A 72089-nucleotide genomic window follows, 5' to 3' on the forward strand; every position below is an offset into this window, starting at 1 on the left:
ATGGGGCCATAATACTTGAAATATGTTGACTAATACTTCCTCTTCCTTTCACAGTAATTAAGAGTAAGAGATTTGGGTTTGAAAAAAAAAAAAACGGATATCTTTACCTACTTTTGGAGACTGTTGTAAGGATTAATTAGATAATTATATAAAATATTTAGCACAATTCCTCACATTTGGTAAGTGCTCAGTAATTGAAGGTTATTGGTCCCCCCTCCAGGCTTCCACAGATGATCAATCTCTTTTTTTAATTAACCTCTTTCCTTAGATATGTGAAGTTACGTCTCAGTTCTATTGGTCCGGGAATCCATTTTTTATATCTCTATTCTGATACATTGTGTTGATTTAATAGTTGAATTTTCAGAAGCTCTTGTGATCTACATCTCAGATGTCTCCAGGCCTCATCAACCTAAAGTACAAAAAAAGTCACATTAATAACAATAATATGTTATTTCTCCATTTCTCTTTTCTTATTCCTCCATTTCTCTTTTCCAAGTAAAATCCTCAAAAAACCCACATGCTTATCCAGGCATACCCATGGCCCTCAGAGGGGCAGAGAGTAGAGTCCCTGGCCCTGTAGTCCCAATTCCTGCTTAGATTCAGCCTGGACGTCCTGCTGAGTTATTTCTATTATTTTTAAGTTGTTGTGTCCTATAGCAATGTAGTTCCTATCTTCCCATAATTTCTTCTCCAATAACTCCTCATTCTGCAGTCTACGTTTCTGGTAATGGTACCAGGCTCAAAGCTCTCAGACTAGTCTCATGTCCTCTGTTTTGCTTCTCACAGTCAGTTCCAATTACTGCAGCTTTTTCTTCCATAATCTCTTTTGTTTCTATCTCCTTCTTTCTCAGATTTCCCAGCTGCCAACCAGGAAGAGTCAATTACTCTTCCCTGGATTGCTGAAAAGCCCTCCTAATTTGCCTCTTTGCCTCTCCCCTCACCTTCCATCTACACAACAGTTTTCTGATCTACAAAGTTTGAGCCCTGGACTAAACCTCATGCAGCTCTTTAAGAGCCATTGAGACCAGGAAAATCAAGTTGAACTGGCCGGATATTTGCCTACAAATTTACATTACTGTTTCCTTCCATTTTAGGTAAATCTGATGAAGTAGGTCATTTTTTTCCAGTTCAGGTTAGAAACAAGTTGCTAGAAGCCAAGCTAGACACCTTTTTGAAAACCAGAAGTATATGTCCTAGATTTCTAATGTAGAAGTTGCAGAGATGTACACCAATCAAAGGGGCTGCTACAAGACTGCTTTTATCTTAAATAGAAAAAAGTTAAGTCTGAGAAATAGTTAGAATTCTCCATAGGCGATTATGGGTAGCTGCCATAGTGTAGGAGCAAAAGTAATATTCATGGCATACTCCTCCAAACTATAAGGTTCGTGAGAGTAGGGTGTGTTATAGACATAGGGCCTGATACATAATTGACACCAGATAATTGTTTATTGAATAGATAAGTGAATGGATGTCTTTCTAAAGTACAATTCCAATACTCTATATTACTTATAAATAGAAAGCTTCTTGAAAGCAGAGGCCGTATCCCGCCTATCTTTCTCCATCCTGTAGGGCTCTGTACAGCACTTTGCACAGATGAGGCAGTCAAAAGGATGGAAATGCTTGATTTTTTTTAGTTTATGTGTGCATTCGTGTATATCACCAAAGGAAGTAATACTCTCAGCATGGCGATGCACATCAGAATCCGCAAATGGAAGAAACAGCAGTAGAAGAGGTTGGAAAGCCTTGGAGGTAAAAACGTTGCAATAAATTCCTTCACAACCTGGCCAGAAAATTTTAAAATGTATGAAGTCACTTGGGGAGAGGTAAACAAACCCGCTCCAAAGGAATTCTCATTCAGAAGAGCGGTAGTGACAACTCCTTCCAAGCTTTGTCCACACCATTTTCAAACTTCACCTCTATTATTAGACTTTGGGGCAAAGAAAAGTAGCTCTTCCTTCTCTCAAAGACAATAGGAAGATTATTGGTGAAAAGATATTTGCCAGAGTTAGAGCCAGATGACAAGGTGCTCACTAGCTGAGTGCCTTGGGGAAGTTCATATATACCTCAGAGCTCAAATGTCACATCTGTCAAATGGACTAATGAAACCAGCCCTGTCTGCCAAACACCATTGTTCAGGGAATAAAAGAACATCATGTATGTTAAAGTGCTTTTTAAAACATGAAATGAGATGCATGTTAGGTATTATTGCTGCTGCTGGCTTTTGTTATCGTTTGATATCTTGAGGACCCTGGTTTGAATTATGAGGATAGCTGAATATCAATAAGCACCTGAATACACTTCCCTAAGGTGTGTTTCTCAGTACAGTTACAAAGAATGCTGTAATAAATTCTCTAAATAAATATTCAGTTTGGGACACACTACATCCACATAATTCCAAGTGCAACTTCAAAAGTATCTCAAGGTGGGCAGGCGTGGTGGTGCAGCAGTTAAGTTTGCACGTTCTGCTCCAATGGCCCGGGGTTCACCGGTTCTGATCCCAGGTATGGACCTATGCACTGCTTGTCAACCCATGCTGTGGCAGGTGTCCCACAGATAAAGTAGAGGAAGATGGGCATGGATGTTAGCTCAGGGCCAGTCATCCTCAGCAAAAAGAAAAGAGGAGGATTGGCGGCAGATGTTAACTCAGGGCTAATCTTCCTCAAAAAGAAAAAGAAGCATCTCAAGGGAGCAGAGCTAATTAAAACTATTTTATTGAAGCAATATATACACATATATATCAAAAAATGACCATTGGTATTGCATAAAGGGGAAAAATGACAAGGGAAATTAGTTGCACACAGAGGATAGTAGATATCCCCAATTATATTAAATTTTAAAAAATTCTAACCTTACCTTCATTTTCCTGAATAAATAATATGATATTCTGATTTTATTATTTAAAAAAAAGAAACCCAAACCCCTACTCCAAGACTAATCTCTTAGTTCCTCCATTTCCTTTCATCTGCCATTCTTTCTTCTTCTCTATTGGTATTTTCCCTCTGTCTTTTTTTTTTTTAAAGATTTTTTTTTATTTTTTTTCCTTTTTCTCCCCAAAGCCCCCCAGTACAGAGTTGTATATTCTTCGTTGTGGGTCCTTCTAGTTGTGGCATGTGGAACGCTGCCTCAGCGTGGTTTGATGAGCAGTGCCAGGTCCGCGCCCAGGATTTGAACCAACGAAACACTGGGCCGCCTGCAGTGGAGCGCGCGAACTTAACCACTCAGCCACGGGGCCAGCCCCCCTCTGTCTTTTTATTTTTGGTGATTTTACAATTTCACAAATAGTTCAAAGTTTTATTGTTTTCTATTTCTTGGTTTTGCAAAACTCTTTTCTTCTTCACTCTGTCTTATCTTTGTATCGCTTTTTTCGTTTTCTCTTATTAGCTGTCGTTTTTAATTCCCACTTCTTTTAGTCTTCTCTTCACTTCCCTCCATCTCATTAACACAACTGTTCTGGTGCGTCTGCCTTACATTGAGGTTTCCTCTTTGTCCTCCCCTCTTGCCCCTACTTGCTCAATCCTACCCATCTGTCTTCCTCTTTATTGTTATTATTATTTTTTAAAATACGGGTGGGTGGCCTTAAAATATTGCAGGAACAATTTGTTACTAGGATATTTGGGGGCAAATAAAGCCGTAGCAAACATTTATTCTAATGAGTGTTTCTGTGAGTGTATGGGGGCAGATGGTTGACTCAAATCACTAGGTGGCAGTAGTCCAGATCTGATTCTAATAGGATGGCTGTGCCCCTCCCCCTTCTTCCTTAGTGTTTATGTCCTATATAGGGATTTTTATTCAAACATTCATTTGGTCCTCTGCAGCATCTGCTTTTGAAATCTGGGACATGTCACATCAGTTCTCAAAAATAACATAACACTTTAGGGTTTATGACTGCTGATTTGGGCCTGAACTGGGGAGGAAATGATTTGTTTGATTTGCTTTTTTTTGCATTAAAAAAATTGAATTTGAAGGACTTTATATATAAATGTGTTAATGCATAAATTTCAAATACCAATCTAAGCATCCAGTTTGTGAAGTAGAATGTATTAACGAGCATTTCATATGCACATGCCTTTCAAGATCTCCAAATCTTGATTATAAGATCATTTGAATAATCCATAATATATTCTGTTGAATATGTAGTGCACATCTGCTACTTTTTGCCTACTCTGTATGCTTTTCTTTTGAGACTTGACCCTGCTCTACCATTTATCAGCTAGGAGACATTATGCAACCTCACCGTACCTTAGTTTTTCCTATCTGTAAAATGGGAATATTAATGGTACATACCTCATGGAGTTATCGTAAAGTTTAAATGATTTCATATGCGTAAAACGTTTAGAACAGTATGTGGCATACAGTTGGTTCTAAATGATGTCTATTATTTGTTCAAGATTTCCTTAGACCACCTACTATTTTTAAGCATTAGATTGGGAAATGAAGACGAAATAGGAACTGTTTCCCTGTAACTTATAAATAAAGGTGCAGATAAGTAATCAGATAATTACAAGGCAGTATGGAAAGTCTGATGGGGGAGGACGAGCACGGAATTCTATAGAATGAAATAGGATCAACCTTTCCAGATAAAGTTACATCTCAGTTGAAACTTAAGGATGAGAAGGTTTGACTGGATGAACTGGGAGGAGAGAAGGTTGGGAAAAAGTTTCCGGGAAAGGAATGAGTATAGGCTCTTCCTTCAGGTATGACTAAGAAGGTAACATTGGCTTTATTCAAGAATTAGGCCATTTCTTCTTAATGCTCACAAGTATTTGTGAATAATTCATTCTGATTCTCTATAAAGCAGAAGCAAAGGAGTCATTTCAAGGGCCAAGAAGAAGCTATTATAGCCTGGCCTACTGAAGTGTGACTGTGAAATAATGAAACAGATTTTTAAACAAAATGTGGCAGGAATCTTTTCTCAGATAATATGCTGATCTCCTCCCTATAAACTGCTGCTAAATTTGAATAAGGAATGCATTCATGAATTATATTTTCCAGGAGTGGTGATGGGTTTGTACTGAGTCATCAATTATTTTCTCCTTTGGGCCAATTGTGCGAATTTGCAAATTAGCCTGATGTGGGATGAGAGAAGGGCACAATCTGGAGCCAGTCACAAAATGAAGCCACTGAATACAAGAGCAATAAAAGCCTGGGTTAAGATTTTTTTTTTACAATCAAATGACCTTAGGTTTTACTCACTGGAAGGAGATCACCAAGGGTAGGAGTTGGAGGGAATTACTTCCCCATAACTTATAATCCCATAAAGGTGTACTCTTGATTTGCAAAACAGATAAAACAAACTTCCTATAGCATGCAAAACTGGATCTAGCCTTGCCCCTTTTTAAAAGCAAACAGGAGAAATGTGGAACAATGAGCTTAACTGTCCAGAAATTGAGTCAGAAAACCACCTACAGATCCTTGTAGGAAACATATATTTCTGTAAGGCAGAGAATTACATTGTGTGATGAAATATGTAAGAGAAGCCCCATGGGTCTGTGTGTGGATGCAAAGTGATTAAATTGAGCACTTACTGTAATTGCTGTCTATCATTTAGTCAAGTAGTGACTCTGGGTGACAGAAGGGTCAAGTATTTTCCTAGCCCCGGGTTTGTCCTTCCAGTCTTCAACTCCTCTTTTTATGCTCCTCCTTATATGCATCTCCCTTTGTGTATTAAACTACTTGACTTAAAGGTATCAAAATTCCTGCCTCTCTCCTTCTCTCTAACCCTCAGGACCCAGATTTAGGGACTAAGGATAATCAGGGATCCTGTGTAACTCCTCCCTGATCTGGAGCAGTAAAGGGCTCCAAGTACAGTGTGAGTGGGTTGAGATGAATCTGAGAGTAGTATTTCCCCCAGGCCCTGCCTGCCAGCAGGTATATGATTCCCACAAAGCGCTTCACATCCTGAAGGTTGGCTATTGGCAACCACTTAAAAGTTTTCCCTATAAAAAATTTACCAACCAACGGTTCCACCCTTAAGGACAGCCTCCTCTTTCAGTGATCTTAATTCTGTAATTACTCCCACACTTCCTCTTCCTCCTCCTCCTTGGATTATGGAAAATTGTTTCACCTCTTTGAGCAATTTGTGCCCCCTGATTTTTCAGGAATTTCCTGGAACAGAGAATAAGTAGCTAGTCATGGTACTTTTTTTCAGATTTCCCCATCATACAATGTGAAGTCATAAACCTCCGGTACAATTAGCACAGAGGTCTTCTCTTATTTCATAAACCTGATCATAGTATCTTTACTTCAAAAAGAAACTTACCAAAAACCATCATTATGCCCTTCTGATTGTTTTTCTTTTTTACTTCCAGTTGGTTACAATACCACATGCTTTCAGTATAATATCCCGTAAAGCTCACATAGCATTAAATATTCGACAATGCCCACCTGCAGCACACTGATGTGTATAACATATGATTTCATTCATTTTCCCACCCTCATCCATTCTACCGTTACTATTTAATTATACCTTTACTACTTAAATCCATTCAACTATTCCTGGTCTTCTTCCCACCCAGGTTACCGATCTTGAGATGCATGGATGTGGTTCCTTTTCTTACAAGGTTCTACTCGGCTTGGCTTTCAATTTATTTTTTCCTTTTTCTCCAAATCTGTTTTATACCCACCCCCCAATCTCCTACCTTCCTAGCCTGAAGGGATAGCTCCGTCAATGATCTCCCCTCCTCTTTTTCATCCCCTCTGTCCAGACCCTTAGTATTTAAAGCACTTTAGCGTTTTCCCATCCACTGGAGCTCCACACCAAAGCCTTTGAAAAACTTGTCCACTTTGGAGAGCAATCAAGGGAAATGCTAAACTACTAGAGTATGCTGAAAGAAAAATTTTAAATATGTATTGAGTGAGGACATTATATTATGATGTAATCGAAACATTTCTAAAACATAAGATATTGGAGTTGGGAAGTGGTGATTCAAAGACAAATGGCTAAGGAGAATGTGCCTTGGCCATGTGTGTGTATATTATGCTGTATATTGGATACTAAAGGCTAGCCCATCTGTGCCTAATATGTTGGAGAAGTTTTTCGAGAGTAGACACTCCACCGTCTACAACTTACTCCTCTGCCTGGGAAAATCAATGTTCATTCTCCAGCAATCTGCTGGCCTGCTAAGAGCAGCTCCACTCCAAAAGAAGCTTGAACTTACATACTTGATCTTTTTGTCTCGCTCTACATTATCAGAAATGGCACATTTTGTGACCATGATTTTCACTTTGATCCCCTTTCCTCACACCGCATAAGAACCTGACACTTTTAGTATGACTCATTGAAGAGCAAATATAGCATCTTAGTGAATGGCAGTTTTTCTTAATCAGAACACAGAGCTGCTCTGTAACATCAGTGTGAGATAGGGCAAAGACAATTAAAATCGCCATTGAATCACCCTGGGCTCTGAAGGATAGATGTTCAATGTACTTACTGAGAATCACACGAACACTTCTTTCACATTTTCAGTATTATCAGGTAAATCATAACTCTTCAATTTTTATCCCAGATCCTAAGCGAACTGAGATAAAATAGTGTCTTTAATTCCAAACTACTAGAGTCTGTTCCAAGTAGAAACTTCAGGACAGATATTATTCTTCAAATGATCTCCATATTTCCAGGTAGAAAAACGTACTCAAGAAGCATAACCAAGCATGAAATGTGAAGAGGGTTCCAGGAGGTCAGCAAAGTTCGAGAGAAGACCTAAACTGGGAGGTTATTCTGAGATTGAGTTCCAAGAGCCATTCCCATCACCTTCCTCTTTGCCCAGCCTCCTCCTTGCCTTCTCAATCAGCCTCAAGGATTCTAAAACCTGACCAAGCAGTTCCAGTCAGAACTAGCTGAGCCTCTGGCTACGGGAAGAGAAACAAGCTTCTCTGGGCCCTCACCCTGTGGCATTTGCCTGGTAGCAGGATTTCCAAGAATAGCTGTTTTCTGTGGTTTTCTCAATCCCTACTCCCTAGGGAAAGCAGGGAGTGTAAACTTTTTTGGTCCTAAGGTTCAAGCATCAGCAAAACGTTTGCCTTGAGTTTTAGCCAGCACGTTATTTCATCCAAATGAATTCCCAAATCTAAATTTGTACAAACCAAAATGCCCACCAGACAGATCAGTAAGTTTCTATTTTGTAACATTAATGGAAACAGAAATAATTAAAAGGAGGCTAACTGACCTCCAGAAAGAACATTCAGGTGAGTGGCAGGTAGGGCAAGTTAAAACTGAAAACCAGTGCCTCAGTCCAGGATTAAAGTCTTACTTTGAGTCACAATTGATGTTAATTGCTAGCGAAGGGAGCTCTTTCAACAGGCTCCTTTGACTAACTTACAGAGAAATTTAAGAAGGAAAACAGAGTATCTCTGAAAATTCATTTGTAATGGAAAATGAAAGGCAGGGCAGGACACTAAAGAAAAAATTCATAGCGTCATTCGACCCCCAACACATAAATAATCTTTTTGAGGGAATTGTTTTTGCCACTTGAGTCAAAATTAGAATTACAAATGGAACACTTGTGAATGTCTCCATAAACTTGGAGTGTAAACAAGCCATATAATCTTTAGTTCCTGATTCACCAACCCAAGCTTTCACCTGTTGTACTGACAGGAAGCTCACCAGAGAGCCAGCATAGCATGGCATGAAAGACCCCAGACTCTGGGGCCAAGTTGGTTCCATATCGCCTCACTTTCCGTTTGTATGATTGGGGGAAGCATAGAGAGATTAGGTAATGTTTCCAAGATCATACAATTACAGTCAAGACAAGATGGCCCAACTTCCACACCCAAGCAGTCAGAGCAAGGGGTCTGATTGATTTACTTCTTTTTTTGTCACACAGTATAGCTACGGACAAGTACCTGTATAAACTGGATAGATAAGGCTATGGACAAGTAGTCCTAGCAGTCTGATAGATAGGGCAAATCCCTGCAGATTCAGGTCCCTAATCAGGCCTCCATGGATACCCCAGGAGAATGACGCCCTCCCTCCAAGCTGCCCCTTCAATAGAAATGCTGTATTAGTTTCCTGTGGCTGCTGTAACAAATTACCAACAACTCAGGGGCTTAAAACAATAGAACCTTATTCTCTCATGGCTCTGGAGGCCAGAAATCAGAAATCTGTTTCACTGGACTGAAATCAAGGTGTCTGTGGGCAGGATCGTGCTGCCTGCAGAGGCTCTAAGAGAAAATTTATTCCCTTGCTATTTCCAGCTTCTGGTGGCTGCCAGCATTTGGCTTGCAGTGGCTTCACTCTCAATATCTGCCTCTGTGGTCACATTGCTTCTTCCTGTTCTGTATGTGTGTGTCAAATCTCTCATTCTCTCTTAGAAGGATATGTATGATGGCATTTAGAGCCTAGTCGAATGATCCAGGAAAATCTCCCCATCTCAAGATCCCCTAAAAAAACACAGAAAGTGTAAAATCATTATTCACTTTTCCAACAATAGATCTGCCTTCCTGTCCTACTAATTGTAGACACAATATTTACATTCCAGGAAAATCTACATCCCCTGCACTTCTATCTTGGGAAAATAGGAAAAGTTTCCAATGCCTCAAAAATTATTAACCCATCTAAGGACGTCCAAGGTGATTCTCCAGTTTTTCTCTCACTAAAGCAAAGTAAGTGAAAAGCAACTTTGTCTATGAGAAACCAAAACAAATAAATAAATAAGTTCCAATCTGTGCTGTGAGGTAGTGTGGAAATCAGAGAGCGGACTAAGGAGATTGCTCTTCTTTTCACTCTAACATATTTTAAGACAATATCCCTCTTGTTCCCCACTGCAATCTGCAGAAGCTTAGTCTTCTAACTTCATGGTCATTATTCTCTTTCTTAAATGCTTGTCCATTCAGTTTATACTATGGTTGGCATGTATGGTTGTTAAAAATGTGCACTCAGAGCCTGAAGACTAGGGTTCAAAGCCCTGCTCAACCATTTCCTAGCTATGTGGTCATGGACAAGTTACTAAATCTCCTTTCTATACTTTTTCCTGATCTGTAAAATATAAGTACCTTCTCATTGTCTATTATGAAGGTTAACTAAATTAATAAAGGGCTTAGAATAGTGTCTGACATATACTAAGCACAATGTAGACATTAGCTGCTGCTATCCTCTTTGCCTTCCTAGTTCTTTCCATGTAGAGAACCACTCATTCATTCCCCCTCATTCACTGAAGGCACGTGGTCCCCGGCTGCCTTTCTACTTCAAGGACTGGAAACATGATAGATGATTTTGTCATCTTCAATGAAACTTATTTCCAAGCTTTTAATCCCTACGGGTGAATTTGCCTTGAAGCTGATAAAGCCAAAGCTTTAGAGTTCCCTCTCATTTGCATAGGCCCTGTCCAAGGCTGTAGGAGCTACTTTATCATTTGCATTCTGTTTTTCAAAGAGGATCCTGCACCAGTGGGGTAAGCTTCAGGCCCCACAAGACCTGAATCCACCCCTTTCCCTTCCAGTGTTTTTCTGTACTTCAACCACATGCTCTAGTGGCCACTCTGGAAATTGGCAGCACCTAAATGGCCCCAGTATTGAATTCCCCGTACCCCAAACACAACACCCAAGGTTTTCAGTTTTCCTTTTAGAGATCCTAAAAAATCAGGTTTTTGACCCATAATCATTTTGACGTCCAAAAATTAGTAGTTAACTTTTTATAGAAATTACAGAAATTATGTGATTTTGTAGATTTTAATACATAGATAATCTAAAAACTCAATTATTATCATACGTGAGGTTCCTAAAATATTTTGATCATGAAAAAAGAGCCCTTATGTTCAACAAATTGGGAAAACTTGAGTCAGAGTTCGTAGTTAAGTCAAGGTACAAACCAAGCTGTCATTTTGAACCGTAGACTATCAACTTCCAATGTCCCTATTTATGTGTCAGGACTTCACCATGTTGGTGTTCATGCAGACATGTGCACAATGAAATGATGTTCAATGGCCTCTCTAATCACAAAGACACACTCAATGTCACCTTTCCCTAAGAACTTTGCCTCAGAAAGTTGAAAAGGTGGCATGTGTTTTTATCTATGTTCTTATCTGAGGTCCAAACCTAATATTTCAGTATCCTAACCCTCAAAAATCTAAATTCAAATGTTAATGAGGGAAATCAAAGGTGACTAATATTTAATGAGCATCAAAGATTTGCCTGCGTTTCTTTGATTGTTCTAGAATAACGTAATAATGAGGAGGTAGTGTATTCACACTGCTGGATTTTAATTCCTAACCTGCCAATCACCAGCTGTGAGACCATAGTCAAATTAATCCGTCTCTGCTTGCTTCGGCTTTCTCATTTGTAAAGTAAGAATATTACAGTATCTACATAATGGAGATATTTTGATGATTAAATAAGTTAAAATGTGGAATAATCCCTGACTCATAAGAAGCACTCCCTAAATGTTAGCTATTTTCATCACCAAATGTCATTTCAAATAAGCAGGCCATTTGTCAGAGTATAGAAATATTTCTAATTATATTAAAATTTTGTGTAGGTTTCTATTAGGATCACATTTTTATCTAAGATTTTGTCTTTAATGTAGAATAGGATTTTCTCCTGAAGTGAAAAAATTATGTTGGGGAGAGGCTTATGATCTTGAGGTCTAAATGTTTAGTAATATAACTGAACGAATACAATTTCTGATGAATTGGCTTTAAAATATTATTTCACACTGGGATATAAGCCAGAAATTTCAAAGACTAAGCATACATCCAAGACTGTGTCTTTCCCCAGAAGAGTATTTTTAGGAGGAGTATTCCCTCATCAAATGTTTATTGCAGATGGCACAGTGATAATAATTAGGATAAAAATATTAATAAAAAATGTACGCCTTCATGAGCCTATATTCTGGTAAGAGATAAAGACAGCTAAACATACCTGTATTTAAAAAACATACTTTTATAACACTGTGAAAAGTGTGATGATCGATGGGGTTTTAGAGTATTTAAGCTTAACATTTCTCCTAATTACAAATAAGCCATATTACCCACATTGTACAGTCTGGCCATTTGTTTTCATGATTATCTTCATTTTAGCCTCTTTGTTTATGAATGAATTTATCTTTCAGCCATCACTACCTGAAGCTACATGAACGCGTTCTGTTCTAGTCACTTGATGAAGTTTTAGTGCCAAAAAATGTGCATACACTGGCTAATTTGCTCCTTTAAATAAATTAAATAGAGAACAATTCGATATTACTGAATATAGGTATATAACCCAGAATCTCCTTTAACAGGACATAATTAAGCTCACTTGTCCTCCTTATGAAATCAGTACCCAGGAAGGGAAGAAATCCAAGAGAGGATTGGTGTGAATTTAAATCAGATACACAGCAAATTCTATACCCAACAGAGGGTTTACCTTTCAACCAGTCAAAGTATAGTGCCTTCCATTTTGACACCAAAAGCCAAAAGTCAGAGAACTACAGTTAGGCCTTTGAAGGTTGCTGATAAAGTAGAAGTGTCTCACCTGAGTCATTGCACTCTGGTGTGTCAAGCAACTGGGAACTTTTCCCAAGGTGCTACAGGATGTGCAGTCATTCTCCCACCCACTAGGTGTGGGTGCGATGCCTATATGACTGATGCATCAGGGGAGTGGCTGGATCATGATGCCGTGTAAGCAAAGTCCCAGCAATGCCATTGGTTAGAATGGACCAAATTCAACACCACTTCAGGATCCCAGCATGCGGTGGTGGCTCTCTCTCCTCCTCAAGAGCAGAAATCAAAGAGACGGGTAGAATGCAGGAGTTGGGGGTGGGAGTGCGGGGGACGGAAATAACGTTCTCCCCTTTACATTCAAGGAGGGGTCTACAAGAGAAATGTATGTGAAATGAATTATACATCTCAGTCTCCTGCACTCTTATCTAGTGTGAATAGACTGCTTTGTCATACAGCTGCCCAGGGCTAATCCTCCACACTCCCACAGTCTTCACAGTCTACTGCCTGAGTACCTTTGAAGCCAGGATTTAAAACCCTAAAAATAGAAGCAGGATTACTGGTTGCAGACTGCTGAAAAACTTTAAATGCTTCCTGGAAAGAGGGTGGAAAGGATGTACAGTGGCATGAGGAGGTATGAATGGGGAGGGGGAATGTCAATTTTTAAGAGAAATAGCAAACTCCAATTTAGCACAGTATTTCAATAAATCTGACTTCTCTTTTCCTGACTGTCAGAAATTTTGTGGATTTCACAGTTAGAAATTATATCCAGTCAATTTGGATCTTTATTTATAAAATATCCTATTCTCTTCCACCATACGAAATTCATCTCTTTCATAATCTGTTTGCTAAAGCTGACTCAAGATATCCATCTACCAATTCTGCTGGCTCATTTCTTCCTGGGTTTTCCGGTTGCAGCCGCACTCTGTCACACTTTCACGATTGCACTATAAATAGGGGTCATCAGTGCCCTGAAGACATAGTCCTGCAAGATGCCACATGCTAGTTGAATAGGCAAGCCTTATGAACACTTATAAATCTAGGCCTTCTAGATTAGCACAACGTAAGGGCTAAAGAAATATATTTTAATAATTACATTTGCTATTAGATTTGGAAGCGACAGTGAGTGAGACTCTTGCGGGTACCTGAGGTCTTGGGGCTATTTACAAAAATGTATTTCCACACTCGTGTCAGTTACTATTAGGATGGCACTGTCCCATCCTAATAAAATCAAGTTTGGCCATGGGATCTTCTTTGGCCAGTGAGTAGACGTTGTGAATGTCATTTCTAAGCAGAAATTTTGAGACACTGTGCACATCACCACGTGCTCTTTTGCCTCTCCCACAGTAAACGGCAATGTTCCGGAGGAGAGACTGAATCACCAAGAGAGCACAACAATGTTGTGAGAACAGACACCAGTCAGTGGATAGCAATAAACATTTGTTTTATAAGTGAGTGATATTTGAAGGTTGTTTGTCACTGCAGCATAACCTAGCCTATCCCAACTAATATATACCATAAAATGCTTCTGGGTTCACTAAGTTATTGAATATCATTGTCTTGCACTTTTAAATACATCTCTTAAGGAGGCTTATTTTCACTGAATGTCTTCAAAGTAATTTTACACTTCTTAAAAGCAATCAAGGGAAATGAAAGTTAAGTCTAAACCTAATGAAATCCTGGCAGAATAAGAACAGAACAGAGCCCCACCTGTCCTCTAGTTTCTATTATATGAATATTTTCATAGGAAAAATGTTTTGTGGATGAAATTAAGCACATTCTTTCCTTCCATTTTTCACTAGGGCAAAAGCAAATTCATTACCACCGAGTGTTGGACAATACAGTTTATTCTTAGTTCACCAACAGTAGCCTAAAGAATATTATTAAACTGAGATAAACACAAATGTTTTTAAAAGCAGAAAAGGTAAATACATAGAGATTTCCAGCTCCACTTCAATGAGATTATACCACAAATAATTCAGCACTCCAAGGCTTTCTAACACAACATCTTATTAATAGACAAGACTTTTCTTTTAATTCCAGAGGGATTATTACTCTAATCATCTCCCTCATTGTTATTTGAAACATTTTTATCCCTTTATAATTTTTCTCCTGGGTCTATTTTATTTTAAAATTCATTGTATTGCCATTTCCTTCTCAAAGTTTTAATAAAGTAAAACAAAGTGTCATCTATGCATTTGCCAGGTATGAATTAGAGCTGAGGTTGGTAAATGACAAATGTGTGTCTCTCCAAAAACAAAAGATTAAGTCCAAAAGCCCCTTAAAAGTTGCATGACTGAACCCCACAGCATTTGGACTTCATTTACGTTAGCAAGTTAGGAATAACAACTCTACCTAATCATGCTCTCCCTAGCAATAGGGCCAAGAATGATAGATATTGTCTTCAACATAGAAGAACTTTCTACCTATTGCTTCGGGTAGAGATTCTCTTAGAAATGCACAGAGAAAGGCAAAGACTGGACTCCTTAGTGACACAGACTAGAGCCAGCTATTTTGTAATAGCAAAAATAGAATTCGAGTGTGTGTCACTCCGCATGTCTCCGGCACACCAGTTCCCTAGTCTCTGCGGAGTATATTAGTCAAACATTTTTACAGTAATAGGGACTTCTCTGTTTGTGGTCCAAAGGCAGCTAGCAAGATCTTCCACTCATTATTTTTTCCAGCTAAGACTGCTACCAAAAAAAAAAAAAAAACTGATGCAACCACAATTCTTAGCATTTTACAACTTATTTCCACATGTTTCAAGTAGTTGATGCATGTCTCCTATGTGATAGGCGTTGTAATAATCTTCAAGAATCTAATGGTGAGCAGAATCTGCATTGACCCTGTCTTGGGGGAACAGTGTAGTGATAAAGACAGATAATCAAATCAGCAACAATATAAAGGGTCGTCATAGAGGGTATTCAGAGTGACAACAACATGCAGCATAAGGACCTACTCTAGTCCAAGAGTGATAGCAGAGGGGGATGCAAGAAGATTTCTAATATATCACTGCAAGAAATGAAATTAGCCATACAAAAACATGCAAGTACATCTCAGGGTCTTGGAAGGTACAGAAAGTACCTCTGAACACGAGATTCTGACCAGAAGCTTTAGAAAACGAAAGCACGTTTACACTGTGCAGAAATGGAAAGGCCTGTCACATTTTTGACTCCACAGCTCTAAAAGCAAAGGAAATGAAGCCAAGGAATGGAGTGAAGGAAGCAGGTGACCATCAAGTCAGAAAGGAAAGGATCAGAAAGACTTGTGGAAGCAGTACAAAAGGACACCAACCTAGAAGTCAGGTGAGCTGGGCACTAGGTGCTATAACCGTAAACTGGAACACTGCCTACGTACCAGCCGTGTGGTTAGCCCTCTAGATGAATTATGTCGTTCAACTATTACTATAAAGCTGTAAGGTAGATGTCTTATTACCCCATCTTAAAGATGACTAACATGAGGCTTAGATTGGATATGTAAGTGAAATATTTTTGCCTTCCAATCCTGAGCGCTGAACCCCTAGGCTACTGCCCATTAGAATCACATACAAAGATGTTTTTTAAATCCTAATGTCCAGGCCCACCCCAGACCAATTAAGTTAATTCTCTGGGATAAGGCTCAGATATAAGCATTTTTTTAAGCTCTCCAAACAACTCTATTGTGTAGCCAAAATTGAGAGCTACGCTGCTACTAAACCACTAGATAACTTTAAATATATATATGATTTTTCCACTCAGGCTGTTATCAATAAATCAAAGAACTAAAACTAGAATATTCCTGAGGTCCTTTCCTAGTCAAATATTCTTCAGTCCTAAAGAAAGAAATTTCTGTTAAAATGAATATTTCCAAAGGATTCAAAAATGGGTAAGGGAATTTATGGCCTAAGCATCATTAATTATGGAGATTTTATCTTGTCAATAGTTAGAATCTTGATGTATATTAATGAATAATCAAAATCCAAAATCTTACAATATTATAATAAGTTCACTATTGGAATCCAGTAAGTGCATGAGCTAATCACTCCAGCGCTACCTTATGTAATGAATTAGAGAAGATGGGAAGAACTTAAAGTCAATTCCAGTCAGTGATCTTAGATAATACATAAGCCATTGCAGTAAAAATTTTGTAAAATTGTGATGCTTATTATTACTAGAATTAGTATGTAGCCTATATGCTTTTTTCCTTCCCGAAGATTCCTGTAACATAGGGTTTCAGAGAGCAGTTAAATTGATGCAGCTATGAAATGGAGTTGGATATTTAAGGAGAGAGAAGTAAAAGCTGGGACCTGGTAATAACAAAGGTTCTGCTAAGACCAATACAACATTTTCTATATTTAGTGGAGCATCCAAAGAAGAGAATGGAAAAAGAGAGCAGATAAGCTAGAGATAAGTGAGACAGAAATCCATGTGAATTTATAATTAGAAATACAATAAATTAATGCCTTCAGGGGAACTGATTGAGCCCATGGGAGAGAGAAAGAGAAAACAAAAATTCTGGCTTTAAGAACTGAAGAAGAGACCAGACAAGGTGAGAGGAGTGCAGCACTTGCACAATTGTTATATTTTCAAATTTACTGCAGGCTTGAGGGCCATGCCATGGCACCATATTCAACTCCATAATGATGAGATAGAATTGTTCATAAAAAAATTCAGGCTCTTTTAGTTCCAATAAAACAATAATTGGGCTTTTAGGCATAATCAAATATAATCTCACTAGTTAAAAAATAGCCACAACCGTCCATGGGGCCTATTCATACAAAATGAGTCTGAAGGCGACCTGGACTTTGGAATGTTTATACCTTAGTCACAGGCATTAATGCTGAATCACTAATAAACAGCATCTGGTGTTTTGAATGTTTCCCATGAATGTCACCTTCTCAGCCAGGAATTAAACGGCGAAGGCATTAAGGAGTCAACCATGTTCCTCATCACTTCGGCCCAGGGTGGTAAGCCATTATACACCTTGCTTCATAAGCAACACTATACATATACAAAATGGGTAAACCTGGCATAAAGCATAGTGTAGCCCACCTCATAGCCAATTTATAACTTGCTACTGTGAGATCTGTCTGCAGACATTTTCACTAACCCCTCAGGATAACAAGCAAATAGAAGAGGCATAGGAAAGAAAATGCATAAAAATCATTAAAGCAAAAGGGCAGAAAATGGAAAAGGAAGATAGAGAGAGGAGAAGAGGAAGGAAAGGGAGATCTAGAAAGGCCATAGAAGGAAAAGGAAGGAGGTGATAAAGAGTGATGAGAAATGGTTAGCCCAGAACCACAGTTGGTAAGAATCTAGTTCAATTCAACAAATATTTATTGAGTACTAACCAAGTATCAGGCACTGTTCGAAGACCTAGAGATAACAATATATAAGATCTAGTTCATTCTTTAAGGAGCTTATAGCCCCTTGCATTAGGTAGACACATATATATGCATTCAATATTCAGTTGACAAACTGTTTTTTGAGTAGGTACTCTTTGCCAGGCATCATCCTTGGGGCTCAGCGTGCAAAAATCAATGTAATGTCCTAAGTGCTGTGCTAGCAGTAAGAATAAAATGCCACGGGAACATAGAGAATAGCGTGATGATTTGCACAATGAAGTCATAGAAGGCTTCAGAAAGTGTTAACATCACAGGCCTGGGGGCCAGCACTGGTTCTTACACTTACCAGCTGTGTGACTTTGGGCAGTTTTCAAAATAACCATTACACACTACAATACTGTTAGAAGACACAGATGTTTTTTATCCTACAACAATTCTAATAATAGTGCCTGCCTATCCAGATTCACAGATTAATACTATTGGCAGAAGGTTCTCTCACTCCACTACCCGCAAGGGTGACAATCAGATTTTCCAGATTTAAGACAGTCTATGCTGATCACATTTCTGGATATCCAGGGTTGAAAGCCAAAGGAACATGGAAAGAAACTTGAATACCTGCCCTCTGCCAATCAACTACAATGATGACAGGCCAAGGGACATAATTATGGTGGACACGGTACCTTAATGGGCACCCTCATAGCTATCTACTCCCACGTTGTTTATGACACATTGAAAGGAGCGGATTCAAATTCATCATTTTGTGCAAGCATAGATTGCTGAACCTGCTTAAATATTATCTAACCTAACTCTCTCTGTCAACAGACAAGAAAACCAAGGGAAGAAAGAGGTTGAATAATTTTCCCACCTTCTAGAATTAGTGGATAATGCATCTAAAATAAGTAACTATTCAACTCAGGCAAAAGAATGATCAGTTTTTGACAGAAGTGAGAAATTAGTGATGTTTTAGGGGTCTGCCTATGTTTCTGTTCCAGGGAAAATGGTGCAGTGACACTGGAGTGAGGGGGAGAGGGAGAGCGTTCCTTAGGAAAAAGTAGGAGATGATGAGAAAACTAATTAGAGACACACACACACACACACACATGATGTTTTCAGCATCACTAACCCACCTGTTCTTTGACTATGTTAAAGGAAATACTCAATCCAAGAGAAATAACTCTCATACCTATGTCTTTAAATTTAACAGAATTTGCTTTTCTATCTTAACAGGAAAGCAACACAATTTCTTCTATGTTCCTGACATGTTACTAGTTCATGACAAAATAACTAATAAATAGCTGAAGACAGGTAAACCTCAAGGGGCCTCCAAGGTACAGGTTGGATGTTTGTGTTAATAAGCCTAGTCTCAAAGTAGAACTGGCAATCTCAAAAGGAAATTGTTCTGAGCAATTCACATCTCCACCTATTGCAGGAGGCCCTCTTCACAAGTAGTTTGCTAATCCTAATGACCACCTTATAAAGCAAAATGGGATTTGGGTATGTCCATCCATATTTGTTGTATGTTTAAAAGAACGGCTAAATATGGCTCAGAATGCTGTATTTTACCTACAAGAGTTCAGTCTAATCATTGCCTCTAATCACACCAGCTCTTTAACAAAACTAATATTGGAAAAATTCTTTATTAGTGTTCCTTCCCTCCTGTTTTGCTACATATTGGCAACTCCTCAGCAGAAGACCCTAGCTTATTCTCTACGTGATGGCAGAAGGGAGAAGCAAAGGGAAATTGAAGAATCTGTAATTCCCATTGGAATTCAACGTAAGGTTGCAATAACTCACCTGTTGGTTCATATGGTTGTTCCTTTCATCACGTGACATTCAAATATGATGTGTGTGTGTACATGCGTGTGCACATGTTGGGAACTGAAGGTGAGAGTGAGATAACAAGTGATCACTGTAGAACTTAGACGTAGTATTTTGAAAGGTATGTCTCAAGCCATAAAAGTGATAAAAACTTGGCCACTTATTACCCATTTGTAAATGAGTTGACTGAACTCTAGAAACCTCAGTGACTTTCTCAGCACAAATGGACAAATGAACTGGCGAGATTCAATGCTTATTACCTCCTAGATTATAAAACCCCTTCATATCTAATACTTATCAATTTGTACTTAACCAGTTACTTTGGAAATGTTCTCAATTTACGTTTGCAAATGTTTTATTATCCCAACTAAATGATAAGCTCCTCCACATCGTAGCCTGTGTCTGTTCTGCTTTTGCTGCTCCTTCTATGTTTCTTGTTACCACTTTGTCCCTTTGCCCTCTCCACCACCACCAGGCATGGTTGGAGCCCCTGGAACATGGGCAAACTCAATAAATATTCATGACCTGAACCCAAGTTGTAGCATCTTTTCTGGAGTACCACATATATAAGGCAAAGCATGATAAACTTTTGTGACTACAACCTGCTCCCTATTTTTATTATTCACATTTTCCTGACTTCATGTCTTACATTCTCAGAGCTTTTTATCCAAATTCCGCTTTCTCAACAAATAACTGTTCTGACTGGCTCCTATCTTATCAGAATACGCTATCAGAAAATTCTTCACCTTTCATTTCTAACTAAATTCTAAAAAAAAAATTCTTTTTCTTTTTTCCTCAGCCGTAGAGAATTTTTATTATTGAGAATTTGGTGAAAATACTTTGGACTTGGAGTGGGAAGATGTCAATAACGTCTTGCTTCTATCTATCCTTCATGCTGTAGCAATCTCAGCAAGCATGTCCCATATTCATGGACTGATGGCTGAATTGGTAACTGAGTGAATGAACGTCACAATTTATTAATCTACCCCTGACAGATCACATAGTCTTTTGGAAACTTGATTCCTTCATCTGTATAACAGAAGTGTTGTAATCTATAATCTTAAAATTAAGAGAAATAATCCAAAGGAAAGAAACAATTATCTTAAAGAGATACCTATACTCCCATGTTCGTCTCAGCATTATTCACAATGGCAGAGGTATGGAAACAACCTAAGTGTTAATCGACAGATGAATGGAAAAAAGAATGTGGTATGTATACACAATGGAATATTATTCAGCTTTAAGAAAGCAGGAAATTCTACCATTTGCAACAATATGGATGAAACGGGAGGGCATTATGTTAAGTGAAATAAACCAGACAGAAAGATAAATACTGTATGGTATAGCTTATATGTAGAGTCTAGAGAAAAAAAAGTTGAACTTATGGAAACAGAGAGTGGAAAAGTGATTAGAGGTGGGGGAAAGAGAGAGAGGCTGGTAAAAGGATACAGACTTTCAGTTATAAGATGAATAAGATCTGAGGATCTAATATATAACATGGTGACTACAGTTGATGACACTGTATAGTATAACTGAAATTTTTAAGAGAGTAGAACTGAAATGTTCTTACCAAAAAAAAAAAAAAAAGAAAGTGAATATATGAGGTGATGGATATGTTAAGTACCTCCATGGGGGAGAATCTTTTCAGAATGCGTATGCATATGAAATCATCATGTGGTACGCTGTAAATATCTTACAGTTTTATTTGTCAGTTATACCTCAATAAAAAAAGAACACGTAAAAAAAATTAACAGAAATATTGGGTACTAATACTGTACTAGGTATTTTAAAATAGAAATAGAGCTGCAAATATACAGATAATGATATAGATAGAATTTAGTCATTACAACAACCCCCATTAACCCCACTTTACATGGGAAGAAAACCGACATTCACTAAAACTATATAACTGGCCCAAGGCAGCACAGTGAGAAAGTGGCAGACCTAATTTCCCATCTCAGGTCTGTCTGTCTCCAGCATCAATGCTATGCCTCTTCCGTCACACTACTTCTCTTTATCCTTCTAGTTCTTTATCTCTATATGAACTCCGTGTTGACAACCTGCACTTGATTGAGGTATAGAATGCTCTAAATCTTAGTAGCTTCAAATGACTTTCAGCGTCTTTAAAGAAAGCATGCCATTCAGAAAAGGTAGGGGCTGTTTCCTATAATTAACCGGCCAAAGGAATGGTTGTGTTACAGAGGACACAGATAGGTATCTCAATTTTTTAAAAAATGCATTCCATCTCAGTGTTTGCGCATGATGGACCCTTTGGGGTCCCTTGCTGAATGGCATTTAAAGCTCTGTATAGAGTTATACACCATGCTTCAAGAAGTGCAAACAAAACCTTTCCTTTTTTTCTCCCAGATTCACTGGAGGTTTAATTATTCTAATAGTCTGACATATATCTGGATTTACAAGCAATCTCTTAAGAATGCCCTGCGTCCATTTTGCTGTTCCCTGAAGCTACCATTTCTGTCCGATAAAAGAGCACAGTTCAGCAGCATTGTTTATTTTAATGCTTCTTTCAACCTACAAAGCAAAGGTTAGTGCCAAGAGGGCAACTCAGACTGCAGATTCCTTAATCTTTTCTGCCGGCACCCAACAAAACGTGGCTTTAAAAAACGGTGGTATTTTCTACTTTTCGGAAAATGCTCTATATGCCCCAGATGCGACATTAAGATGATTTCATCATCATTTTCTGGACTCTTTTCACCTAGTTTAAATGTGTTTTCCTTTTATCAAAGTTAGTTTAGTAACAGAAGTATCCTACTTTTTTAAAGAGGTGATCTTATGCGAAACTATGACAAATTCTTTAGGGTTTTCTATTAAAATCTAGATTAAAGGATAACAGGGTATGTTGTTGAAAACCTTGTGGCCAGTTATCGAGAAATTACCCTCAAGTATAATCCTAATTAAATAAAACTACACTGTTCTCTGTCCATGCCATCCCTTCCCATTTGCCTCAACCCTCGCCCTCAGCAACTAGTCTGGCTTTCCTTCCACATTTATGCTACTATCTTTAGATTACTGATGTCTGGAATGATGATCCAAGGACACTGTAAGATCAGAATTGTCAAGAAAGCTCAAGCAGCATTTAATAAACGTACTTCCAATGACAAGAAAGCTAATACATTTTAGAACGCCCCTTCAATAACAAGGGTTGAAACAAAATACAATCATTGAACTTGCTCTTAACCAGAAATCTAACTCAACAGAACAACCCTTTTACCAAGAAGTCCGGTTAATCACATATTCTTGTGCATTTCATACTTGAATTCACAAGGGCAGGAATAGCCTGCTGTCCCCAAAGTTAATTTTGGGTTGATTCATGTATAAACAGGTATTACAGGGAAACCAGGCCAGCTGTGCCTGCAGAAAGTCGGTGGATCTTTAGGGTTGTTCTGCCCACATGGTGGGAGGCAGGAGGGAATGGAGGATAAAAAGAGGCATAGAGGCCTCTGGGGTGAAATGCCAAGTTCTATCGAGGTTCAGTTCACACTGCTCCACTTATTCAACCTGACTGCATCACAGCAGAGAGCACGACGCCACGAGCCCGATGTAAGTATTCCCTCTTGGTGCCATCAGACATTTTTGGTGGTTCACCAGCCTGACCTTCAAAATCATGTTCATGACATTTATCTCAAGCCCAAAAGTTCTATGCTAGAGAATTTAAACTGTGTAAGCATAGAAATAGCAAGCTCCTACATCAAAGTTCAGATCTCTATTTAAAAAAAAAAAAAAAAAAACTTGGTCCCGCCACTTAATTTTTAAATCTTTAGGGGGAAAAAGACCAGAAAATGTTACTTTGTTTTGCTTCCTTATATCATCACATCAAAATATAACAACCGAAATTGCAAATTAAAGCTAAGTCACTAAATATCTTTTTTCCATATAAATGAATTTTCAAGAAAAATCATACAAGATTTAGTTTTTCAACACTGACAATTCCACATGAGGCAGGAGTGTTTTTCCTCTATGTGTTTTCTATTTATTTTGTGTTCTTAAAAGCATCTGAAAACTCAGTCATAAAAGTAAAGTATATAGTGGAATTTTTTCTTAATACTTCAAGTGTTTTTATAGCCAAAGCTGTCTACTGTCTTTCCTTTGTAGAATCATGAACCCAAGTTACCTTTTAAATAAGACAGACAGCTCTCTCTCTTCAGTGGCGCCATCCTGGAATAACAGGCTACATTTTGTAAAAGTAAGCACTATAATACATTTGCAAAAAAAAAAAGAAAAGAGAGACTGGGGCCGGTCTGGTGACATAGTGGTTAAGTTTGTGCACTCCGTTTTGGGGACCTGGGGTTCACAGGTTTGGATCCTGGGTGCAGATCTACACATCACTCATCAAGCCATACTGTGAAGGATCCCACATATAAAATAGAGGAAGACTGACACAGATGTTAGCTCAGTGACAATCTTCCTCACCAAAAAAAATAGAAAGAAAAAGACAAATCTACCTATACTTCAAGTAATCAAGGCTAACCCTCCTAGGGATTTCTCGAACAATTTTGACCTTCTCCAACTCTGATTTTTCCTTCTCTAACTCTGATTACACTTCCAACAGGTCGACAGTAAACGTGTAAACACTTTCTGATGGTTCATAGGAACCCATCTCCCTAAGCAGCCACATCTTGAGGAAGAAATCTTGTCTTTCTCTTCCTTTATGTCCTCCACAGTGCTTGGCCAGTAAATATTTAAGTACTTGCTGAGTTATGGATTCTTCAAAACCACAAAGTTACACACACACACACACACACACACACGCAATTGTTCTACAAAGAAAGAAGGGGGATTTTTTTATCATCTGACATAGATGATCTATCTTTCAAGGGCTGAAAGTGAATCTAAGATGTACTTCTCCAGGCAATGAAAAACTGTCACCGTGTTCTCTGTAGAGTTGAAAACAATGAGGTCCTTACTGACACTCGCACTTCACACCTGCTGCCCCACCCCGCTAAGTGGGCCAGCGGAGTAAGGCAATTATCCAGGTGACTCATGGAAACAAGCCATTTTTAGCTGAAATATCTAAGCAGTTCAAGCTAAAGTAGGTTGTTACCTGGGTCATTCGGGCAAAAGCAGGTTGTTTTGCTTAAATGTCCTGGTGGTTGGGGGAAGGGTGGAGGCCAGCTGAACAGCAGGTCAGCCAGAAGCTCTCCCAAACCCTGGCATTGCCGCTGATGATGGCAGGCGGGTTTCACGAGCTCTGGAGGAGGGAAAGGAACTAACACTTTTGTTATCTCCTGTTCTACTGCATACATACACGGACGTAGTCTTAATTTGAAACTAAGAGCTTTTGGTCTTAAGAAATTACCTCTTACCCTCAGTGATTGGTGGGAAGAGGAGCACTTGATTACAGAGATCCTGAATGTTCAAGCATTGAGAGGCCCTTCACAGATATCAGTTCATTGAACAATAGAACCTAACATCAAAACCGTTTTAAAGTTCCTGGTCCTTGTAGAAACAACTTTTAAGCTCTGTCTTGTTCATGTTGAATTCAGTGCCATTTCCTGGCTAGGACATCTGATGCACATGAGCCCTTGACACACTCTACCAAAGGGATGATTGATGACAGCCCCTGGGAGAGATGGCTGCGAGTGCAGAGCTTCCCCATCTCATGTCTGCCCAAGAGCCTTGTCGAAAAGCTGCTTTCCTCCATGTCCAGGGCCAGGAACCATTTTACGTTGTTGGCTCTCTGAGCAGCATTGCTTAGACTTGTGTCTCAGGAGGATGTTGCATGTTTTATTTGCATACTCAGCTCACTAAGCTCTAGGACCACAGGCCCTGCCAAAGACACTATAGTAAGCCATTGTTTTTTTTCAAACCAAAGCAAGCTCAGCTTCAGTGAAAGGGGACAGAGGGTGAAGAAATAGGGTAGAATAGAATAGATAAGATGCCTCAAGGAGTCAGGACACTCATGCAACCTCCAGGGACATTTCTTGGCCGTAGATTATTCACCTTGATAGCTAGTGGTTCACCGAATAGACTCTGAAGTCAGGCTAGACGGGCATAGAATTTTGGTTCTTCCATTTACTAATGGAATGACTTTAGAAATGTTGCTTTAACTTCTCTAAAGCCTCAGTTTCTTCATCTCCTATATAAGACTAGATATTAATAAATCCTTACACAGTTGTTGGGAAGATTAAATCAGACAATGTGTGTAGAACACTTAGCACAGGGATGGTACAAAATAGGCTTTCTAAAACGGTAGCTGTTAGATCACTCTCATCACCATTTTCTCCTAGTGCTTTGGGGATTGTCCAGCCTATTGCACCTCAGGAGTGACATTTCTTCCCTGGCTCATCACAAAATGAAACATAGCTTAATGTGTTTCTCCTCTTCTTTTGCAGCCCAAATTAGGTTCATGGCATGATTGATATTTTCTAAGACATTTAACCTGTAGTAATATTAAGAAAACTAGGACTGAAATGCCTTCAACCTGTGAGCTGGTTTTCATCTTTTTTATATTTTTGATCTCTTAAACACAATCTTAGGCATTTATGAATTTGTATAAATGGACTTAGAAGGATTAAAAGACTAAAAAGAGTCATCTTCGAAGAGAGAAAAAAAAATAAAGGTAAGTTGTATGGGACATTTAATTCATGAATTGGGTTTCCAAGGATTAGAGTTCAGGTTTCTAGGATGAGACAGAAGAAGAGAGGAGATTCTAGCTCGTGATGGCAAAGACAAAAGAAGAATTCCTGATGCCACTAGACATAATGGCCATATTTCTTCAAACAAGAGTGAGTCCTGTGATTGTCTAAAAAGCATCAGTGTACCTAACATTCAAAAGAATATTTGTAACAAAAATGCCCTAGAAAATCTGGACTTTGGGGTTACTACCAGCTGGAAAGCCCTTCATCTATATTCGAGTTTGGACTGCCTATGTCTGATCTAGTATGGAGCCCCTTTCTGTGGGACCTCCCTGTCTCAGGGCATTGACTCCTCATCTCTATTGAACTGAACAAGGTGCTCAGATAGCATTATCTCCTTTGGAAATTTCACTTCTGTAGAACTGAAAAATTTGTAATATGTGCTTTTTGGGTTTTTTAGGTTTTTGCAGGCACATTATGATATTCACCTCAGTTTAATCACAGCTGCATATCATTTTCTTTTTTTCTTTATTTTTTGTGCTGAGGAAGATTGTCCCTGAGCTAACAGCCATGCCAATCTTCCTCTCTTGTATGGGGGATGCCGCCACAGCATGGCTTGATGAGCAGTGTGTAGGTTTGTGGCACCAGGGATCCAAACCCGCAAACCCCAGGCTGTCAAAGTGGGGAATGCAAATCTAACTACTACACCACTGGGTCAGCCCCTATATCACTTCTTTTTTTTTTTTTTTCTTGAGGAAGATTAGCCCTGAACTAACATCCACCACCAATCCTCTTTTTTCTGAGGAAGATTGGCCCTGAGCTAACATCTGTGCCCATCTTCCTCTATTTTGTATGTGAGGTGCCTGCCACAGCATGCCTTGATAAGCAGTGCTACATCCACACCCAGGATCCCAACTGGCAAATGCCCTACTGCTGAAGTGGAGCACATGCACTCAACCTCTACGCCACCAGGCTGGCCCCATCCCTTTTTTAATTAAACATTTCTCTGTTTCCATTTCTGGTATTTGGTATTTGGTCACTGGTAAAAGATCTGCCACTTCTAAACTCCAATATGACAGATAACTAAATCCAGCAGAAAATTTGCTTTTTATAAATTCTTACCCACCACAATGACTTCAAGCTAAGAAGAATGTGCTCCTTCAATTAAATACAAATTATCTCCTTGACTTTGCAAAACAAATGAATAAAAATTAAATTGAAAAAGTATGTCTTCACTAGAAAACAAGAACTCTAAAGGAAAATTACTTCCATAATCAACATTAGTATACCTTATTAAAATTCCATTAAGTTACACTGTTTATCATGTCATTCCCCTGCTTAAAGCTTCTCAAACACTTCCCTTTCCTTTCTATCAAGTCCATGATCCCCAGCATGATTTAGCCCCTTCCTATCCCTCCAAAATTACTTTGTGCCACTCTCCTCCTGTCTTCCTTTCTCTAGCCACACAAGGTCTTATTCAGTCTTCCAAAGAGCTAAATCCCTTCCTACCCCACGCCCTTTGCATATACAGACATCTTTACTTGGGTGCTCTTATTTCTCACCCTCCTTCCCCTACTGTTCCTTTACCCTGTTGCACATGCTCTTACCTCTATGTACTTATCCTTTATAGTTTTTGTTCATAATCGTCATTGATTCATCATTGGAGCTCTATCTCTCTCCCTGCTAGATTCAGATTTCCATGAATAGGTACTTTATTCCTATTCATAGCTCTATCCTCTGCTCCTAACAAGGAAGCACACAGTAGGTGCTTACTAAATATTGATTGGCTCATGAAATAAACACCACAGATTTTAGTGAAACCTATAAAGTTATTGTATTACAATTTCTTCCTTGCCTAACTAATAATATTATAGTTCTTCTGAGAGGTTGGCACTCTTTTGTAGGTACTCCAAGAAGTTAATGTCAACAGTCATTTTTTAAGGCCCAAAGGAAATGATTACTGCAGCAGTTTCTAGTGGGCAGAACTGCTTTGACTCGTATTTGCCTAAGATGAAAGTATCTAGACTTTTTGTTAAAATTCCTTGCTTTTCTGTCTGTCAATTTCAACCAGAATTCTCTCCTCCCCACCTAACCAAGCCTGTGAAAGATAAAATACTTTCTTTCGAAAGTTGAATGTTGTATCTTTATCTTTAAAAAGGAAACCCTAACAACTGAAAAACTGGTTCCGTATCAAATTCTTATCCATGTTCCCTCTTTCATTCTTTTTAAGTAGTTGTGATGTCACAAATGCAACTCCAGTGTTCCACCAAATGCTGTAGACCAAGAACTCAAACTGCTCTGCAATTGCCCAAATTATAGTGAATATCAGATAAAAGGTTTGCTATCTCCTGCTCTCTATTTTCAGGAGCCATAAATAACCCAGCACAAGCAGAGCTACCCCCTGCAAGCAACACGATGCCTTCTGGAAGTCTGAATAGGGGGAGAACAGTCTTGCCGTCTCAGTAATGTAAGTGGAAATCACACAAATTATCTTCTTAGTGATCAAAGTTGATCAGAGCCTCATGACCAGCCAAATGTCCTCTTCTGTTCTGTATTTTCCCCAAAAAATGTCTACCATACAATGCTGTTATTATTTGCTGTCCATGTGTGGTTAGCACTAAAACAGAGAGGTGAACCAATCATTTCTGTGTTTCTGAGACATTTTAATAATTCACATAATAACCAGCAAATTCTCAAACTGGCCTGTCCTGAGATTTAAAACAAAGACCCGTTCAAATAAAGAAAATGGAAACGCTATTTCTGACTGCCCAAAGAGAGGTATGTTGATACTGGTTTCCTTCGAGCTGTCTTGTGACCAAATCGAGTCAATAGCACAAGTGTCCTCCTGGCCTTGGAGAGGGTTAGCTCACAGAGCAGCACAGTTTACACAGGATCATTTGCCAAAATGTGAACTTGGACTTGGCTGTACTTCCCTTCTGAAAGTAAAGAATGGAAAGTCTTGTCACACTGGAGATTCAGTTAAACTTGATTCAAATATTTAGGCTATGACTACCCAGGATGAAGTGGAGTTGAAATACAGTGAATTTTACTAATGTGCTCCCGCTTGTCCCAGGACCTCAGCCTCCCCCGCCTCCCTTACACACACCCTCTTCAAGCTTGAACATCCCCTCCTTTGCAGTCTTCTTGGACCCATCTCATGTCCCCAACTCTGGTTAGAGTCCCCTCCTCTGTGTTCCCATAGTACCCCGTGCTTACCTCTATCATATGACTTACACTTTATTTTTAATTACCCATTTGTTTGCCTTTTACCCTAATAAGATCCAAAAGGTCTTATTAAGTAAAGAATCTTATTTTATTCCTCCTTATATCCCCAGCATGCAGTTCTGTTCCTGGTCAATCATTATTTGATAAAAGAATGAATTAAAGAACTATACTAAAAAAGTCCCTGTGGAGTGACAAAATGCCTCAAGTAACTTTCTTAGAATTGAGAATAATATATCTTCTTAATGTTATCCTGAAATCTGCAGTCTAAAAGTACCAACTCTGAGATTTTCAAGACTGCCCTCAGAGATAGCACAATGCCTGAGGAGCGCTGCAGCTGGCTATGAGCAGTGGTGACTTAGAAATTAAGGGGGCAATCTTTTGTCCAGAATACTGGCTCCAGTTCAACTCAGTTTGCAGATTCTATCACTTCCCTCTAATCCTCCCAGGGCGGGGTCCTGCTCCACTGTATCCACTTGCCTCTAAAGTCAGAGAGGCAGAGCGCGCAATCTCCTTCTTCCCCACAGCTGTTTCCATGCCTTGTTCTGTCACCTTTATTGCTTCCTTGAAACCCTCCATCCACTGAGATTACTCTCTTAGCCACTCCATCCACCATCTACTAATATCCAGTGCACTCCCAGCATTCTTTGAGGATATTAAAACGTGCTTCATGGTTTTTCTCTTCCTGTAGTCGCCAGCCATCATCTTAGGCAAATCCACTACCCACATTGAAAAATCATTTAAGCCTCTAATTCCTTGACCTCCTCTGATTCAGTGTCTTGTCTCCAAGCACCAGCCTCTTCATTGATATTTCCCTTTACTTGCTCCTTCCTGGCTGTTTCTTTCCTGTTTGGGGCTACTGATTAGGAAAGAGGGGAGGACGGATGGAGGCAGAAGTTTGACTTAGACTAGAAACCCTGGACAAAAGACATAATGACTATGAGCCACGTAACAAAGAGAAACTGGTGACTCAATGTGGACAAGGAAAAACAAGGAAGTAAAACGAGGTCCCAAATATCAAGTATAATGAAGGAAGGTAAACTTAATCTGACAGATAGAAATCTAGAAAATATGTTAATATGGAAGTAGTCACCATCTTCAGAGCCTTTCAGCTGCTTCAAAGGACCCTGTAGTTATCAGGTCAACTTCTCCCTTCTGACTCTCATCTCCACCTTTGGAAACAAGCCTGACTCTGTCAGATCTGTTCCTAAACTTGTCTGATACAGAATGAAAGAAAAGGTTAGTGATCTAAGAGAAGGAAAGGAATGAATTGACTCAATCAAGAGCTGGGAGAGAGTAGTAGGAGGAATATGAATAGGACAGCTCCCCTTGAGAGCTGGAGTGACAGAGGGAGGAGTGGAAGTTGAAAATAGGAGGCTCCCTCAGGATATAGGAGAATTGCAAAGGAAAGAAAATCCAACAGTTGGATCCCATTTATGCCTTGGAATCTCCAAGGAATACAAATGGAGTTCCTCACTGTGTGCATGCTTGTGAATGTGTATATCTGTGTGTGTGTATCCGTGCTTTACTCTGGGCCTGAATCACATAGGTCACAGCCTCATCTGAATTACCTTGGAATTCAAATGTGGAGGCTGGGTATCACACAGCGGACCGAGTGAGAACATTTAGGATACAGAATATTCCACAGAGTGCTAGAGACCAGCCCCTGAATGAGCCAAAAGCTGCGGAGGCACAGAACCAAGATGGGCAGCCTTGATCTCCCACTACTGCTAGTTCGCAGAGTGCCAGTCCCTAACCTGGATCAACCCAACCATCTGTTTCTGTGGGCTTTCTCCCAAGCTACCAAAAGCAGTTGGAGAAAATTGGCTCTAAAGCAAATTTATGATATTCAAGCTCAGCTGGACCATCAGTGCTGCTCAGCAATTCTTTTCCTACCCATGATTGGGTCCCTTTCCTATTCCCAACAGCAGCTGTGCCAATATTTTATCCTTCTTTTTCAGAGCTCCAACTCACTCTCTCCATTCATGCATGCATTCAACAATCATTTATTGAGCACTTACTATACACATTTCAAACACTTTTGTAGGGGCTTCTGTAAGATAAAAAATAGTCACAAATTGTTTGAAGCTCCTCTCATCAAAAAGATGGAATCTATTTCCCTGCCCCCTGATTCTGGTCAGACTATCTGATTTGCTTTGGTGAATAGAATGCAGCAGAAATAATGTTGCACTACTTTCTAGCAATGTCTCAAGAGTTCTTACAGCTTCCTGTCAACCTCTTGGAACCTCAAGACCATCATGCTGGGAAAACCCCTAGTCTAGTCTCCTTGAGGATGAAAGACAACAAGGATAGAGACACCTAGTCAATTTAGCCATCACAGCTGGGCCCAGCCACCAGCCAACCTGCCAACTGATAGCAGCCGCCTGAGGAAGCCCCTCTGGGTATTCTCCATTTCCTTCTATCTCTGCTTGAAAATCAGCCAATTCTTGCTTTATCTCATCTCTTTCATGTAATACTCAGGGCAGCTAATAGCAGCCAATGCATACTCTCACTGCCCTTTCCAGCAACTTCCCTGGCAACAAAGTCAAGGTCCTTCAAAGTCTGGCTCCAACATGCTTTTCTGTGCCAATTGACTCCAACGCTCATCACATTCATCCATCCTACATGTATGGTCCAGGCCTCTGGACTGCTCACCATTTCCCAGACATGCCATGCATATTCACACCCTGCCTTTGCCTTTGCTCATCACTGATGATTAAAACACCTGATATATCCTTCAAGATTCTGCTTAAGTATATTTTTTTGTGAAGTTATCCACAACTTTATCCCATCCAATATCTTAGGTCAAAATTAGTTTCTTCCTCCTCTGCTGTCCCAGAGCAATTTGTCTTTAATCCTAGTAGAATATAACACTGTGTTATAGTCTGTATATTTCTCTTAAACCCTAATCTGACCTTTGGTTGCTAGAAAATGGGGATTTGGGGTCCACAGATCTCTGTGCCCCGGGTGTGTAGTATGGACCACAGTGGGAGCTCAGTTAACATTTATTAAAATTAAATATATGCATACAAAGCCAACCGTATTCTAGCCAATTGAATAATTCTGTCCGCCCACATCTGACCAACCATCATAGCCAAGTATACGACAGTCTACCCTGATATTTAACTCAGCCAAAGTGACCAAGCCAGCCATGGGATAATCAGATCATTTTACACTGAGAGAACCATTCTAATTTTTCCAGAGCATTAAAAGAAAGAAGTTCCTAACGATACACAGATGGCCTAGAAGGGCTAATGCACGACATGTCCAAAGAGGAGGCACTTCATTTCCTTCTTGCCTCCAAGACAAGACTCATTATCTAATTTTGTGCATCTGCCTTAAAGTTATTTATAAATATAGACCATTACTTTAAAAGGACAATTTTTGGTCGCTGTTTAGAACTACCTCATTTAAATGCATTGAATCCTGGAAATGTAATGCATTTTCAATGCGTGAAATCATTGAAAAATGCAGAGAAGCATAGAAAAATGGATATCTTTAGAAGATTCTAGTTCACATTGGTTTGTGTTTCTGCTCACAGCACAAAGCTCTTGAAGAACGTATAATCTTATTCTGTGAAAGTTACAGATGTGTATGTAAAATATTCTATTATACATCTTTTATTTTCCGCTCATATTTATTTTGATGATATCTTGAATTGTAAGCATTTCACGTGTGCTTTCCGGTTGTGTTTTTGTATGTTTTTTCTTAGACCTACAACTTGTTAGAGCTACAAGGAACCTAAAGATCATGCAGCCCGATCGCTTTATTTTACTGAGATTCAGAAAGGTCAAGCAACTTGCCCAGGTTTGCAGGATAAGAAAATAGTAAGATTAGCAAGGTTTTGTGAGTTCGCTAAGAATGGAAGTAGCATAATAAAACTAACATTTACCAAAGAAGGATTAGGATCTCTGAGTTCCACTCTCAGCTCAGACCAATTAAACATTTTTTCATTTGTAAGAAATTGGGGAGGAAATATAATCCTGCTTTACTACACTGGCAGAGTACTACATAAAATGCTTATCTACCATAATTCTACCAAAGAATCTGTGACTTTAAAAATTCCTATTCTTAATCAAAGTAGAGATTTGTTTTATATTTCAACTCTGTTTGCTTACACACACACACATACAAACACAGATATCCAGTAGTCTAGGTTAACTGGAAAATGCCTCCTTAACTACTGTGTATGCCTAACTAACAATAATGAAAATCTTACTCTGCCTGAATCCCTCAGATACATCAGTCATTTTCTTCTTGGCGATTTAATCGCTTCCTTCCATTTAATTACTTTGAGGATTAACTGCGGGCAAATGTATTCCAATAAGAGGCCAATCTACAAAGAACAGGAAGCTTTCCTAGTGGTCCCAAGGGAAATTTAGCACTTCTGAGTGTAACTGCATTACAGCTCTCATGTTTCTTTTAGCCCTTAAGCCATGTGTGTCACCTTAGTTGTTTGGGTGTAAAAAAATGTCAGGGGATGCACTGTTTACATGCTAGCATTTGTACGCAATTTCTGGCAGGGGTAAAGATAACTCTTCTTAATCCGGGCCATACAGGAAGCTATTTGTTTCCAAATCAAGTCATTAATGCTTAAACAAGCAAACAGTGCAGCCAAGACAAAAATCAATTTGCAAAAAGGGGAGGCCTTTTTCCAAACACTCCAACAGTCACTGGGGAAGGATGCTTTCACAAATCTAATGCTTGAGAGTATTACAGCATTAGGTTAGGTTGATCCTATTTTTCTAGTTGGATTTACTTTGTTTGAGAGTCAAGGTGATTAATGGTATTGAATACTATCAGCAATGTTTTCACTACCAAAAGAAATACTTTTTCCTCTAAATAACAAGCACAGAAATCTGACTAGTGACCTTCATGTGACCTCTCGGCCACATGTGTCTAGGTATCTTACAACAGCTAAATGCTCCCTGACAGTGGTTCTCGAACTTTGCTGTACAGTAGAACCACCTGGAGAGCTTTTTAAAACCCCACTGCCCAGGTTGAACCCATCCCAATCAAATAGAATATCTGGTGAGTGGGAGCCAAGCATCAATATTTTTTAATGATTCCCCAGGTGATTGCAATGAGCAGCAAAGTTTGGGAACCACTGTTCCATGACATCTCTGACTCATGTGGCTTTCCAGTACATAAATTCTAAGAATGAAGGACAAGCAGGGAATTTCCTTCTCTGTTCTGACTTCTACACTTGTAAAATCAAGAAATCTTAAAGACGTATGTATTTGGGGGATATATTTGATTAAACAAAGGGAAACTAATATTTATATCATGAACCATGAAACAGTTTATACCCTTAGATATACCTATTTTAATTTATAAATCTGTTTTAAACAGATAAATATGCAAAGATACATGTACAAAAATGTCCATAGCAGAGTTAATTATAATTTTAAAATATTTAAACATTGTCCTACCAAGATGTCATAACTTAATGAATTATGAAACAACTATATGAAGAACATTGTGTTTTCATTACATAGGAAAATTCTCTCAATATGTTAAATATAAAAATACAACACAGACATATGTATCCATATATAAAAATATCCTATATATGTCAAATATATATACACATACAAGTGTATATATGCGTGTGTATATATGTGTGCATATACGTATATATGTATATGTATATATTGCATATATATAGATATATAAAATATTTGAAAGTATATGCGTGAACAAATACACCTAAATGCAAAAACACATGTCTGGAAGGTTCCTTTAAATCAGAAACAGTGTTTACTTTGAACAGGGTGGTCGGGCTGGGCAAAGTGAAGAGAAACTTTCTCTTTGTATTGCATTTGTTTTTATATTGTTTATGTTTTTAAATGTTGCTATCTATATTATTAACAATTTTAAATAAACAGAATTAAACCAGAAAACTAAACACTCATATATACGGAGAAAAAACTCACCAAAATGTAAATATCTCTGATTTATTGGGCCAAATGTGTATTTTTTTTGTATTTTCTTTGTTATACGTTTTTGGGTATTTTCCCAGTTTTTCACTAAGCCTCTATTATAATCAAAAAAATAAAAAATGTTGAACCTAAGACTAGATTATTTGATACACATATTCTCAAATTTGAAAAGATTAAGCCATGTTGCAAAGGGGCGCCTGCCTCACCAGACAGGCTGGGAATGATATTTGTGTCTCATTCAGTTTTGCCCATTAGTTACTTTAAAAGCTGTTTAGAAAGCACTATTAGTTCTTGCTAAATCCACTATCATGCTGTCTTTAACCTGTTTCCAAGGTGCCTTTTACTAAGCAGGCAGCCTATATGCTTTGCAATTTAAAAAAGAGGAGGGAAAGTCCAAACAAAGAGACAGAGAACATTTCAGACCTTCTAAATCTTCCCATAGTCAGAGCCTGGAGGTTCCGCACACGGGGAAAATCACAACTGAGATGAATGCCCACCAAAAAAGTGATGTGCAAGTTCTACCACAGCTGTCTGGTGAGGAAACCAAACGGGAAGCAATCCCCAAATGATTTAAGAAGGAAAACGGAGGAGAGCAGCAGACAAGAAGGGGCACATGGGAGAAGACAGGCAGAAAAGGCTTAGAAACTTTAAAACAAAAGAATTCAATGGGAGCTTTTTGGCATAACTTCTATCAAGAATACTCGATTCTGAAGATTCTCTTTTTTTTTAATTTATTTTACTGAGGTCACATCAGTTTATAATATTATATGTATATTTCAGTTGCACATCACTATCTTTCGATTTCTGTATAGACCGCATCATGTTCCCACCAAAAGCGTAGTTGCCACCCCTCACCATACACGTGTGCCCCTTTACCCCTTTCCCCTTCCCCTGACCCTCTGCTCCTCTGGTAACCACTGTTCTGTTCTCTATATATGTGTGTGTGTTTATCTTTCACATATAAATGAATTCATATGGTAATTGTCTTTCTCTATCTGAGTTGTTTCACTTAACATGATACCCTCAAGGTCCATCCACGTTGTTGCAAATGGCACGATTTCATCTCTTTTTTCTGGTTGAGTCCATTGTGTATATATACACTACATTTTCTTTATCCATTCATCCATTGATGGGCACTTAGGTTTTCAATAAGGGTTAGTTTAAGGAGGTAAAAGTCCTTTGGTTGGTTTGTGAATTCACTTAAAACTTGAAAATGAGAAACTGATAAAATTAGCCTAGAAGTCAAACCCACCAGTCTTTAGCAGAGGTTTGGAAATCTGTGTGGGTTACTAAGGACAAAGATAAGGTTTAGTGAGAAAAATGTAAACAAACAAGGTTGTTGGAGAAAGCAATGTTATGTAAAAAGGCAGCTCCACTTTTTAGGTACTAAAGTGGCTCCACTTTTGGAGCCATGCTATCATGCTCAACTGGAAAACCCAAGAAAATTGATCACCTAATCCTATGGTTCCAAGTAATCTTTATTTTTCCTGACGATTTGAATGCAAAGAGAAATAACTAAACCTGGAAGGCACACTGTGTTACTGAACCAAAAGTGAGTTCACCTCCTAGCGAGTTAAAATCAGACTCTCGACTGGAAGTAGTTTTCACACAAAGTAGCATTTATTTGCAGCAAATAGGAGGCCTTGTGGAATTGTTTCCAAAGTCATGGCAGTCCCCGAACACAGGAAAGCAGGCACCTCTTATTTCAGGTGGGGAATGAATATTCAAAAGGGAGATATGGGCATCCACTTGCACAGGTTCAGGTAGCAACTCTCAGTTCATCTGCAATGGTGCTGCTCTTGCAGCGGGGTTCCGTCTGGTTCAGGGTGTTTGTTGGTTGCATCTCTTAACATAGCAAAAAAAACAATTTGGAAAAACAGTTAAATGCTTCTGAAAGCTCCCTTGAATTCCTTGGGGTAATTAGTCAGTGACAACACAAATGATACAAAGGCTGCTATAATAAACAGTCCAGAAAATCTTAGTAGCTTAACACCATAGAAATGATCTCCTTGCTCATGAATAGTTCAATGCAGGAGTTAGAGAGGTGGCTTTCCAGGCAGTGATTCATGGCCCCAGGCTCCTACCATCTCATGGCCACACCATCTTCTGAGGCCTGGAAATCTCTTGCTTTCAGCAATAGATGGTGAAAGAGAAGGTGGAGAAGAGAAAGATATCACTTCTGCTTGCCTTCCATTAGTGGGAAGCAGACACAAGGCTTCACCTAGTTGTAGCTGCTGACTAGGCAGGTGCATCCTACCGACAATGCCATATTAAAGAAGGGAAGCGTGAATCTTTGAAGGACAGTGAGCCAACTTGGCCATAAATGTCACTTCAAATATCAGTGACAGTCTTCTTAGAGGTTCACTTCTTAGTGGCCTAACCTAAATATAATTCCAATTGGACCTATTTGCACTGGCTTAGAGTTCTATAGAGAGAACATGCATGCATGCTTTTAGTTCCCACTTGGACTGTCAGAGTAGAGAAAATCTTTTCTCAAATTTTTATAAAATGCCTTCTTACACAGAGTTCTAATAGAACAACAATTTGCTCAACTAATGTTGACTCTGGATAAACTCTTCATTTTCCACCCTCACCTCAGTCTGAGAGACATGGAACAGCTTCTATTTCATCTTATCTTTACCCATAGACTCTGAATGAATGACTGAGGTGCTTCAACTTTGTAAAAAACAAAAAAAACCCAAATGGCTCCTAAGTAATAAATCAACCAAGTTTTAAGGTAGGCAAATATCAACTTTAATTTAGATTCTCCCAATTGCCATTTATGTCTTATCCTTTTCATGTCATCTCTTTTTATTTTTTTGACTCAACACTTGCTCCTTTTAGCACTTTGTTCCCCCTTTCCACTAATGCTGTGGAAGACTTTATTCTTTTTTCTCTCTATTATGGCAGACTCATATGTCACCTGGGCTAGTTGTTACACTTAACTAATAACTTTGCAACTGATAATATATTTGCAATCCATAATAATATATCAGATAAGCTATTTACTTAGTTTCCAAAGTTCTGCAATGGCAACCCCATATTTCTTTATGGAATTATTATCCTAGTAACGATCACTCTCATTGCCTGTATATTAATAAAGGTATGATCTGTATTTAAGATTCTCCTCAATTTCAATAATCTCACCAGTCATTCCATACCTGTTAAAATAGGCCTTGTAACTGCTCCTTCCCTCCCCAAGTACTGTCTGTAAGTCAGACGCTGCCTGTCACAAATGCCCAGTGAACATGAGCACACCACCAGGGACTGCTGCTAGACAAGAGAGTAGAAATGAATCCGGGCAGATCAATTACTGCCACTGTAGAAGCACATACTCTCTTGAGGGTGAGTCACATATTAAGACCAGTCTATTTTTACGTCCTGACTTTCATAGCCCAGATGAATCTGGTGTGACCTTATTATAATAATTTGAACTCTGTTGTCTAAGTCCATTATCATACAATGTTGTTAAGATATAAGTGCTTTGGTGATATGGAAAACATCTAAAAATATTGTCATTGAATGGTGACCAAAAAATATATCAAATCGTTTTCTATTTCTGTAAGACAGCCAACTGCTCTCTATTATGATGCCTCGTTCCATATCAGTGGCTAAGAAAATACAATACCTAGATGTTTCTCTGATCTGCATTTGCCTTATGTCTTTTTGCCAGAGCTGCAAGCGTTTCTCAACTGTGTTTGAAAGAGAAAAAGAGAGAGAACCTGGGATCTGCAAATATACTCTTAAGTGGCACAACCAAAGCTTGGCTACTGTTTTATTTAAGTTTATCACAGAATTCAGTAACAGATCTGTTATATCTATTATTATGCCCTTATCTGAGGTCACGTTATGGTCATCATTTCCTAAAATATTCTTAAAAATTCACCCTCATTAACAAATAAATAATAGTCACCTCTGGCATGTAAGGCATTGTGTTAGGAAACAGGGTGGCAATGGGTGTGGGGAGACTCCCACAAAGAAAAGTAAAAGCTCCATTATTTAGCAACCTGAATTTTAGGGTTAACTGTGAGTGTGTAACCTAAGCGTTGTCCTCTTCGTTAATATAACTGCACCTGCAAGAAATCTTGATTCTCCAAGTTCAAATGTTACTGTCTATTGCCTCCTTATTACCGGCCACCTATCTTGGTGTCCTTGATTGATTGCCTAGTCTCAGTGTTTTGGGTTGAAATTCTCGCTAACTTGAACCACCTGAATAAGACTTCGCAGTCATACCAAACTTTCCTTATTTTGGCCTCAAATCGTATCTAACTTCATCGATCAATCTTGCTCAAGCTGCCCTAGGCATTCTCTCTTTTCTGTGGTTTCCCATTTCAGAATATACCATATACCGTGGGGAGTTTGAGTCTGGCTAAGCTATCTTAGTGTAGAAATACTATCATTTTTGCCGACATATTTGTGTAGACTGCAACAAGACTGTGATAGAAGTCTCTATTATTATCAGCATTAGAGTATTACCTGCTCATAATAAAACTAATAAATATTTTTTTAAATAGCAAATCAGTTCTATTCTCATACAATTAGAGCCATCACTTTATAGATTAATTTGCCGGGTAGAACATTTCTAGGGACTGCTGTTTGTTGCTGGTAAATATAGCTTGCTTACTTGAGCTCTTTACCTTTTTCTAACCATGCTGAGAGATCTTCTGAAGCAAGCTTTAGAATCACGTAGGCAGGTAATGTGCTGAAAGCATTGGACAACCCCTTATTGGAGGCACCATGATCAGATAATAAAGCAACCACTGTGACTCAAGGTCAAATGATCTGTAATCTGAACACAATCTCTAAATGACATAAGAAGGGCTTTAATCTTAACATTCACTCCATTTGAGATCCTATTCCATCTCTTTGCTGAGTAAAGTCAATAATATGAGAATCATAAACTGAGCAGGATTGCAAATCCTCTTATCCTACCTGCTGGAAATCAGTAAGTGGAGGACAGCATGGTTTCAAAATTTCACTAATGCAAAGAAATGAGAAAATAGTTCATAGGGTGATCGTTCAATATAAGCAGTGGTCAAATAATGTTATTGGATGGGAATTTTTTCTCTGCTTGCTTCCTGAATCCTCCATTTAACATTCTAAGAAAACATTCTGATGGAAAAAGTCAAAGATATGCAAAAATAAAATTAGGCTTATTAATCATATTTCATAATTAGAAAGCTTGAGCATTTTTATTCAAAGAGAAGCTTCCTAACTTTACCCTATACCTTAATTAACTACACCTTAATTACTTAGTTACTAAAAAAGAAATTAAGTTTAACAATTGACATTTCCGTACTGAGTTTTATGCCTCAGAATACTTTATATTCATACTTATTCCTACAACTAAAGGGAGGAAGCAGTCATTTGGATAATTTAAGAAAAAAATGGAATTGAATTTAATTTGTTAGAGACAAAAGATTTGTAGAGTAATGATTCTCAAACTTTAATATGCACGTAAATCACCTGGAGATTTTGTTAAAATGCAGGTTCTGATTCAGCCAATTTATGGTGGGAACTGAGATCCTTCATTTCTAAGAAGCAACCAGGAGATGCCAACTCTACAGGTCCAGGGCTCAGGTTTTGAGTGGTAAGATCATACAGTATTGTATTCCTGCGTGGTTTTTAAAGAGAGGGTACTGGAAGTGTGAAAATGGATTTTCTGTATTTTCCGATTCTTTGCTTCATTTGCATGCATAGATATGTCTAACATATTTTAAAAAGTAACCAGAGAGTACATTGTTTATCCTTTTGAAAACGTAGAACACAATGAAAATACAAAATGAGCACAATTATTATTTATCCTAAGCTCTGTATCAACATCTACTGCACTTTTTATTAATTCATGGACTAGTAATTTAATCTTCTTACTGGGATCAGTTAACAAGCAAACTGCTCTCAAATTGTTGAGGAAATACAAATTTAAACATAACCAATCAAAATATTTGGTTGGTTTCCACTGACTAGTTTAAAGTAATAGAGTAAAAAGATTGTTTTAAATTGGAAATGCGCTAAAAGTAGCATTTTCCTTTGTTGAACTCAGAAATTAACGTATTTACTTAAAATGCTAACTCAGCCCTTGGAGAGGCCCATTGACCTCACTGAGGAGTTCAAACTATGTTACACCTTTTAATAAAACTCTGGGGGAAATTTCCACTGCCATACAATGAAATTCCATTACGTATGACTTATTTTTGGCTCCATGATTGATAATAAAACCTATCAAATGGCATTTCCCTTTATTTTTTTCCTGAGGCTTGGTTATTGTACTACTATTTATGTATTCTTCAAGTGTTTTTACTTAAAGGTATTTTTAATTTTGTTCTTCAAGAAGTACTAAAATATGTAAATTTCGTTATTATAATGATGTCATAGTATATTTAAAATTACGTATTAGCAATTATCCTGCTTAATGATTCCCATAAATATTCCGCCATTTATAGCGTTAAAATGCCAAGGAATAACTTTATGGCAGAAAAATTTATTTTCCCAAGTCCTGCACATAGTTAGCATCCATAAATATGTACTTGTGAACTGTGGCCTGATCCTTTGATGGTTGATTAAGGACTGCTGCAATGGATGTAGAACTATCGATTTTAAAGGAAGAAACAAGGTACATTTAAGAAAAAAAAAAGGGAGCTCAATATTTTTATTCATATCAAGTACCTACCACAGAGCGGACCCTTAATAAATGTTTGATGATCATGGTATTGATTATAAAATTACAGTTTGTAGAAAGTTTTACAGTTAACAAAATAAATTCTCTTGAAGATCCCTATTAAATTGGTGAGGAACACACAAAGATCTCCCTTCAAGGAATGACTTTTTCGCTGCTGCTCAGAGTGCTGTCAGTAGACATTCTTCAGCCCCTTCAGGGGTCACTTGGTCACACCCATCCCAAAGTTTCTCACATCCAATGATGCATGAAGGCAAGAGTATTGCTATAGATGGAATGTTTGTGTCCCCCAAAATTCATATGTTGAAAGCTAATCCCCAGTATGATCATATTCGGCAGTGGGGCCTTTGGGAGGTGCTCAGGTCATGATGGTGGAGCCCACATGAACGGGATTTGTGCCCTAAAAAAGAAGCATCACAGAGATCCCTTGCCCCTTCTGCCATGTGAGCACACAGCCAGAAGACAGCTATCTTAGAACCAGGAAATGGGCCTTCATCAGACATTGAATTGGCAGGTGCCTTGATCTTGGACTTCCTAGCCTCCAGAACTGTAAGAAATAAATCTTTGTTTTTTAAGTCACCCAGTCTATGGTATTTTTGTGGTAGCAGCCCAAGCTGACTAAGACAGGTATAAAGGTTCAGGCATTTCAGATCAGTGCATAACTCCAGCTTGACTTTACTCTCTGCCCAATTCTGATTTCATCCCCCTTATCTTCATAGGAGTTGATCCCAAGGATCTCCCTTAATGCTCCTGCACACTGACTTCCACTAGGAGTCTGTTTGCCAGAGACCTAACCTGACACAATAGACACTGACATCCTCGTCTCAGAGATAAGGAAACAAAGGCTCAGAGATGATAAGTGACTCATCCAAGGTTAGGCAGCTTGGCCAAATTATGGGTTGAGTCTTATCCATTGCAAATCCCAGTTCCTCTACCATGGGACCCTCATCTCTATGGTGTGTCAGATCCTTGAAATGGATTTTATCTGTATTTTGGGAGATACACTCAAATAAAGCAGCTTAAGATTCCCTTAATTATTTTCTAAATATTTGATGCCAGTTATTCTCCACCTTCACCCCAGGAAATGCAAAGGAAATTGGTAAACACTTAACATTGATTGTCTTCAGGCATGCTGCTCTAAAACTTACATCAAATTCAGAATGCCATTGTTCCTAGGACCCTTGGCCGCAAGGAGAGCGCAGATATTGAGATTGAAGAGTCTGGGGCAGGGCCAATGGCAGGCACAAACCAAGGATTTATTTAAGTCCAGGATTCACAACAAAGGTCAGAGATCGGGTAAAAGCAAACAAAATGTCTGTGAGTGGAGCAAAAGTAGAGAGAGATAGGGCAGAGGCAGGAGCAAACTCCAGAGACAGAGACAAAAGAAGGCAGAGATAGAGACCCTCCTTCCTGTTCTCTATCTGTGAGCCCTCAGACCTCACAGCTGTTGGCCATGCTTCAGAAAAGATCTGCTCTTACTACTGCTGGGCCAGTTTTCACTTCTCCAGCTATGCTGCTTCAGCCCTTGGGGATAAGAAAGTCTTTAGGGGCCAGCCCTGTGGCTGAGTGGTTAAGTTTGCGCGCTGTGCTGCGGCAGCCCAGGGTTTCGCTGGTTCAAATCCTGGGTGCAGGCATGGCACTGCTCGTCGGGCCACACTGAGGCGGTATCCCACATGCCTCAACTAGAAGGACCCACAACTAAAAGTATGCAACTATGTACCGGGGGGATATAGGGAGAAAAAGGAAAAATAAAATCTTTAAAAAAACAAAAAAAAGGAAGAAAGTCTTTAAAAGCCCCATATGGAGCATGTTCTGTAGATGTGAATAGCTTTGAGTGTATTGTGTTGTATTGAGTCAAACCAAACACCAGCCACAACTCAAATATACCATAAGTCTCCATTACAAGAATCATTATAGATGAAGGAATTTTATAAGCCCAATCTATAGGCCCACTTTTTTTAAGTATTATTTGACAGTACACATACCCAATAGAACAAGAAAAAAAATGAGAATTCTTCCTTTGCATTTGTTGTAATGAGATTTGATCAATTTTTCTAAAGAGAAGGATGTGTTCACTGGGATACTTGTCAAATTGTTCTAGAGGATTTTAAATTGAAAAGAGTGAAAGACAAAAAAAAAGAAGGGGAATGCCCAGGTAAAACTCTAAGTATGAAACCAGTGTTGAATGTACCTAGTAATTCACAGGAGAAAATACTTCGGGAGGCAGTAAGACATAGCACTTAGGTTCCTAGTTCTGTGACTACCAATATACCAAGCATATAATTTGATGTTCATACAAGAAACCAACACCTCTCATAGACGATATTGCATCTTGGCAAAATAAGATTCACAAGTGGCAACTCTTATGAAATGCACTCTTGTGCAAAGGGAGTAGGACCCTGTGTCAAGAAGATATATACCTTTCAGAAAACCGCAAAATTAGGGATGGGTAGAGATAAAAGGAAAGAGTATCAAAATGATATCAATATTGGAGGGGATAAGGTGGGTTTGATGGTTGCTAAAACAGCCACTCCAGGCAGAAAGAAAGAGTAGATCACATGCTGACGTGGATCACAAATCTAGCGCAGAAACAGAGGCAAGACACAGAGCAATGAAGGATATCTTATCTAGATATCTTCAGGAAGTCAATCTGCTAACAGTAAAGGATTGAATGCACCTTACTGACAACTTCATCTTTTAGAAGGCAGAAAAAGTGAGGAAGGGAATTACTGTTTAGGACATGATACTGGCAAATAAGGAAAATACTAGTTGGCAAAGCGGAAATGATAGAATCCTCAAGAAAGAGGGAAAACCAGTAAGAGCATTTTACAGTCTGTGATAGCCAAAGCTTTGGACCTTGGGCAAAGCTAGATATTTGCCTAAACTAAAAGAGGACAGGTTTCCCAAGTTTCAGAGAGAAGATGCAGTCAGAGTCTCATGGCCAGAGACCGGGAACACAAAGAAGGACTCTATGCTTGTAAACACACGGTTCTGAGAATCTAATCATGAACGTGAGTGAGAGGCAGCTCAGGAAACCATTTGGCAGCTCAATCAGCTCTCAGATAAACAGAGACATTTCAAAGGTGTCCTTTATAAAGAATGGAAGTTCCAACATGGAACCACAAACAAACGAAAACTAATACCAAGGGAATAAAGCAAAGCTTGTGAAAATTGCCAAGGAAGATGAAAATAGGTTTTCTAAAGGTATGAAGGGAGCAATAGACAGATTTAGGGACAATACTGAGAAGTCAGCAGAAGAGAGGCAGGAAGCAAAACTTCTCAAGTCTTTTTTCTGGTGTAGCAGACCTCTGTTTCTTTGTCCCACATCACCTGAGGTTGTAATGTGCCTGGAAGCCACAGTGCCCAGCCTGCCCTGGCCATGGCCATGAACACATGATCAAGTAGATCCAGTCAGATCCTCCGTATGAGATTTGATACATGGATTCTGAGAAAGAAAGCATTTCTCTTCCGTTTGGATGTGTACCAAACCCAGTAGCTATCTTCTTTACCATGTGGAGAGTCCATCCACAAAAAGAATCAGAGCTCAGATATGGCAAGAAATCTAGGCTCTTGATGACTTCCTCTGAATCCCTTAATCCAGTCATGACTGAAGCAAGCCTTTCCTCTGAATCCCTCAGCTATGTGAGCCAAGGTATTCCTTTTTATCATAAGAAAGTTTAAATTGGGTTTATTGTATTGTAATGAAGAGAGTCCTGACTAATACATTGGTTGAGAAGGTTAACTGTCAGATTACAAAGGAGAAAGCAAATATTAGGAGGCAGAATTAAATTCCAAGCTAGGTAAGTAGGTTGAAGAAAATATACCTTCAAAGGATTTTGGTTCCATTCCATAAAACCAAAAGAAGGCTCAGATGATATCAGTGAACTGTAAATAGCCATCTTTGAAGAGGTAAGGGGAACAGAAGTCTTGCTGGCAGATGGGAAAAGGGCAAATAAATGTTTCCATTTTCAAAAAGGTGAAAGAAGTTAAATTCTTTAAACTATATGCCAAAGAGATTAGAAAGATCCTAAGCAAAATGTTAAAGTATAAAAGGTTGGTAAATACTTCGGAAGCAAATAGGTGATCATTAGGGACCAGTACAGATTCATGAAGTTCAACTCGTGCTGGGATTATATCATTTCCTTTTAGAAATACATTTACCAGAGAAGCTGACGGGGACTATTCATTATGCCAGGTACTGTGTGAGGCACTACTCTGGATATAGTAGAGTGTTATGTGTGATGGTCGTAGTCATAATTGGTTTACCTTGTTAATTATAATAATATCTACTGTGTATTGACAATCTAATATGTTCCAGAATATATACACATGTACATGCATATGTGCACTGAAAAATACACACATATACACATACGTACACATACATATAATATACATAAACATGTGCACACATATACATGCATGCATGCATACATATACACACAAACACGTGCATATGCACACAGCACACCTACAGACATAATATACACAGGCATACACAAATGCATGTAAACATGTCACACATATGCACACATACATGCAAAAACACGTTTACACAAATAAATACATAGACACAGCATACACATGCATATATGTATACATACTTATATCTATACATGCACACACCAGAACAAAAATCTAATGTGGGCAATGAAGATCCCTATGATACAGAGAAAATTGCAGTGAGGCAGTTTGTCCAAGGTCACATTTTTGTAACAGCAAATCATGGATTTGAACCTAGGATTATCTGATTCTTAAATTAATATTCTTTGTCAACAAAGGGTATCTATGTACACTGTAAAATACAAAAAAAATGCTAACTAAAAGAGGAGTGGCAAGCTGAGGAGAGATCTAAAATTTTATCTTTGGTCTCTTCCACTTTCAAAAATTTTAACGAGAATAGAGAGCATTACAATCAAATTTGAAAACAATTCAGAAATATATGTAATACATTGTTGAAAAAATAGGAATCTGTGCTGAAAATAAGAAGAAGAAATATAATAGGGATAAAATGAGTTCTCAGACACAGGCTATGCAACAACATAAATACCTCAAGGGGAATTTTACTTGACTGTGAGCTCCAGGAATTAACAGTGGGAAGTTGCTGCTGAAAGAATGAACTCATCCCTGGGCTGCATTAGCAGTGGTATGACGTTCAGGAGTAGGGAGGGAATTTTCATTTTTAACCCTATGTGGACTAAATTAACACACTGACATATGCCCAGAGGACATTGACCATGACCATGAAGAATTTAATCCTATCATAGCCAGATTAGAGAAAGATGACCACTATGTTTGACGAGAGAAGTAAACTTACATCGTGGATGTGTGAGGAGAATTTATTACATATTCCTTGTCTCATCTGGAAGGCTTTAAAAGGCAAAACAGGAATTAATGGAAAGAAATTACTGAATCAGATTTCAACACAATGTGAATATAAGAGTTCCTGTTAAGGTATAAATGAAATGCAGTGCCATGAAAAGCAGTGATTAAACATTTTAGCAAGATGATACTTTCCTGACAGAAAGGAAGTCAGAATACCTCGGAAGACATCTTTTTGCTCCTGAAAATAATGACTTGAGTAATCTCCCATATGTAAATGTAGGTAAAGCGGTCATCCATTGCCCAATTGCCCTAACAGTTCCCCCAGTGAAACCCACCAACAATCCATATAAGGAAACAGATCTACCAGCACAGGAAGTCCAAGGTTCTCTGGGAAGAAGGAACTTAGATCCTGGCTTGCAAGTCCCAAGATTTGAATCTGAATTTAGCTCTCACCTATAAGTGAAAGCTGAGGTGACTTTGACCCCAAAGGGAGAATTCATCAAGAAGACAGGAGACAACCATTTATTGCATTAAGCTCAGCTCATAGGATGTTTTTGAGGAAGAGCTAGTTGCAGCATGATGTGTGGCTGAGGCTGCAAGCCACCTAGGCTGTAGTTTATTGGAGGATGTGTTTAAAGAATAATTAGTGAACATATGTGCAGCCACCTTGGCATCCAAGCGTGGCATACCAATTTGACCTGTACAGGGACATGGACCAACAGAGGCATAACCAAGATGAAGCGAACATAGTTCATCTGTGTGCATGAGTCTTGGCAGGACACCACATGGCAGACAGCAGCAAAGGCAGGAAGGAACTGATCCTCCTCTCCATGCTTTGTCATCTTTACCTTCAGGAGCACAACTGACTACCTCACTTTCTTTGCACTGAGTAGTCTCTGGGATTCCTGTACAACTAGAGTCGGGTGATTGTCACAGGGGAAATACTGCACTTCTGTTACTAAGGATAGGTGGGTGCATGTCTGCTCAACATTAGAGGAGCCTTCCCTCTATAACAATATGAACTTTGATTTTTCTAATTACAAATAAACGGAAATTATATGACTAAAGCAACAGAAATGGCTAAATGCTTTCATACACATTTCTTATTAATGCAATGCTCAATTATACTTAATATTACTCACACTGCTTTGAGAGCTGTGCTTGAAATTGGAACATTTTAATTGTTCTAGAAGTCCCGAGTCTTAAACAGAGTTTCTTGCTTTTTTGGGAGCAGGTGAACAGGACAGGATGTCTGCTGCTGAATTAGTTTCCCATTGCTGCTCTAACAAATTACCACAAACGTGGTGGCTTAAAATAACACAAATTTATCATCTTATAGTTCTGGAGGTCAGAAGTCGGCAATGGGTCTCATGAGGCTAAAGCCAAGGTGTCAGTAGAGTCGCATTCCTTCTGGAGGCTCTAGGGGAGAATTAATTTCCTTTCCTTTTCCAGCTTTTAGAGGCTGCCTACATTCCTTGGCTTGTGGCCACCTTCAAACAATCTCATCACTCCGACCTCTGCTTCCCTTGTCACATTTACTCTCACTCTCCTGTCTCCCTCTTTCTCTCATAAGAACCCTTCTGATTATATTGGGTCCACAAGGATAATCTCCCCATATCAAGATCTTTAACTTAGTCACATCTGCAAAATCTTTCTGCCATATAACATAGTCACAGCTCCAAGGGATTAGGACATAGACACCTACACGGGCCATGATTCTGCCTACCACAGCAGCCTATGGCTAAACCCTGGCAGGAATTCTGGGCTTTCACTACAGCAACTGGAAAGAGTATAGTGTTCCCCTCTTTTTTAACCTTTATCAAAGCTAAGAGGACAGAAGTTTTTGCTTATAGATGAAATATCCACAGAGCTTAATGCATTAGACCTTGCAGAAACGAAAATTTCAGGGAAATCCTTAAACAAAGACACAGGTCTTCCAAACTAGATGAAGTTTTGAAAGGGGTACAGAGAGCCAACAGGATTGATTAAAAAAATTCCTCCCCCTCAGTGTGGTTGTTCAAACATCCTGTAGGAAGATGACAATGATTTCAGCTTACTTTGTTTTCGAAACAGTCTTAATTTTAATATTTTCTAGCCCCATAAGAAATTAAAGTTCTTTGGCAGAGCATCATAAGATTCCAGCCCTCGTGGGAGACTTTCCCCAAATTCTCCCATACCAGTGCTCAAGAAGTTAATTGGAGAAATAAAGAGGAAGTGGCCTTACTTGAAACTTAACTTGATGAAGCGGTCACAAAGGCCACATTAAAAAAAAAAACCCTTTAACTTAGTATAGTTTCTTAAAGCACCTGTCTCTTTGACATATTTCTCACTTCTGTTTCTGCCAACTTTGGGCAGTAGCCAATCCCAGACTTCTTTCACCTTACGATCATGTGAAAGACTAGTCAATAGTGCCTATTCCTGTCTATGGCCCAACTTGCTTATTCAAAATCATAGTTACTATATCACATGTTCAGACAAACTCAAGTCTGAGAGTTGAAGGACAATTTGCCTGGCAGCCATGGAAACTATAAAACATATAAGGTTTTTACATTATGGTTAATAGTATGTGAGGAAAAATTTCTACATGTCGCCCAACCAGTGAATGTCCATTATTAAGCCCTTGTATACATTCAACCCTGGTAACTCAGTATCATTAGCCACAGAAAACAAATGCCTCACAAGGTCAAAATGTATAGCTGGAAATGCCCCATCTACAAATAAAACATAGTGTTCTTCTTATTACTATACTATCTACAAAGAAAGTACAGCATTTTTATTATTACTATCTTATTCCAATAAAACTAATTATTTCTTCTTGTTTCAGCAGCAAAAAGTTGAGATTAACTTTTGATTGTAGCAATCATAAAATGGGGAAGTCACCCCACATGTCCCAAGAGAAAGGAGTAAATCTGTCAAATGGAAACATAGCAAATTGTCACACATAGAATTAATCGTGAAGGAATGATTTCTATGACATTTTAGAATACTTTTATAATCTGTATGTCTACAAGACTTTCTCATGGAAGGATCTAGAAGATTGCATGATGTCAGTATAGATTTTTCTTCTTCAGCAGACATAGAATAGTTAACTTGAGTATATTTTTGTTTAAGAATAATTTATGAAAGTATAAGGAAGAGGATGTGATACCAAAGTTAAATTAAACCTGTGCGACCTCTACCTTCAATGATTGAGTCACCCCATAGCACTGCTATGACTGCATCTATCTATACTCCCTCCTGGAGTGTAGACGAGTGAGTAAAGCCTTGGTCATCATTTCTATGGAAGGAGGGCTGATCAGAACAGGTTCCTCAGATGCATACTCCCCTCGTCTTTGAGTGCTGAGTCCCATGAGTGGCTACTAAGCTGCAGGAAGGGTCATTATCCATTACTCATTTAACAAACATTTAATAACTGATGATGCTGGTATGGGTCTGAACGACTCAGAAAATGCAAGACTTTTTAAAATTATTTTTAAATGTATTTTTTGTGTATTATATACAGTAAAATTCACTCTTTGTGGTGTACAATTCTGGAGTTTTGACAAATGAACAGTAACGTATCTACTACCAAAATCATGATATAGAATAGTTCCATCAACTCAAAAAATTTACTCATGCTTTTCCTTTGTAGTGAACTCTTCCCCTCACCCTGAACTCCCAGCAACTACTGATCTATTCCCAAATTTCTATTACAGCTGTGCCTTTTCCAGAATGTCACGTAAGAGGAATCATTTAGTCTATAGGCTTTTGATTTGGCTTCTTCCAGCTAGCAAAATACATTTGTGATTGACCCATGTTGTCGCGTGTGTCAAAAAAAATTTTTTTCAGTTTCATGCATGAATGTTCTACAGTTTGCTTGTTTTTAATTTTGTTTTATTGTGGTAAGAATACTTAACATGAGATTTAAACTGCTAATTAATTTTTAAGTGGACACTATGGTATTGTTGACTATAAATACAATATTGCACAGCAGATCTCTAGAATTTATTCATCTTGCTTAACTGAAACCTTTGGCCCTTGATTAGTAACTCCCATTTCTTCATCCCTCCAGCCCCTGACAACCACCATTCTACTCCTTGAGTCCATGAATTTGGCTATTTTAGATACCTCATAAAAGTGGAATCAGTCAGCATTTGTCTTCTTGTGACAAGATCATTTCACTTAGCATATTGTCCTCAATTATAAGATGTCCTCAATTATAGAATCATAATCCTTTTTAACATAAAATATACTTATAAAAATCATAACGATTTTTAGCAATTTGAGGAATTTTTTCAGTAATAGCATTCTTTTTATTCCCATCTTCCCTGTTTATAAATAAAGAACATGTACCATTGTACTTCTATTTTTTTAAATTAAAAAGAGATAAGCATACACAAACTACACTATTTGCTATATCTACTACAGTCATGTACCACATAACAGTTCAGTCAATGATGGACCCCATATATGATGGTGATCCCGTAAGATTAGTACCATGTAGCCTAAGTGTGTAGTAGGCTATACCATCTAGGTTTGTGTAAGTATACTCTGTGATATCCGCACTGTGATGATATCGCCTAACAATGCATTTCTCAGGTTGTATTTCTATCACTTAGCAACACAATGCTATACTATTATATTATCTTAGGTAAATTACTTAACTTCATTAAGGCTCAGTTTCCCAATCTATAATATAGGAAATAATACTTCTTAGGATACTTTTTTTTTTTTACTTGGAAATATTTGCCCTGATCCAACATCTGTTGCCAATCTTCCTCTCTCTTTTTTTCTTCCCTCACCAAAGCCCCAGTATATCATCATTTATTCCACTTGTAAGTCCTTCTAGTTCTTCTATGTGAGCCACCACCACAGCATGGCTACTGACAGATGAGTGGTGTAGCTCCACGCCCAGGAACCAAACATGGGCCACCGAAGCAGAGCATGCTGAACTTTAACCACTAGGCCATCAGGGTTGGCTCTTTACAATACTTTTTAGATGTCTCCAGACATTGCTAAATGCTTTCTGGGAGGCAAAATCTCCCCAGGATGAGAACCATGATTTAGGCAAATTGCTAGTTGTGACTATTAAGAAGGTCCATGTGGCCCAAAAGTTTCTTGGTATTTATTTCTTCTATGCCACTTGCTAATTTATAAGACATTCTGATATCTTGCTTGAATAGATAGATTACAGGAGTTTTACTATCCTGCTTTTTTGGATGAAGCCTCTAAGAGGGAAAAGTCTAACGATACTGAGTGTTTCTTTAGCTCTCACTTTTCAGTTTGTAAAAAGCGATGGTAAATTACTATAGCAATTTTGTCTTTTTACCAAAAAAATTCACAGATCACACACATGCATGTACCCACACACACATACACACACAAGATTCAAGCTAAAACATTTTCAGGTTTAGAGTTCTTTAAATACTATGATTAATTTAATTTTATTCTCTGTCTCATTCCATAAAGAATGTCATGCAATAATACATGTCTTTCCAAAACTATTTCTCATTAATATCCTCTCCAAAAGTTAACTCATAGAAAAAATAATTTATAAAAGTGCTTGTCATTTTTAGGTCTTGGGTACTTGACTTTGAAGTAGACAGCAACATTGCTGTGTAAGATGATGTTGTACACGTTATACATCTTGCCTTGGAATAATGTCAGCCACACTAAGTTATTTTGCAATGTCTCCATCTACAAATAAAGTGTTATTCCTATGAGACTACTTAGCATGAGCAATCAATGAATCTGTTTGTCCATCTAGTACACTAGCTTAGTAAATAAATATTAGGTTCTCCATTGTTTGCAGAATAAAATCAAAGCTCACAATCCACGATTCAAAAGATTGGTTAGGTCTATATTTATCGATCTGAAATAATGTCCAAGAGATATTATTAAGTGAAAAAAGCAAGTGCCTGTGTATTTTTTTGTTTAGAAAAAGAAAAAAAAAAGTGCGTGCATGTGTGTGTAAAATGAACATGAATGCGGAAGAATACAAACCAAAACTGAACTTAGGAAAGGAGCTTGAAGTAAGAGAGAGAACATAATAATTTGGTGAAGGTGAAAATTTGTTCAAAATGAGTATTCATAGTTGTTTCTTATGTGTTTGCTATTTATATGTAAATAATTTACAGCTAATTATTCCTTCTCTTCCATATTTATTGTAAGGAAATCTGCAACAATCCAAATGGTCAAAAACTGTTGGATTAGGTTAACATAGTTGGTTATAATAACACTTAAAATGTGGTTCCTATGTATAGATTAATAGCATGTATATTTTAATAAGGATATTAGAAAAATATTCTGAAAAACACTCATAATGGATATCTCTGGCTGAATCATGAGTGTGCTCTGCATTATTCTGCTTGTCTACATTTTATTTTTCTAACCAATGTGTATTGCTTTTATAATGAGGGGCTAAAAGTAAAGCAAAAGGATCTGAGGAGTGGGGAGGGGGATGAAGGAGCAGTTGACTTACCAGAACACTGGAAAGTATGTCAGAAAATGCTGCGTGAATAAGGGTCTTAAAAAGTGTAAGATCAGTTTTGAAATTTGTCCCAAAGATACTCATCAAGAGCTCCTGGAGGAACTGAGTCATGCTTTCACAGGAATCTCTTAAGAAAGGAGGAGAATGAATTCCAGGAGATAAAAACAGGTTGGTGGAAAATGGCTCCTGGGGATTTGTTCTCTTTTGGTAATGAGTTTTATTTCAGTTCAAGATTTTTTTATTCTGTGTGGGTATGAGAATATGCCCTCATGTGATTGGAAAGATAATTTTTATGGGATTCAATTCAAGAATTCATTTTCCATTTGAATGAACTTCCTAAGACTTAGTGCCCCTCTGTCCTTCACATGTATAGACCATATTTGGAAAACAATCGGTGTCCTAGGGATGTAAACAAAGCCCTTCAAATTGTGTTGTCAGGGTTAGAGTCGGTGTTTCCTGGCTTGTTGATTCTCTTGGAGCACAGGCTGCAGTGGTCATTCCCTTCATTGTCTTTAGTTCCCTCTCTTCCTTTTCTTTCCACCTCCTCAGAGCTGGCAAGCTACTCAAAAAACTTTTTAAGATTGTATATGATATGCAAGCCCTCAAGTCCTTGAAAGGAGGTTTGAAAATGCAGTTAATAAACATATAACACCTGCTTACTCTGTATTATTATTTCCAGTTTTTTTTTTATTGTTTCTTCTGAACACCCTTAGTTACAAGAATACTAAAAGATGAAGCAACTTGGTCAAGGAAGTATAGAGGGGCATAAGGATGCTAACAAAATTTAATTTGATCTTAGGCTGCATTTAAAGAAGCACAAGTAAGAGGTTAAACTGCCAGTTTCAACTGCTGCAATCCCATAGGAAAGATGTTAGATTCCTAAGTGAGCTGTTGGACCACTGAGTGGGAGTTTCTAACTTAGTGACATAGGACAGGTTGGAAGGCTCTAAACTCCTTAAGAGAGATGTAAAAAGATATAAGAGTAGTAACCAAGAGTAGATTTGTGAAGGGATATTTTGGAGAGAGCTGCTTCAGCACTATGAGTCTCCCAGTCCCAGACTCACAGCAGGGGTGGGACACTTACTTCTCCCTTAGCTCAAGGCAAGAGAGCAAGACTTCAGTGGGACCTGCAGAGAGCTTCATGTGCATCCCATGGAGTTGGGACCACACTGTGTTGTGCCAGAGATCCTGGGGATCTTTAAGTGAGAGGTCTGAGAGCAGTCAGGAGAGAAATGCTGCTGCACTGGGATTTGCCTGTACTCCTTGAGTTTGGTCAAGGTAAAGAATAAGTGAGTGTTTCCTGGGGACCAAATGTGCACCATTTTAAATCTGAGTTTACCCGAGGGCTTCACTCAGAAGATAAGAGCCTTCCATCAAGTGTCTGTATGAAATGAGGTCAGCGTCTGAAGAAGCAGCTGAAAAAAGTGGTTGTATCTCTTTCTGATGGACCAGCAAAGAGATCTCTGAAGAATCCACCAAAGTGCCCAGGATGGAAAAATAAAGCTCCACCATCTTCCAGGCCTAGAGAGCATGCAGCCATTTTATAGGCATAACGGTCAAATGAGAAATATACTGTCATCTTACCTCTTTATCTCCTCCCACCATACCTCCCCCCATCAGTAGACCCTAAAGAGATCAGACGCAGTGGCTGGTGGGTTGGTAGACATGGGGGTGAGCTGGAGGCAAACAACCAACCACATCACTCTCCAGAAGGCAGGCTTTGAATGAAGATCTAAAGGTTGATATTTTAATTACCAAATTAAGATGGTATTTGGTGAATTACAGTGGCCAGAGAACTCTATATTACCTAAGGATGAGTAGAAAACTCAGGAGCCTGACAGATTTTTCATCCAGAGGGGACGAAAGAACTTTCACTACTGAAATATTTTAAAGGGACATTGGGAGATTAAAAAAATAAAACCTTGCATTTTGATTATCCCACAAGGTTTGCTTGGTCAAAATATCAGGGACAATAAATTTTCAGAGTGAAGGTCATGATCATGTTCTTCTTAGCAGCATTCAAACCAGGATTATGTTGTATTCTGTATCATGTTCCTCAAGAGAGATATTGGTAGAGCAACCAAGATGGAGAAGAGATGCAAAAGTCAAATCACAGAAAGGAAAACTCAAGGAACTCAAGCTGTTCGGGCAGGGGAAAATTTAGGCAGGACACAATAGCTCATTTAACCTTTATTAATAGGCTTGCATATGGGGTACAGACCAGAAAAATTCTGTGTTCTTCAGGGCTGCATAAGAACCAGTGGACAAATTTTAGTGCAAAATGAGGAGACGTATATAATGCAAGTATTTGAAAACATATGTTTTGGATTGTCTTGTGTTGCAATGTATTTCTCATTACTGGTTGTTCAAGTGGAGGCTGGATGACACTTGTCATGGTTCTTACATTGAGGATCCATTTATCATTTGATTCTAGGTCAAATTGCCAAGGATCAATTTGTTTTAAACCAGTTTGCCAAATGACCAATCCACCAAATGGCCATTTCACTGAAAACCAAGTCACCCAACACCAATTTGCCACATCTACTTGTTGCCTTTAACAATTTCATTTCAGTTGACTCGATCTCATTTGGCCCTCTTAGAGAGCACTTTCAGGAATATCTAATTGATTGCTGCCCTAGTTCTTTCTCTGAGGTCTGAAAGAGGGGCAACTGAGGAGCAGAGAGATAATGCATTTTTAAAAATGTTCTTAAATATAATCGTGACCATAATGATTTATTACAATTGCATTCTTCTTTAAAGATACTACTGTTCCTCTCCCAGACTCTCATTCTCTCTTCCTCTCTTTCCCTCTTTCTGCTCCCTAGTCTCTAGCTGCAACACCTTGGCACTGGGATGGAAACAAATGGAGCATTTATTGAGTGTAGGAGTTAAAAACAACACCCCTCTTTTTCCTCCATTTTGGAACCAATTGAGAGAGAGGTGGAGGTGCCAGTCAAGTGGAAATCAAAATATTCCCTTTATTCTTGGTAAGCTCTATTGGAGGATATGGCCCAAAGCTGGCCAAACGGCCCCAAACTGTAACCACAGGCTTTCCCGCCAGAAGCAAGATTTCTACAGCACTGTTCCCACATCCACAAAACAACAGACATGCCAATCCCCAGCCTCTAGAGCATTAACACAGGCAAAAGCATGATTCTAGAACCCAGAACCCAAGAAATTCAGTGATACCTGAGAGAAAGGGAATACACGGGGGAAAATGTTTTGTTTTATCCTCATAGAATATCATCAGCTCAGGCTAGTGGTTTGGAGCTCAAGACTTGTGATTTTAAAGGGGAACCTCTCATTAAGCTAAGTGGTTAATTCTGACCTTACATGCAGTCTTGCAGTGGCTGCCCATTTCCCTCAGCATAGAAGCCAAAGTCTTGTGGGAAAGCCAGCAGAGCTCCCTCATGTGAACACTTCTCTGACTTTATCTCCTCCAGCTCTCCCCCTAACTTGGAGACTCTGCTTCAGCCACACTGACTTCCTTTCTGCCCTCAAACATACCTTGCCTTCACCCATCTGAAGCCTTTACCCCAGATACAGTTACAGTACTCTCAGTTAGTCAGTACACCCATGACTCTTTGTGTATGTGTGTGCACGTGTATGTAATACATGTATACACACCATACATAGGCATACACGTATTACACGATACTATATTATATGTGTATGTATTTATTAGTATTTATCTCATTTAACTGACATTATTAGGTCACATACATACTTCCTTGTTAAATTATAAACTCCTAAAGGTAGAAACCACATTTTCAGACCATCAATTGCCTTAGTGCCATATGTGATGCAAAGTTAAGATAAATGAGTTAATGAATAAATGAATGAATAAATGACTAGAACGTTTTTGTACTCCTGTTTGCAAACACCATCAGCAAAGTTCCCAATGGAAGCTTTAATTCTCCTCTGAACAATAAAAAATATAGTGTCCAGAAACTCTGAGTCCTCACCTAAAATCAAACTGGTCTAAGTCGTTCATCGTTTAGAGTCAGTCTTAACCTGGATGCCTGGTCAACCATGACAACTTTGGCCCACCATATTGCCATCTGGAACTACCATCCTTCCAGTATCACTAATCTATCTCAAGTTCTTTTATTCTTGCTATTGTGAAACTTAAAATACCATCATATTTTATAGTTTGTAAAGTGTACTCTACACATTTAGGTCATTCTTCATATTGCTTATGCTGCAACTGGCAGTCAGCAGACCCAGTGACTACCTGGTCTGGTCATTCTCTTCTTGCTCCAGAACAAAGAGTAAGGTATCACAAGCTCTTCTCAGCTGCTAACCTAAGGATCTATAATTCACCGTTCTCTTCTGCTAGAGAGGCCACAATCATCTGAATCACAGAGATTCCCCCTAGTAAGACTTGGTTCTTGCCATATAAGATGGCACACCTCAATAAGTCCAGGACAGTGGAAAGCAAATTAGCATAATTAGCATAACCATACCTTAGCACCAAATCCCATGCCCAATCTCTGATGACATCTGTAGATTTGTTTGAAGAAGCCGGTTATCATCTACCATGGGTAATTCAACTGCAGGTGACGGGAGACAAAGGAGTCTTTGATTACCTCCCCTTATTTTTCATGGTCACAGTGTGTGTACACATTAAAGAGACTGTATTTATATATTGATGTGTATGCATATATATTACAAATGTATTATGTGTATGTATGTATACACGCACACATATACACACATAGATATACATACATGCATGCATATATGCATATCTTCTACTCAAAGTAAAAGATAACAGCTTCCTAGATGATATTTTTAATCGTACTTCTCTCACCAAATTTGTACCGTACATCTTTTCTTCCTTTAGAATTTTTTTTAACATTTTATATTTTATCTAGATCATGCAAATGCTTTTCTCCAAGTCTAAATTTTGTTTTTAATGACTCTTTCATTCTTCTATTCATCCATTTGAAACTAATTTATTTTCTCTTTATTTGCTCTCTCTACCCTTTCCTGAATTAAGTCATCCAAAACTGTCAGAGATATTGTTAAAAAATAACAAAATAAAATAAAAAGCAGAAGCCAATAGTTGTAACTTCTACTACTTTCATAGATCTATTTAATAGGAAAGGACAGTATATGCTGATAAGTAACATCTGCATTTGCAGTTGTCTATGTGTTCACAGAATCATAGAATGTTAACACTGGCTTCTTACAGAGGCTGGAAATCCATCCTTCATTTCACATAGAAGCCAATGAGGTCCAGAGAAGTTTTATGAGTTCCCTCAAGGTCACGCAGGAAAAATAGATAAAGCCAAAACTGGAAGCCAGGTATACTAAAGACTCAATGTTCTTTCTAGTCCAAAATGTTGCCTTCTTTCATAAAGACAAAAATATAATTTCTAAGGTGGAAATTCTACCAAGACAGCTCCTTCTCAGAGCTACATTACAGGAAGAGCATATTATTGGACTTTTGGGGGGGTACAGGTGAGGCTTTAGGACATATGTGACACAACAGTAATATTTGGGGAAAAATTCAAAGGTCTCAAGGTATTGTTGCTACATTATACTTAAAATGAAAAATGATTTGGTTGAGCTAAATACTATAAAATATAATTATAGTCCTTGGGAACAACTCAGCAGAACTGGAGCTATATTTTTCTGTCTTAGCTCACCAAAGCCCTGGAAGATATTCAAGAAGAGCTTGTATAACAAGTGGCATACATCATTTCCTTTAGATTCCAGCTATCAGTGATCAGAAAACGTGACCGTTTTGAACTTATTAATAATGAGTGTGGATTGCTAAAGTTTAATTGATCGTGTATCAACGTGTGTTGAGTAAGTCTGAGCACTAGTTATTTCTCACCATATATATATATATATATATATATCTCATAAATACTTAGGGTTTTCTGACTGTAGCCTATGTATTTCTGTCTTAGGGAGATGAAACTACTGCTCTGAACCACCAGCCTTTCCAATTTAATCTGAATCTGACTTTTTGTCACCTTTATTTTAATTTATAAACTGCTCAAGAAGGGCTTTTTTTCCCCCCCTGATTCCTGGCTGAAGTTGAAACTGAGATTATGGAAATACCTCGAGTGGTTATTTCTATCCACACTAAAAGGAGAAATTTAGGGATGTTTAGCTGAACATTCAAATGTTTCAGCTTTTACCCTTCACTATTAATAATACCGTCATCTATCTTTCACATAGAAAAATATTAACTTCACACTTGAATTTTGTTTCTTTTTCATTTTATTTCCTTATAGCGTCTTCCTGGAGTGAGTCATAGTGTATTGAGGTCATTTCTGTTGCATTGTGTTACATAGGAGTATGTTTTATACCAAAAAGCACCACCAGATCCATTAACATGTGTATCGATCTTGCAATGGGGCCATTTGTGCTAAAGATCCCAACTGAAGGATGACTGGGCTCAGGGTCTTTTCCAAAATGCTGTTCCAACTTAAGACAAAATCATACAAAAGCAGGTGAAGAAATTCCTTGTAAACTTTAGCTTTGGTCCCTATCTCTATTTTTTATAAGAGTTCACTTAATTTCATAATGGTAGATGGTGGTCGCAGAAAAGTGCTGTAAGTCTCCAAAGTTAGCTTTTAAAAGCTTTCAGCTTTTAATCTCAAATGGCTTTTCATTCATTTTAACTGGCTTAAATTAGGATGTGAGCAGCTTTAAAAAAGGAATTATAAATTACACAGCCAATATGGGATTACTAGCATTCTGCCAAATTATTCACTATCCACCCCTAAAGTGAGGTGGTGTCATTTCTTGTGTGGGTGTAACTGAGTAAGGGAGGGGTTTCACAGTTTCAGTTTCATCCTCTATTTAATCTCTTTCCACTATGATGGACATGTCCATATTCTGCTGTCCTCATAAATCTCATGTAGACTCCTGAACATAAAAATTATCTTACTATAGGAAACAACCAAAGAGTTGCCAAGATTTCTGTATTTTCTAGTAGAATTCTGATTAAAATACTGGGTTTTTCTAAAGCTTAGCAATGTATTTTGATTTATGTAGACATCTCTGTTGGGATAAATGCATTCAGTTGAAAGTCTCATATCTTCTATGTGAATTCACAGACCACCTTGACCTTTCCCCTCCCCTCTTTCCTGCTTTACTACTTCCTGTAATCATCACAGACTCACATAATTTCTAGGCTGGAATAAACCTTAGAGATTGGTCCAAATCTTCACTTCACAGAAAATGAAAGCTGAAGCCCCAAGAGTTTAAGAGATGTTCTCAACATGATCCAACTAGCTAATGGTAGATTTGGGATAGAACCCAAAATTCTGGACTTCTATTCTTCTTACTCACTTCTCCATTCATTTCCCCATTGCTCTCGCTTTTACTTTGCTCTCTCTCTTGCCAACATTCTTAGTTCTCTCTTCATTGCCTTGTCCTTTTGTAGTACTCACGTAGCAAAGCACCAGTCACGGTGAATCCAATGCCCAATCTGCTGAGTAGGGTTGGAGAAAATCACCCAACTGGGAAAATTGCTGCCACTTTAATTTCAGTGCATCTCCCTCATCTGGCATATTGATGCCTCCCAGAGGTTGTTGCGTAGTTCCAGAGGTCCATAAGTGCTGTACTTGTATAGTCATAGTTCATGCTCAGCACAACAGCAGTTCCAAACACACTCGACTTTTCTCAAATCTCTGATTTGTCGGGCAACCTTGCATCTTATGTTCCAGAGAAAATACAGGTAATCAAACTTCTTGCCATCAAACCTCCAAACTTACTCATCTGCTGTCTTCTCTTTCTTTGCACTTCCTATTGAAATGAATGTGGTGTTTCCTATTTAATCCTAATCCCTGCATTCATGTTTTGGATGACATCTCCTCCAGGACTCCCAAAACATTTGTTCTATTGTATTCCCTCTTTCGCAAATTGTTGCCACTCCCACTCCTACTGTCTTCTTCCAATAAGCATTTAAACATATTCAAGAATCTTCATTTGTCTAACAGCTCCTTATTAGTTCCTTTTTTGGCTCCTCTGCTTTTGCCAAACTCTCAAATCTCAACATTCCCAGGAACATATCCTGAGTAATTCATTTTACCCATTTCTCTAAACCATCCCATTGAATCCCATCGTTTTTACTTCACATTTTCATACTGTTGACTCCCAAGTCTATATTCCCAACCCCGCTCATTATCTCTCTTTCTCTCTCTCTCTTTCCAGGCATTCCACATATAGGCCCCAGAGACATCTCAAAATCAACATATCTAGAACCAAATGCATGATCTTTTCTCACAAACTTGTTCCTTCCTCTTCGTGCCTCATCCTGTCAAATGACACCACCATCCAGCTAAGCATTATCTTTACTTCTTAGTCACCAGTGGTATATTATAAAATATTCAGCACAGAAGTTCAAAGAACAGTGTCAGTCCTAGCTCTGCAATTTATTGCTGCATGATCTTGAGCAAACTGCTTAAGATTTCTGAGCTTCAGTGTCACCTTTCTTGAAAATAGAGATATAAATAGTGACTATTGAGAATGAAATGAAATTGTGCAAATATGACACCCAACACATAGTAAGTATTCAGCAATTTTTATGTGTTACTGGAAATAGTATGATTATTATTATTATTATTATTATCAGTGCATATCTCAAATCAAAGTCCACTTCTCTATGTGCCTACTGCCATAAGCCTAGCCCAGGTCACAATTTCCTCTGTCACAATTCTAGAGGGCAGAAGACCGAAATCAAGGTGCTGGCAGCACCACGCTCCCTCCAAAGTCTCTAAGAGAGAATCCTTTCTTGCCTCCTTCAGTTTCTGGTAGTTCCTGGTGTTCCTTGCCTTGTGGCAGCATTACTCTAATCTCTGCCTCCATCTTCTCATGGCCTTCTTCTTTGTGTCTCTCTGTGCCTCTTTCTTTACTTATAAGGACATCTTAAACCCAGGATGATTTCATCTCGAGATCCTTAACTAACTATATCTGCAAAGACGCTATTTCTATTTGGAAGGTTGGCACGTAGCATGCACTTAAGAAATAATTACAGAATGAATACTTACGTTCCTTCTTCTCAATTTTTACCACGCTTTTCTACCACACTATCATCCCATCCAACAACCTCAGTGCTCACTTCCACTTAGTACTTTAAAATTGACTTATGCTTCAGCCTGAAACTAAATAAGGAATATTAAATTACTCACTTGGAGGAAATTCCTTCTTACGTTAGCATTTGCATAACTCTTCACCTGATTCTTTGGTAAGAAATTTATAACTTCCTAGCTTTCATCATATTTGAGTATTTCTTTTACAATTTCTTTAAGAGCAAGGAGTATATCTTTTTATCTTTATATGCCCCTAAAAGGCAATCACAAAAGTCAACATAGATTTTCACTAAATATTCATTTAATATGCAAATCTGGATCATATACTGATACATAAGTTCAGCTCTATAATAAGTTAGGTTGATTCAAAGGCAATCAGAAAAAGTCAGTTTTATTCAAATTCAAAAAAGCTAGGTTTATTCTTTTTGACTTCAGAAAAGCAAAAAGAAAACTTCCTCACTCAAAGTCCTCAGAGGTTTTTCTATTCTTTGATTTAAAATTTTCTAAAACCTGTAAATGCCAAAGTCTTCGAGTTTAAATTCCCTACAAGTACTTTTTCTAAGTTTGCTTGTTTCCCTTGTTCCATTGAGCCTGTCTTCACACTCAGGTAAATTCAGTGATGGCATCCTCATAGATATACTCAAAGCTTGTTATCACTGATGTTCTCAAAACCTTTATTAATTTTTTAAGTAGGCATGATTCCTTCAAGGTAACTGAACCTATCTTCCATATTTGTGTCATTATCAGAGTTTCATCTGGAAAAGAGAAAGCATTCTAGGTATTTTAGGCAAGAATAAATTTAACAAGAATTTTGTGCTTACAAAACTGTTGGAAGGGGAAAGGCCAGAAAAGGCTACCACTAGCTCAGGTTTACCACTGGATTCAAACAATCAGAAAACTGCTACTGTAACCCAGATGAGGAATTCCACTTAACTGCCCCCAGTAGTCACAGATGTCTACAACACTGAGACAGGTGATGATAAGCAGAAGGACATCCAGAGATCACTGCAAAACCTCACTTCTATCAATGCCCAGTTCTCTGTCTGCCAATACTAGTAAATTAATAACATGGTTTCTACCCAGTGGTGTGCTAGAAATATCTAACAGTTGGCTCACTGGAGAGGAATAAAGTGCTGATTTGTAGTATTTGCCAACTTCTGTGGTGTAAATACTCCTTCCATGGCTGATTTAAAGCTACTGAATGCAGAGCTGGGAAGAGATGTGCACAACTGGTATCTTTGAGTTTGTGTGAGCCACGTCAACACACCTCTGCCTCTCTTCTGCCTTCTAAATCTTACAAAATGTGTCTCATTGATGGACCTTAATGCAAATTCAGAATCCTGCTGACAAAGGAGACTGGGAAATGTATAACTCTCAGATTTCCAGCTCCAGTAAAGAAAGAGGTATCAAATGTGCCAAGGGTCAACACAGATAGTATCTAGCTCACGTAATGGACAGGCTAATGTTAGACGTCATTTTCCCATTCCAAGCAAACAACACCAACAAATCCTTGATGATTTCATCTGCATCGTGGCTCAGTTCCCAAATGGTGTTCAAGCCCTGTGTGGCTCATTTGAAAATTAGTGTTTAAGTAGACACAACAGCACAAATACTAGCTAGCATTCATTGAGCCATTAGAATGTGCTAGAGATTGTTTTAGGCTTTACATGCATTCTTCCATTTAGTCTCCCCAACAATTTCATGTGATAGGTTTACTATTATCCTAATTTTATAGGCGATGAAACTAAAAATTTGTATGCTTAAGTAAATACTCCAGATCACAGAATAGCAGCGTGTTTCAAACTCAAGTTGTCTCCAAACTCAAGTTGTCTGCAAACTCAAGTTGACTCCAAAGCTGCTGTACTTACCCACTAAAATATTCTACCTTAAAAACATGCAATATTTTATGAATTGTTTCCACTTTTGAACACCATGCTTGGTATCAGATGTCTGATAGCATGAAATGTACCATAGAATCAACATGCTGAATTATTTTTAGGACTACATTGCATCTTAGCAATCCTCTGGTACCATTTGGAAATACTGTAATAAGCATCTGTCTAAAAGGAAAAAAAAGTGTAATTTACAGTTCACAATAATTTGTCCATGAAGTGTCTCCCTTTCCTCTGTTTCCATCATTTCTGCCTAAAGGTGTGGTCCTTTTTGTTCTTCTGGTTTAGATGAATACCCCCTTTGGTTAATAGTGTCACTGAGCTTAAAGAACACGAAACAATAAATAAACGATTCTATAATTTTCAAAAGGGAACCAATATAAGGAGAAACAGGACCTAATCTTCTTTTTAGTAAACATAAATTTGCTAGATTAAAGACATTTTATGTTTCCAGGTATGAGGGCTGGTTTTAATGTATAAGTTGTATATTTATACATTGCTTGGAATCATCTAATTTTTCCAGTGCTTTGTCTCGCTTAATCCAGCAAAATATCTGTCTATGCTTTCATGTCACATTCACATACCTTGCATTCCCTTTTCTAGATTCTATTTTGAAAATAAACAAGCATCTCTCTTTATTATAAACCATTAAATGATAATTTAGTCAGTGTGCCTTTTACCTATGTAATTTCAAGTTAATAGCATAGCTGTGTATCTGTCCAAACCAAAGTAATTGTGCTTTCTTTTTTCTTTCATCGATCTTTATTTTAAAACTGAATAAATAAAGGGACATATTTGTGGGGGAGGGGCTGTCCTTTGAAGAGTCGTGGGCCTGATTTCAGGGTCAGGTGTCCGTGGGGGACACCATATCAATCGTGGCCATGCTTTTGCCAAGGCGTGCTGTATTTATGCTAACTCATTGCTTCGGATGCTTTCAGTGTACATCAAATACAAGAATGTAAGATGTTTCTCAGCTATGTGATATCTGATTGAGGCTAGTTCAGAGTGCCAGATGCACCGAAACATAGCAAGATATTGAGAACTCTCATGTTTGCCTTTCTTCCACCAACTTCAACTTGATGATCAACCCAATTGTCCAGTGACAGGGTAAGAAAAACATTGAGTGGTCATTACATTTTTCAAAAAAAGGAGAAAAAGAACACTGCGCTGCTTAATTGACCTATTTGCCAAGAGACACTCAGAATTTTAAAAATCAGAGACACTTTTCTCCTTGAGCACTAGAATAAACAAGCTGTTTTCCTCTTCTAAAGGTTTTCTTTTAAGTATTGCTGGGTTTCTCTGATATCTGTCATATCAGCTATAAAATGTTTCTCAGCTATGTGATATCTGGCCATGACCAGTTGGTGTTAAACCAGATTAGTTCAACTTAATTTGACACTCAGGTTGTAAACCATTGCTGAAGGTTGAAGAAAGCAAGTGTGGACCATTGAGCAGGAAAGCCACTATGAACAAAAAGCTTGTTTCCAAGGCTAGCAAAAGTTAACCATCCCTAGTGCAGTTGACACCAACATTAACCCTGGCTGATATTAATAAGCACACAAAACATGCAATAGGCTTAATGACTGTAAATGTAGTCTCCCATCTCAGCACAAACTGCTGTGTCTGGGAATAAATGAGTATTTATCATTTCCTGAATTCTGCTCTGGCCAGTGGCCAATGGAGAATGTACATCAAAATTAGAAGAGATGGGAGGCGGGACCTGGTTCCAAATTGATCTGAATAAGGAGAGCAAGCTTAAAATCTGTCTCCCTGCTTTAAAGGTTTGCTGTTGTCTGTTTTCAAAAGTAAAAGAAAACATTCAAGAAAATAACAGGAAGCCAGTCTACAGCTAAGAGAGAATCTTGCTTGATTTGATTCCTTTACAGCATTGCATTATCATCTACATGAAAGCAGAGCTCACCCCTGCCAAACCCTGAAATGCATAAAATGGAAATGAGAAGGGAAAATGCCTTTGCCACTCATCTGTTTCTGTCTTAGGAAATGTCTCCAGTGCATCTGCTTGCCGTCTCACCCAGAGGCTTTATGTGACCACATTAAATAGGGCAGATGCCATGGAGGGACAAACTTGGATGAGTGCTGGCTTGACCCATCTCTTAGCAAATCCCAGATGCATTTCATCTTAATAAGACACCCACACAAAGGGAATCTCTGGTCTTTCAAGCCCAGAAGTCATTTGCTCCCTAATCATGTTAAGTCTTGCTGAGAATTTTGAGGCAGCTTCCTGCAAAATGTCATCAGGTTTACCATTGACAGAGTCAGGAGAATGCATAGGTTAAGAAAATCTATCCTGGGTCATGGTCTTAGAAGCAATATAATGAATTACATTTTTATCCAAAGAGGATAGATTCCAAAAACTACCTTGAACAAGGAGATATCATCTTAGTATATGAGTCGAATATTTATTTATTTATCTAATAATTTCACTTTTTTAAACAAAAGTTAAATGAGATGGCAGAAATTTGAAATTGGTGATAAATTCTCTCATGTGCACAGTCACACATACACACACATGTTACACACAGGCACACACTCAAATTTAGAGACATTAGATTAATTTCCTAGAACTACAATAACAAGTTACCACACACTATGTGGCTTAAACAACAGAAATTTATCCTCTCATAGATATAAGAAGTTAAAAGTGTGAAATCAAAGTATCCTAGAGTCATGATCCCTCTGAAGACTTTAGGAAATAATCCTTCTTTGACTCTTCCCACCTTCCGGCAGTTGACTACAATCTTTGGCATTCCTTGGCTTGTAGATGCATCACTGCAATCTCCACCTCTATCTTCAATGGTGGTCCTTCCTCTGTGTCTTTATGTCTCTCTGTCCTCTCCTCTTCTTATAAGGACACCAGTCATGTTGGATTTAGGGCCCATCTTAATCCAGTATGAGCTTACTTTAACTTGATTACATCTGCAAAGGCCCTATTGCCAAATAAGTTCACAGGTTACCAATAGACATGAATTTTTGAGGGACACTATTCAATCTAGTACAGTCTGCCTCTGACCTCCCAAAATTTATGTCTTTCCTGTGTTCAAAATATTTTCAGCCTATCTCAACATCCACAAAAGTCTTAATTAGTCCATTCTCACATTACCTCTAAATCCAAAAATCTCATCTAAATGCCACCAATTCAAAAAGGTTCCAAATCTCGTCATCTAAATCAGGTATGGGTGAGACTCTGGATATGGTCTATCCTGAGACAAAATCTTCCTCTGCCCGAAGACCCATGAAACAAGAAAACAATTATCTGCTTCCAAAACACAATGATAGAACAGACACAGAATAGACATTCTCTTTCTAAAAGTGAAAAACTGGGAGGAATAAAGGTCCAAAACAAGTTCACAACACAGCAGGGCAAATTCCACTAGGCTTTAAAATCCTAGGAATGATCCTCTGTGGCTCTGAGTTCTGTCCTTTGGGCCCTCAAGGATGGCTGTCCCACTCTCTGTGGCCTCTGCATCCAGGCTTCTGGCTTCAGAGTCATTCTTCATTTTGTTCCATCTTTGTCCCTTTCAGTCCAGCTTGGCAGGGTTTAAGCTGGTATAAAATTCTCAAAAACCCTCTCAGTCTTCAGCAGACGTCATGAGGATTCTCAATATTAGACATGAGGGTTCTCCATAGAGCCTTCCCAGATAACTGCATCTCTATTCCTGGCTTCTGCTGAGATGGTTGATTATATCCATGAGTTACACACCTGATCTCTTCATGGAAAATTTGTCTAGCCCTACTCTTTGTTCTGTTTCAAGAACACACTATCTGGATAAGCTGAGAATCTTTCTAATCATCAATTTTCAATTCCTTCTTGCTTAACAGCTTCTTCCTCAATTTATGTCTTTCCTTTTGAATTTTACTATAAGCAGCAAGGAGAAACCAAGCCACGCCCTCCACGCTTTGTTTGGAAGTCTCCACAGCTAAATATCCAGGTTCATCAATTATAGATTCTGCTTGCCACCCAACAACAGAGCGTAATTGAGTCACGTTTCTACCACTTCATGAAAAGGATCACCTTTCTTCCAGTTTCCAAGAACATGTTCATAATTTCTTTCTAAAGTCTTATCAGAACCTTTAACATTCAGCTCTAGCAACACTCTGTTCATGACAACGTATACATTCTCTAAGGTGATAAAAGCTTTCTCTATTGCCCCCTTCACTTCCTTCTGAATACTCAACAGAATCTCCTTTAAGGTCTATATTTCTACCACTCATCTCTTCAAGTCAATCTAGGCATTTTCTATCATGAACCTCAAAATCCTCTAGCCTCTACTCATTATTGAATTCCAAAGCCACTTCCACATTTTTTGGGATTTGTTGCAGTAGCATCCAGCTTCCTGGTACCAAAATCTGTATTCGTTTTTTAGGGATACTATAACAAATTGCCACACACTGGAAGACTTAAAACAATAGAAATTGATTGTCACACAGTACTAGAGTCTAGAAATCCAAAACCAAAGTGTCAGCAGAGCCGGGTCTCATTGAAGGCTCTGTGGGTGGATCCTTCTTTGCCCCTGCCTAGTTTCTGGTGGTTATCAGCAATCCTTGCCATTCCTTGCAATTTACAGACACATCGCTTCAATCTCTACCTCCATTCTCACATAGAGTTCTCTTTGGATGTATGTTTCTACATCCAAATTTCCCTCTTTTCATAAGGACTCTAGTCATTGGATTAGGGCTCACTCTAATCCAGCATGACTTCATCTTAACTTGATTACACTTCAAAGACCCTATTTCCAAATAAAGTCACAGGCATCAAAGGTTAAGACTTTAACATATCTTTTGGGGTAACACAATTTAACTCACAACAGACACACACAAAGTAGTGATATAAAATGCAGCCAAAGAAAAATTATTGTGAAAATATATGCCAAATTTTCATTACACTCTTTTAAGCAGGCAATAAACTTAAATGATCGACATAAAAGGAAATCTGATCCTTTACACAATCCACAGTGTCCATGAGATTTAAAGAACTAAGTGATACAGAAAAGCACAAGTATTGCTGATACCAAGACCAAAAAGGAGTAAGTTTCTAATTTAAGAATATGTGTAAAATTATTTCCTTGGAGGCAAAAATCTCACTACACACAAAATAAAGCATCATTTTACTAGTTGTGTATACATCCTTCACTTTAAATTTAGAAATACAAACAGAATGATAAACAGAAGGAAAATATGTTTTATAAGTCACTTAAGCCCAAAGGTCTTATTTAAATATTAGCTGTAGATGATAATCAAAGAAGCTGCAAATACACAGTTCAGTGACTCCCCTGTCAAGAGGATACTCCTACAATTCAGGGGAAATTGTAGATGCGTAGAGTAAGAGAAGACTGCGGCGTTTAGAACGCTAGCATCTAAACGGATACAACGCTAAGGGAATAGGCGAGGCTGTAAACCTTTTCGAAAAAAGTTTCAGTTCAGATGACAGAGATTTTCCACAGATGTGTAGTTCCAATTACATAGTAGAAATCAGTAGCAAAATAGGATTTGATTTCTAGGGATTCGCTTTAGAGTTAAATGTGTTGGAAAAATTTGGAAAGTAAGTAATACTGCATTTTTTAAAGATACCATCTTTATTCCAAATCCCCTTCTCGCTTTTCCAAATGCTGATGCTTTACTTCAGGTGCTCATCTTTTGGGTTTTCTTTTCCCTAAGTCTGGCAACCGGATCTCCTGTTCCCATACACACTCTTTCCTCAGACCACTTCAAAGCAAAGTCAAAATTGTTTCTGAAATCTTACTTGTTAGGCTTTAGTTTTTATAAAAGTTTCTTACAAGATGTCTTAGTCCATTCACGCTGCTGTAATAAAATATCTCAGACTCGGTGGCTTACAAACAACAGAAATTTGTGTCTCACAGTTCTGTAGGTCTTCCGGGTCGCAGACTTCTCGTTGTCTCCCCACACGGGGCAAGGGGCAAGGGATCTCTGTGGGGTCTCTTTTGCAGGAAGACTAATCCCATTTATGACCGCTCCACATTCATGACTTAAGCACTTCTCAAAGTCCCTATCTCCTAATACTATCACTATAGGCATTAGGATTTCAACGTATGAATTTTGAGGGAACACAAGCATTCTGACAACAGCACCAAATTTAGACAGGTATGGTTGGCGGAAAAAACAGTTCCTCAAATATATATTCACTTCCTGATCCCTGGGACCTGTTAATATTACCTTGCATGGCAATGGATGTGATTAAATTAGGATCTTGAGAGGAGGGGTTTATCCTGGGTTGGCCCTAAATGCAACCACATGGACCCCTATAAGAGAGAGGCAGATGAAAATTAAACATAGATGCATACCGGAGAAGGTGATGTGAAGATAGAGCAGAGAGAGATGTGGCCACAAGCCGAGGAATGCTGACAGCTGCCTGACACTGGAAGAATTTAGGAATAGATTCCACCCCTAGTGCCTCTGAAGGGGGGGCCGACATCTTGGTTTCAGACTTCTGGCCTCCAGAACTGTGAGAGAATAAATTCGATTTTTTTAAGCTACCAAATTTGTGATCATTTCTTACAGCAGTCACAGAAACCTATACAGCGGGTGAAAACAAAGGAAACAAAAATACAATAGAAAAACAGTCCCCTCCAAAATGAATATATCTCTTTCTGTTGATCCCTACCATTTACCAAGCACCCACCAGAAGGTGCCCGAGAAGGAGTTACATGCTTTACGCACATCATCCTAACACTTCCAAAAACCCAGCAATGTAAGTGTGATTGTCCCCAATGTGCAGATGAGGAAACTGACCCACTCAATGTCACACGAAGCAAGCAAACAGAAGTCCCAGGATTTAAACTCAGATGCATTCAACTCCAAATTTTCCACTGTTTGTGCAATACTGTGTTGTATCCCATACTTCTCGCTCTAGTATCCCCATCCAATGCAGAGCACCCTTGAAACCATGTTTCTTTTACTCTTAATCAGCTGCAACATTTCCCTCTGTACATATGTCCAGAGGCTGATGAATTGTGTTCCTGACTTTTGTAGGAAATGAACATAGAAATAACCCATAAGGCAATATGCATTAAGTACCATCGTTTGTAATATTTTTAATCTCCTGAATTCCTACATCCTGGCCCCAGTTTATTTAAACAGGTTAGTTTCTCCCCTACATCAAATGGAGCCTGATTTACTTCAGATTATACAAATTGTCAGCAGTTCCCAGGTTTCCAGAGCTGCAACCTTGTCCGGGTAAAAAGTGAATCTGAAATTACCAGCCATGTCATATCCATCCTGCCGAGCTCTCTCTTTCTCCAGGCCTCTGAATCTCCTCCCCCTGCATCCTTACCACTGGTCCGTCCAGCCTTGATCCACTGCAGCTTAGGCTGCAGTGTGTTTC

Source organism: Equus quagga, chromosome 19 (genome assembly GCF_021613505.1).
Source record: "Equus quagga isolate Etosha38 chromosome 19, UCLA_HA_Equagga_1.0, whole genome shotgun sequence".
Classification (NCBI taxonomy): Eukaryota; Metazoa; Chordata; class Mammalia; order Perissodactyla; family Equidae; genus Equus; species Equus quagga.